The 56,431-nt window shown below is 42.8% G+C and overlaps 1 protein-coding gene across 1 annotated transcript; it reads right to left on the bottom strand.

Annotated features, from left to right (window-relative positions):
- Positions 1–46,422: 46,422 nt before the first annotated feature.
- rraga (Ras-related GTP binding A) lies at positions 46,423–54,844 on the bottom strand. Its single transcript, XM_018737017.2, has 10 exons — positions 54,733–54,844; positions 53,756–53,893; positions 52,985–53,084; positions 52,470–52,536; positions 51,618–51,840; positions 51,403–51,498; positions 51,094–51,216; positions 48,054–48,145; positions 47,774–47,889; positions 46,423–47,607 (listed from the first exon to the last, which is right to left on the bottom strand). Exons 2-10 carry the CDS (start codon positions 53,780–53,782, stop codon positions 47,504–47,506), a joined length of 948 nt encoding a protein of 315 aa, XP_018592533.1. The 5' UTR covers positions 53,783–53,893; positions 54,733–54,844; the 3' UTR covers positions 46,423–47,503.
- Positions 54,845–56,431: the final 1,587 nt, after the last annotated feature.

Raw genomic sequence — 56,431 nt, 5'->3', positions numbered from 1 at the left:
AAAAACACATCCTTCACACTCTTTTGGAAAGCCACGTTATATGAATTTCTTTTCATATCAATATGCACAAATATCCTCTGCAACTTCCTTTCCCAATAGTGACATCAATAAAAAGTTTTATAAAGTGCTATATACCAATAAAAAAATTTAAAGGTATTGGGTTTATTAGTTTTGATTTAACATGTTAAAGCCTGTGTATATGTGCTTAGAAAATTAATCCAGATATGAAATTAAATGTTAACTGTGTCTCTGAATGATACAGTACTTTTTTAAAAAAAAAAAAAATCACAAACCTCTATTGCTGCCAAAATTATTAGGTTTTGAAACTGAATGAACTGTTGTCAGTTTCACTACTTATTTCCAGTGCCTAATCATTTCACAGTTTTAGTTTTAATTAATGTTATTTTACACAATAAATAAATATGTAAATACTTGTTTGAAAGAAATTGTCCTTTAATTAAATAAATCTGAGAATACAACTGGTTTTGAAAAAGCAAATCCGGAACAAAACACGTGAAAGGGATGAAAAGAAAGCCAAGAAAATTACTACAAATTAATATATAGACATATTATACATGGCAGATATATTTATACAAATTATACACACACACACACACACACACATTTTCAGAACCGCTTGTCCCTTATGGGGTCACGGGGAACCGGAGCCTACCCGGCAACACAGGGCGTAAGGCCGGAGGGGGAAGGGGACACACCCAGGACGGGACGCCAGTCCGCCGCAAGGCACCCCAAGCGGGACTCGAACCCCAGACCCACCGGAGAGCAGGACTGCGGTCCAACCCACTGCGCCACCGCACCCCTGTCACAAATTATACATAGATACAAAATATACATGATGAATGTTGCTTATTTGTTAAAGGTAGACTGCTGTATATACATTTTTGAAGTTGGAGACTGTCATGCTTTCTGAAGTGTTTAATGTGAAGGTGCATCATTCACAGGACAAACACTCTCTTGTTGGCAGAATTTCCATGACCTAGAGGAACGTTAAATACTTAACGGACGTTTTAAATTAACCCTGCCATTCCTTTAACAATTTAAGTGCTTGTCAAGTACTGGTCATTTGAAATTCCACTGCAAAATCTTTTAAACTAGATCCAAAAATATACCAGCCAAGTGCTAAATATAGACATCTTCTTCTTTTTTTGAAAAATATTTCACTTCTCTTTTTTACCATCCTCTGCTAATGAGTTATTCCAGTTTCTCATCACTTGGTGAGAATAACATAACCAAGGAAATATTATTTACATCTACATTTGTATTTATTCATTTAGAATACACGGCATACATATCAGAGAACAATACAAAGAGTGCATTACTATAACAGAATTACAAATTTGGATGCTGACACATGATTCTAGGATGCACTGAATTTGTCACATTCCACCATATGAATCTGTATACATTGCACGAGAAACTGCATTAAATCTTTTACATTAATTATCAAACGGTTATTAAAAATGACTGAGCATAAACACACATTTATCATGTGCTTATGAGATCAGGGGTGAAGTCAGTCTGAAAGAGTTCTGGGACCCTTCTAAAATATAGAGAAGGATTCAGCAGTTCTGAGTGAGAGGGGGAAGTCATTCAAGAGCCAGAGTTGGAAACCTTTATTTTTGATTTTGTGCCTGTTGTGCATGGGACCACCTAGTGGGCAGAGATGGAGGAGTATAGCAGTCTGGTTTGGGCGCGGTGAGTAATTAGGTGTTCTATTTATTGGGGATCATATTCGTTGATGGTTTTGCAGGCTGTAACCAACCAACCAACAAATTTCAATAACTGCTTGTCCCAAGTGGGGTCGCGATGAGCCGGAGCCTATTCTGTAAAATTGGGTGCAAAGCTGAAGGGGCAGGGGCCACACCCTGGAAGGGACACTAGTCCATTGCAGGGCCACAACTAGTTACCCAGACATACAGCTGGGCAGAGGTACTAGAGCCATTGCAGGGGAAGCACCTAACTGAAGGGCACTACAACCCGAAGCAGGGATCAAACCAGCAACCTTCGGAGCCAAAGGCAGCTGCTCCAACCACAACGCCACCAGCCTCCTTTATAGGCTGCACCCAGAGTCTTGAATTTGATCCACGCAGCCATTGGAAGCCAATGGAGAGAGACGAGGAAGAACGTTTCGGCAGGTCAAACAGAACTCGGGCAGCAACATTCTGTATCAGCTGTAGAGGTTTGATAGCAGTAGCAGGAAGACCAGACAGGAGAGAGCTGCAGTAGTCCAGGCAGGATATCACCATGGCCTGGACAAGTACTTGCGTAGAGTCTGTAGAGAGATATGGGCTGATATAATGTAAAAGGAGAGGAAGAGCTGGGTTTCCTCAGCAGTCATGGAAGAATCCATGGGAGGCAATGACAGGCCCAAGGGAAGAGGTGTAGATTGAGAAGAGTAGGGGTCCCAGTATGGAACCCTGTGGGACACCAGTTAGCTGGAGAGGCTAAGGGGATGATTGTGAGCCCTGCCAGACCACTTGGTAAGATCTGTCTGATCTATTTCACTGCATTTCTTTTGATGCCAAGCTGTCCAAGAGAAGAGAGTACAGTCTAGTGGTTGACAGTGTCGAATTCTGCACACAGGTCGAGGAAGATGAGGACAGAATAGAGAGAGGCCACTCTAGCTGACTGGAGAGCATCTGACACTGCCATGAGAGCTGTCTCAGTGGAATGTCCAGCTTTGAATCCAGACTGATATCTACATCGAGGAGATCCTTTTGGGTGAGGAGTGCAGGAAGTTGATCACAGGTTTCCTGTTCCACAATTTTTGGCAGAAAAGGGAGGGAGGGAGATTCAGAGACGGTTTCTTCAACAGCGGTGAAATGAGGGCAGTTCTCAAGGCGGATGGGAAGCAGCCAGGGGAGACTGAGGAGTTGATGATCTTGGAGATAAAGGATGTATGTTGCGGGGAAATGTCAAGTAGGAATAGCAAAGAACTGGATCAAGGGACCAAGTAATGGCTCTGGGTGACAGCAGGAGGCTTCTGGCAGAGGATTAAATGTGGAGATCATGACTTCGCAGGTAGGTCCAGCATGATCGGGGAATGTAGATTTCCTTTAAACTCTTTTAGTGGTTCTTCTCAGTTATTCCTCTTGATGTACACTCTGAATTCAGAGCTGTCATTTATTATCCACTAATCTGAATAATGTTCTGAATTGATTTATCTCTGGGGGGGCATGGTGGTGCAGTGGGTTGGACTGGGTCCTGCTCTCCAGTGGGTCTGGGGTTCGAGTCCTGCTTGGGGTGCCTTGTGATGGACTGGCATCCCGTCCTGGGTGTGTCCCCTCCCCCTCTGGCCTTACACCCTGTGTTGCCGGGTAGGCTCTGGCTCGCTGTGACCCTGTATGGGACAAGCGGTTTAGAAAGTGTGTGTATGTGAGATTTACTTCTCATAATACTGCTGTGACCAGTCAGCTATGAAGAATTAAAAAATGTCTCCTCCCATTCCACAGGTTCCAAACTCTGCTTTAAGCTTGACCTGCATCCCAGAGGACTCTACCCCATCTTCCATTTCATCTATTTAAACAGAGGGGTACAATTATTGGTGCAACCCAAAGTAAGTACTCTGTTTAAGAATACTAACTACAGCAGATGTGGTAAGAGGGGCTTGAACCAGCAATTTCCTGGATACAAGTTCATGTCCTTTAATAGTATGGGACCTTCCCACTCCTTGCTTAAACAAGCTTCCATTGTTTGGCAAATGCTGTAGAAGCTGATGTCTCCACCGATACCATCCTTCCTCTGCTTCACCGTTGGGCTCGGTGCCTGTGTACCCCTGCCGTGTCCTTGCGTTTCACAAGCCAATGGGTCTCAGCCAGCAGACGTGCTCCTCTCTGGTTTCCTGTGGTGAACGCTGTGACCGAGGACCGATCGAGGAAAGGGCTGTCCTCTCTGGATCTCTCTTCCTGCTCTTTTATCAAGCATGTTTCACATCCTCCTGTGAAAGCAGCATGGTTCATGTTATTGCTGTTTGCTCTATAATCAGGAAGGCAACCAGGGACATTATAAGGCATTCACTGGGTTCTCTTCCAAAATAGGCAGATGATTTTTGTTTTTGCTGAGAAATTAAACATTCATGTCGAGATACTGTCAAGGTCTGTTTTGGGGGTTTGTCAAAATCACTGCATGTCTTAATTACAATTGGTAATATATATTCGTAGTCTGTCTTTTAAACACAGCACACATAGTCCTCCACTTACAACATATGCAATTTACGTCAACCTGGACTTGCAACGTTCCTTTAAGTGTGTTATATTATTTTCGAGTTGTGATGTTTGATTGTAACATCAAAGAACAATTATTCCATCTGCCGTACTATAACACTGGATGGCCGCTCCGCTATACCACAAGGCACCAAATTTCTTATAGACTCGGTCAGTCTGTCTGTCAATAACTGCATTTTCTTTGCAAAAGCATAATTTTATTCACAGAATATTATGGTCATGATTCCTTTAAGGTTACTGTTTATTTAAAACCACGAGCAAGTGAAAATGTGAATGTTCTGGTTATGCAGTAGAGAAAAAGCGAAAGAAAACATTTAGAAATTATAGAGGCTCATGAAAGCATAATGCTGTACTGTATTTATATTGTTATTCTGTATCACAATGTTTTTAATCTGAATAATGTGTGAAATATTAGTGAAAAAAAATATAAGAGGCCTACTATAAAATGTAGTGTTCATGCATGTTGATTGTTTATATATCCTTATGGTTTACATAATACAGTAGAGGCGGGGTGGTGGTGCAGTGGGTTTGACTGGTTCCTGCTCTCCGGTAGGTCTGGGGTTCGAATCCTGCTTGGGGTGCCTTGTGATGGACTGGCATGCTGTTCTGGGTGTGTCCCCTCCCCCTCTAGCCTTGCACCCTGTGTTGCCAGGCTAGGCTCCAGCTCCCCACAACCCTGTATGGGACAAGCGGTTTCAGATTGTGTGTGTGTGTGTGTGTGTGTGTGTGTGTGTGTGTGTGTGTGTGTGTGTGTGTGTGTGTGTGTGTGTGTGTGTGTGTAAGGGGGATTGGTGACTTATGACCAAGTTAACTTGCAATGAGGTCATTCGAAGGGAACCCTGTCTTGAGTGAAGGACCACCTGTGGCCTTTCAAAAAAGGGGCCTGTTCTCTCCCCATGGTGGAGGATAGAAGGAAGGTCTTGCCTTACAGGAAGGAGTTGAGTTGAAGATCTGGGCTGAATCTGCTGGGCATTGGTATTGGGCTAACAAATAGATGTTTTATTATATTCAGGCACAGCTCAGTGATGAAACAAAAATGCACATGCAGTCACAACCTTGCCAAGAGATTCTACGCTAAATTGAAGAGGCATGATATAAATATCGCCAGTGCAGATTAATACGGAGCAAACAATCCGAGAGGTCCTGCGACAGCATCCATGGTGCTGTGGAAAGTTGGGAATCTGCTTCCAGCTTGGCGGAGGTGGTGTGCCCCTTGGTGTCAGAGCGCTCAAGTTGACTTGGAGGAGAGGAACTGTTTTTCACCCCATTTTACTCAACATTCAGAAGCATCACCTGGTTCTTGTAAAGCATCTCTCAAACAGGTCAGATCCACTTAAGCAGGCAACTACAGAGTTGTCAACTTTAATACTAACATCAAGCAGACAACTAGTTCAGTTTTTTGGCTATCTAGTTTGGTAAAACAGACTGTTCATATAACAAATCCTTAAAAATGTCAACATTTACCAGGCAGAGTTTCTCCCAAGATAATACATTTTTTATTTTTCAGCATTTCCCTTTAGGGTTTGGTGTTATGGTGTTAAGCCTTTGCAGTAGATGATCTGTCTCTGTGCTAACGTACCTGACACATTACTGATGTATAACGAAAACTGCCACGACGATCAACTGCAGTTGATGAGCTGACTGGACTCCCAACAACTGGGATGCCTGATGTGAATCAGACTGTAGATCCTTTTCAGTAGCTGTAACCTTAACTTCAGCAGAATCCAGTGGATTTCCCGTATGCTACTGAATTCGGTATAAATACCGTTTGTATTGTCTTATGATTTGCTGAGTATATACCTGCTTTTATTAAAATTGGATGGGTTTCGATTTATTTACATCAATTTATTTTTGCATAGTACTCTTCTCAACAAGGTGACACATGGTTTTCATTTTTTTCGATATATATATACTTCATAGAAGAAAGAGGTGACCAGCCAGTTTGGAAGACAGGAGGAAAAGTTTGCAGTTTAAGGTGGAAACATGACGTTTTTATCATAACAAATATATCCATGGGAATCTCATGATTTTGTGCGACTGTATGGTAAGCGACTGCCATCTGATGGACCTCAATAACTTTCTGATGTTTCCTCAAGGTCATTTTGTGTTTATATCTGAGCAATTAGATCAGGCAGAGGTGTTTTAGAAGATACAAGCTCCGCCAGTAGGAAACCAGGATGCTCAGCCTGCAATCTGCCCTCCACTAAGTTCTTGTTCAAGGCCAGTTGTCCAGTTAGTTAGTCAGTGCTAAAATTTGAGATGACGTCAAGGAAAAGGAACCAGTAGTCCAGGTCCAGGCTCGGCACTGGGGTTTTTGGCATTCCTAGGCAAGAATAGATGCAGTTATAACTCTAAGTTGACTGAAGTACACATACTGTATATACATATAACAAAAATTATTTTTATTTTTGATATAGTCATATACAGATCATGAAGAAGGGAAAATTTTAATTATATCAGTTTGTTGATTTTTATGCAATTGCTCAAAACACAAATGCAAATATTATATATTTACATTTATTCACTTAGCAGATGCTTTTGTCCAAAGCAACTTACAATGGATACTATGTAGCGTCACTAGCCCACACACACCTTATTCACCAAGGTGACTACATTGCTAGATACACTATTTACTATGGGTTACTCATCAACGCATCAGTGAAACACACTCACTCCGTGACACTCACACGCTATATATGCACTGAAAACAAATTAATACTTTAATGGCATAAAATGGACTTTAAACTGAACTTAGTCTCAAGACTGAAGTTTGTTAAGCGAGTTAATACTATTTATTGCACACAGACTGAATTTGTTCAATAGGAAATGTTACCTCAAAACTGTAAAATGTCAAAGACACAGGGCAGCAATGCGTTATATGATGTGCAATATATAATTCGGAATTTCGATTTTCTGAAAAAGTTCATTATTAAGCAAAGTTTTATTCATTTTTTCCTCTTGTTACGAGTAATTTCTAGCAAAATTTGGTGAAAAAACTTTTTTTTTTCCATTCCTAGGCCATTGTGTAGATTTGCCTAATTATAAACTAAACCCTGTCCATTTCAGTATTCATTGCTCTAGCTCCAAAAACCACATTGTATAAATGGGTCAAATACTGTGAAACACTAATGTCAACTAAGAAATTCATCACAATCCAGTATATGCATTAAAGAGCTATATTTCCATAAATATGTCTGGAACACAAATATTTGTAGACTACATATTTAATTAAAAATTCAAAAACCAATTCATTAATTTCAGTAACCTCTTGTCAAATGTAGGGCCTTGGTGATCCAGAGCTTATTCTGGAAGCATAGAGCATTAGGCAGGGTACACCCGGGACAGGACTCCATCACACCTTGACTTATTACTTACACACACTAGGGGCAATTTTGAGTAATCAATACATCTGAAACACATGGACTGTGGGAGGAAACCAGAGCACTGGGGGAAGCCCATGTGAACAATAAAAGAACATGCTAACTCCACATAGACTAAGGTGTTCTCCCTCTGCTTTTCTTATAAGGTCATAGTTCTTTTAGTCTCCTCAAGTGTCATCTTTTTTTTCTCTGTGGTTTGTCCCTGAAAGGGTTCCTCCTTATTTATGATAAAATACCCACAAGAAAGCTATTTTTACTATATTTCTAAGGTTTTAACAGGAGTTACATGTTTGTCCGTTGCAACATTGTCCTCAGTAGCTATTTCTTGATTCAGTCTCAGATGTTTATGGAAAATATTTGCAAAATACAGTGAAAGTACTTTCTAAGTGAATGCAGGTTTCCTTAAATTCAATTTTTACGCTGGATTATAATGTATTTAATGCTTGATTTTATAAATATCTTGCTGTGTCTTTGAATCATGCCTCAGTCTGCTTCTCATTTGTTGGGTATGAGTTACTGCAAGACCTTCTTCACTCTCAGATCCTCCTTAGATTTGTGTTAAGCTACTCCATACATACCCTGAGCATGTCAGAGGAATATCCTGTAGGAAGTACTGTAATGCATTGATGTGAGGAAGCACTTTTTACAAAACCGGATTCCTCCCATTCAGCTTTGTGTATGTTTGCAGAACCATTCTATATTTGGCATTTAGACTAAATTAATAAACTAAATATTGAAGCACTAAATTACTAGAAATAGCTCTACAGATTCCACCAGTATTGTGCACCTCCGAAAAACTCAAGGAACTGTACCACAACACAATCGATAACTAGTATAACTTGGTACATTTGGGAAAAGATGCACAACATTTAGAACAAATTAACTGCAATCACATTAGTAAGTCAAATTATGTAACTGTATTTTTTTTCATGTTATACTGCAGAATTATTCATTTATTATAATAATTATGCAGAACTCGAATTAGCATTTATGCAGTTGGAAAAGTGGTTTATTGTAATCTTTCTGCTGACATGGTGTGAGATGTGTGTCACTGATACGTTACACATTCAGCAGGTTTTTTTTAACTGCATTTTTACCAAATCCAGCATGTAAATTGATCTGTATAAAACAAAGTGTATTTAACAAAAGCAGAAAATTATCATATACGCTATTAATGTTTTTTTCTTGTTTCTTATCAGTATCCATTTAGATGGGCTGTAATGTGTGGAAATGTTTCTCAGATGAGTACTAGGTTCATTCCCTTTGCCTACAGCCCTTGGTGTGCTGTTACTATGATTTTGATGTGAAACTTTGGGTTGAGAGCAGTGCCTATCTGCAGGTCTGCCTAGGGGAACATTTTCCAGCTCGACGCATGGTTCTGTCTGTGTTTCTGGCCTCGTCTTACTGTGTGTAACAGCAGATTCCTTTGGGACGCAACTATTTTGAAGGCCCCTTGCATGGGTTTGGATGCTTTCCTGTATAGTTTTCCTCTGCAAACTATAATCCCGCACAGTGCAAAAACCATCATGCCCAAGCTCTGCTTTTCCCACAGTTCAATTATAAATCACAACAATGTTGTCATTGATCAGAATAAATCCAGCATTCTACTGTAGCTTTAAACATAGGTCAGAGAGAAGATCTTCATGCACATTGAGAAATGTTTATTATTGTATTTATTATCTGGGGACGAATTCACACAACCACACAACCAAGTGAACTTCTTCTTGTTGCAGGCCAGGTCACGCTTGGAAAACCAAACATGTCTGTTGTTATGTTCATGTTGGTATGTTGTTATGTTGTTCTATCTGCTGATTCTTTCCTTTTTTTCACATTTTCACTCAGCGTCTAAAATGTGGCCATATGGAGCCACTACTATTTGCGAAACAACTAACCTTGCTCCCCACATATTTAACAACTGATATTAAAATACAATGAAAATGCCGTGCCGTTTAAAAAACCCTTCTGCATGATGGATGTCAACCGAAGCAAATGTTGAGAAAGTGGATGAAACAAGAAAGTCCGTTCGCCGGCTTCAATTCAACGGGGTGAGAGTTCATGCAAGCATTTTGTAAAAATATTGCAACGGTCTATATTTAAGAGAATAAAACCATCTGTGTAAATGAACAAACCCGATGGAGGTGTTTCATGTTGTTGTGAGCTTGTTTTCAGATCATGAATAAGGATGAGAGAAGCAGTATTTTTCCAGCTGAATGAGCTGACTGATTTATGAGTTTAGATGCTCGCTTTTGTGAAACCTCCGAAAACCATATTTTCTGCATGTAACTGAGGTTGCTCTTGGGAAAGGTGGAGTTTCAGAGAGAGACTCTTAAGTCACTGACTTGTTTAAAATGCATTGAATAAGTAACTGTCTGCATGAATGATGCACTATGGAAGCAAGAACTCCTTCAGCTTACACTCGAAGCCTTGTTAGCTCCATAAAAAGTGAAATACACATAGTGTGTTCTCAAGGGTTCTTGAGGACAGTCAGTGGTATGTGAGTCTTCTGGGTGCCTAACTTTACTCTGTGGTCCTCTTTAGCTCACAAATTCTAAAAAATAGTGCTTATTTGACAGAAATGACTGGTGTGGAAAAGGGCACATTTCCTACCCTCTGAGCAATTGGCACCAAAATTTGGAGGGAAAACCAAAAAACAATAAAAATGTCTTAAAAGCTGCTTCATACACTGAAAGTCCAGCCAGTTACTGGCAGCTAATGGAAATTCTTGGCAGTTTCTGGCAGTACCCACACCCAGTGAGAGATCACCAAGTTCCATGACTAGTCCGGCTCAGGAAGTTCCTTTCCCCAACACCGAGCCTGGTGCCAATGACATTGGGAAAGCAGATGCTGTGTCCCTACTGACGTCAGCTTGGAGGCCAAATTGGGGCGCACACCTCCCGTGTTTATTTATCGGCACTCTGAATGTAGCGCAACATTGCCGGGGCCACTTCGCACACACACACACACACACACTTTCAGAACCGCTTGTCCCATACGGGGTCACGGGGAACCGGAGCCTACCCGGTAACACAGGGCGTAAGGCCAGAGGGGGAGGGGACACACCCAGGACGGGACGCCAGTCCGCCGCAAGGCACCCCAAGCAGGACTCAAACCCCAGACCCACCGGAGAGCAGGACCGTGGTCCAACCCACTGCGCCACCGCGCCACCACGCTCCCCCCGGGGCCACTTCAAAAGGTCAGTAATCTATTTAATAATGATGTAGAGCAAAAAGGAATAAGAGTCAGGAAAGGCGGGCATTTCCTCTTCTCACATAGTGCACGTGAGGAAGCCAAAATTATGTATGAAAACAAGGGCAATGGTGGGGTACAGAAGGATGGAGGAAGAGACAGAAATGGAAAATGTTCGGAAAATAGAGAATCAGGTCACGTACAGTGCATGGGGCAGGAGTGGAGTTCTCGGTCTTGCTCGCGTCTTACCCTGACCCTTCTTGTACCCTTTCCGTAACATTGTTATTATTATTTTTTCAGCTCATCTGACACTTCCATCTAACATCACTCTGACTTTTTACCAAAGAGTAGGGCTAAAGTTCAGGTTTCTTCCTCAAGAGTCCTACAACCAGGACAGTCTAATGTTTGACATGGTGGACCTCATGTTACAGGCATGCGCAGGGCTAGATTTTGGTGTCAACAGCTCCGGGCAGGGCCCCCGGTCCAGGGGTAAAACACCAATTGAATTACGTTGATTGACATGATGCACTTCAACTACTGTAATTCTAAACCACATAACTGATGGAGAAGATGAGGATAAAAACCGTCTCAGGAAATACTCAGGAAATACCAAAAAATTCTGGATGTATGTTTTTGAAATGTGTTTTAAAGTTTTACTTGCACTCAATTTTTGTCACATTCACATTTTTCAGCTTTTTAATTTTTTTTTTTCCCCTTCTTCGTTAGCCCAGAAATTTTATAGGCCCCCGACACTGTCTCAGCAGTGCCTACTGGGAAATTTAGCACTGAGTGCATGTGCTTCAAAGTCCTGCTACCCAACGAATTGTTTTGCAACATAGCAAATTTAACCTAATTGGTTAGGAATTATGGGAACTGAATGAACCGCCACGTAGTTTATGTGCGGCATCTGTCGAGTTTTTGTTCCTCTTTGTTACCACATTCTGGCATTCTGTTACCACATTCTGTCCCATAAAAGTGTGTGCGTATATGACTTACTTAACATTTTGTTACCACCAAGTTCTTGGCGTTCCAGAATCTACCGTTTACTTCCATAGTGTGGCACCAGGCTAGAATTTTCTCTGTGTGTTTGTTACAAGTCCGGTATAAGTAAGGATCTTACTTTACTTTTTGTGTCTCCAGCTTGTCTGGAACGCACATCCTCCTATGAGTACCGGAGTGTGTGTCTGGAAGCCCTCTCAGGAAGTGAGAGAGACATTTTTCCAAGAGGACACGGGACAGTGAACAGGTAAATGTGAACATCTGGCAGAAACTGGAGGCCAGCAGTGAAGCAGATCCTGGGAAGGGTCAACTATTGGACGTCCACTGTTGTGTGACTGCTGAGACACAGCAAGGGGGGAAGGAACTGATGTGTCTGTGCCAGTTAACAAGGCCTGGATCTGCAAGCTTAGTGGCGTCATTGCAAATTACTCATAATTTATGGCAACCATATTAAACATTTCCAGCTAAAACTGTCAAAGCTCAAGCGTAATTTTAAACAGAGATGTCCTCGCAGCAGGAGGAAATGCGGAGAAGTTGCGGAAAACTCAATGATTTATTTGTGCTCTACAATGAAGGATACATTTCACCAGCTATTCAGTTTTATTAATACTTGGACTGTTTTTTGTATCTGCCAGAAGCTGCAGTACTTGAAGTCGCTATTCTTCGGTGAAGCAGCTGCACGCCACTGTTGAAATGTGCTTCTGTTTGTGTCCCAGCGCTGGTCTGCGAGGTTTCATTGTCATTCGTGTGCCCCTTACATCTTGCCTGTAGTTTAAATACAATAACTAATTAGTGATCAATGACTGGAAAGCAAAGCACTTTACTTCATATGAAATGTGGTAGATTGATGGCGTTGTCGCTGCACCGCCATGTTGAACCTTGTTTCCTTTGGGAGATATGGTTCACAAACTTCCTTTATTACCTGTTCACCACTGTCTTTTGTCATCCTACTTGATAAATTCTCTTATTAAGTAAAAAGCAAAATAAATTACTGAAATCAAACTATTTTTAGTAGAAAAGAATAAATTGTTCTACAGGATAAAAAGCTACTTTTATTTTACATTACCTTAAAAAGAACCCTAAGCCTAACCCTAACTGTAACCCTAAGCCTAACCCTAAGCCAAAGCCTAACCCAAACCCTAACCCTAACCCTAAGCCAAAGCCTAACCTTAAGCCTAAGTCTAACCCTAACCCTAACCCAAGAACTCCTTTGGACGTTTAGAATTAAATGGAATAAACACGTGAAGCCAAAAACAAGGAATACGATGCACACGTAGTTAAACTGATAGTTAAATTGATAACATGCTTTTGAAACAATTCCCTGCGCAGAGACTGACAAGTAACTTTGTCAGTAAGATCCAGCTGGAGACACTCTGTTTGGCCATCAAAAAGAAACTGCAGTTTGGCAGGAGACCATAGCAGAACAGCACATCTTACCAAAGCAGGAGTGGAGACAAAACAAGAAGAGCGGAGATAAGTGCAGGACACCCTGGCCTGAGAGGAACCAGGATAGAGGTGAGGATCCTGCTTCCTGATTCCAGGTTTTTCCTGCCCCCCACCATCCAGTTCAAATACAGATGAGTGTGGGGAATACACACTGCTGACTCAAGCATTAACTCTGCCAATGCGGCCTCTTCTCAGAGCCGATGAGCCCAGGCCTTTGCAGCAGATAACCACACAATAACGTGGAACATGCATTTGCACCCATCTAATGCTAGAAGCACTCAGGGCAAAGAGGGAAGCCAGAAAACAAGAAAACCACAAGAGAGCAACTGACAAAGAGAAAACATGACAATACACAAGGCCAAACCAACTTGAACCAATATGGGCCTGGTTTAGTAAAGTCTGAAGAAGACCAAATCCATAATATTATAATATACATTCTGCAATGCATGATCTCTTTTCTCTGCTGCAGTGCAACTCAAGTCACTCTGTTTCATAAATTGTGCCACCAGTTTATTTTTTTTTCTCCGTTGAGGGAGTGCTTTGGGTAATGACAGACATACGAACACAGATTGTTTGAAACCGCTTGTCCCGAGCAGGGTTGCAGCAAGCTGGAGCCTAACCTGGCAACACAGAGCCTAAGGCTGGAGGGGGAGGGGACACACCCAGGATGGGATGCCAATCCATTGGAAAGTACCCCAAGCAGGACTTGAACCCTAAATCTATCAGAGAGCAGGCACAGGGCAAATCCGCTGCACCACCACACCCCCTAGAGTGCCATACAGTGCTGACATATTGTCTTTGAGTCGTGGTGGCCTCTGCAGGATGTCAGTGTCTAATGTGTCTCGCTGAAATTTTGTCCCGTGTAGAAATATTTTCCATTCAAGAATTATTGGGTGAATATAAGTCGTCAGCAATACGATTTTTTGGAGCTGGTCAAAGAATGTCAGAGTACGTTTCCATGATCCCAGGTTCAAAAATCAATGAATGGCTTAATGTCTCTCGTGAACATTTTACAGGGAAGAAGTATATATACTGTTGACCAAATTTATTGATTGTTTATATTTATTCATTTAGCTGATGCTTTTCTCCAAAGGAATTTACAATGTTAAGGTTTTTACAATTATTTACCCATTCATACAGCTGGGTAATTTTACTGGAGCTTTAGGGTAAGTACCTTTCTCAAGAGTATGACAGCCAGAGGTGGGATTTGATCCAAGGGCAGCAGCTCTAACCACTACACCACCTGCTGTCCCAGAGCAACATTGTGAAATATATATTTTCCATTGTACAGATTACGGACACCTAGGTTCACTGAGGATGGGGGGATCGGAAGACATTTCCTCTCTGATCCTGGAAATCTTCTTCACTTTTATAACAGCTGTCATTGCAAAAATGATCTTGTCACGGCAATGAAGTCATCAGTTCTGCTCTATTTTCACAACATCGATGTGCGCTTGTCTGATTTTCAGTATAACTTCTCTTAAGGTGTCGAGCAAAACTGTACATGTGGACAAGGTAGGAAAATACTGAAAGAAATGTTGAACCCATGTTTTGAAGCTACTGGGATAGAGCCGAGTGATACCTCATTATTCTACATGCTGCAGGATAATGGCCTACTTATAATGTGATGAGGATTCATGTAAATGGTTCTTGTCTGGTTCAGGAGCTTCTTAGCAATTAATTCACTACAGTACGTGATATGGAAACATTACAGAATAACTGAAATTATATTTCAAGGACCTGCATTTTATCCTTAACCTTAACCTCAGTGTTGCATCGCTGCCAAATTCCTTGATATTATGGTTGGCATTAAAGCCACATTACCAGCTTAACCCGTTGACATCTATGTCTTCATTTCCATTTCACTTTAGTAGATAATAGGAAATTTTCAAAGGTTATTGGGACAATATATTCTTACTCATCATGACTAACAGCTACTTTATTAAAAAATACTTTTGACCTTTGGAATGTCCAAGCCAACAGCGCATTCCTTTAGCTCATGCTTCTTTCTTCTCTTTCTTTCCTTACACTTATCGATCCATTTACCCAGCTGTGCCATTTCTCAAGGAGCAATGCAGTAAGTAATGAACACAGCTGAGGGCATTACAGCAGGAGATGGGGTAAGAACCCAGGTCCTGTGAGGCCCAAGGGGGCTGCTCTAACTACTACCCTATATAGTATCAGAAACCAAATGAAGAATAATGTGAGAAGTGGTCATTTTGAACTGCTCTTATAAGAAATGAGTTCTCAGTCATGCCCAGTCTTACCCCATATCACAGTAAAGACACTTTCACTGGACATAAACTTATGGCAGCCTCATACTACTTTAGGGGATTTTAAAAGGTCCTTTACACATGGTATTTCTGTATACAAGTCCATCTGACAATCCATGACAGCGGGCTCTACTATTCATTCCCCAGTGATCTCATTTACAGAATTAACTTAGCTGAATTGTTTTGCTATGAATATTTTCATGCTGAACAAGCATTGCTCTTCCCAAAACAACCCTCAGGTCTTTCTACAACATTGTGAAGTTTCAAGAGCAATACACTGAGAAGAAAACTGGAGCAGAAAAACATAGACAGGGCAATATTTATGGCAACTGCTTGGGATTCCTTCTTGTGAATGATTACATTTTTGTTCTAGAGTTTTGCTCAAACTGCTTCAAAATATTCCCCTGTGGGGAGCATTTTAGGAAGCTCTTTAAACTACATAAGTTTCTTTCTTGGGAGTATTTACCACCAATTTAAAGCGTAATTTTGATTTGATTTTATGACATTTAAACAGAAGACAGACAACTGTTGCAGCAATAATGTATTTTATTAATTTCTGAACAATTATTTCTTGTTAAATATTAATGTCATTATTAATCTTTGTTTAGCTAATGATTTTGTTTACGATAAGTAATTATTTTAATATTTGCAGTGGTTTACAGATTTATAGAGTAGGGCATTCTTACTGGAGAAATCAATGGTACTATAGCAGCAGAGGGAAATAGTTTTTTTCAGAACTGACATCTTACATCCAGGTCATCAGTTTCAGTTGTCCAACACCTTATTTGTTCATCAGATAATCACACACACACACTGTCCGAAACCGGGTGTAAGGCTAGAGGGGGGAGGGGACACACCCAGGACGGGATGCCAGTCCGTCACAAGGCACCCCCAACCCCAACCCCAACCCCAACCCCAACCCCAGACCCACCAGAGAGCAGGACATGGCCAAGCCTGCTGCGCCACCATGCCCCTGCACCCCTCTCACTGGATAATTCTTGGACTAATTTAAGGTGTGTTTTTGTTCAGTACCTTGCTGAAGGACTGCTGGATTAAGGGAAATCCTGATGGAACAGGATGCCTCAGAAGTATGCTATGATAATCATGCTGCTTAACATTGCCATGGGCTTGAAAAAGATCACTTTAGCATCTTCATCTTCATCTGTCCATAAATCAATACCATCTTCTTTAATGTATTTTACCTTCTCATAGTTCCTTCAAATCCACTGTCTGATTAAAATCTCCCATTTCTGGTTATTCTGTTAATCAGGCCCTTCTTGTAATTTTGCTGGCAAAGGTAACATTTTGATAGGCTATCTGGTGCCTCAAGGTTTAATTTGTGCAGGATAAGGGCTGGGACTGGGATTATTAATGCCTTTGCATCTGGTTGCCACCCAAAGAACGTTGTCTCTAATGTCATGTTTTCTCATCCCCCAACCTTTCAAACTTTCTGTTGCATGCTAGCTATACAACAAGCCTTACTTTCTGTAATGTGATTCAGGTCTAACATATTCTTGGTAAACATCATTCATCATATCAGTCTTCTCTTGGTCTTGACTTTCATGAGAATTTCCCAATTGGGGAAATTTTAACCAGATTTTTAATCCAAGCAAATTATTGTATTTTATGGGAACAAATCTGGGTGCATCATATCCCATTCACTCCTTACTGCTGTCATGGCATTGTGAATTAAAAATATGACCGGCAGCATTTCTGTGTAATAAGGTCACACATGCAGAAAATTCTAGTTTTCTCTCCTTGACATCTGGTTCAAATTTCCCTCTTCTTGGCCATTCATCCTGGACTCCCAGGAAGCACAGCAGGTCACCAACACCAGGAAGAAGAGACACACTCTAAACTGTCTTCCCTCAGCAGGAAGAAAACCAAAAGTTCTATGTCTTCACAGAACAGGAAAACCATTGTGGCGAAGCTCAAAAACCATGGAAACCTCAGATTCAATGATATAATTACAATATGTTTGTTGGTGAGCTGATTTTCTCAAAATTATTGTTTTTTTACCATTGCTTAACCATCCTGCTGTCTTTTAAGCATGTTATGACTAAATATACAGTAAATATTGTGCCAGCACTTGTCACATGTGCACGATAAACATAATGCACTGGTTAAAAGTGAATGAATATTGCTGTTTTGGTCAGTTATGCTCTGGCTTGAGCTGGTAGTGAGCAACATCAATGTGTAGGTGTCTGTATTATCTGTTTGCCATATTCAGATTATTGCTGCCAGAACCTCTAAGCAGATTTCCTTCATCTGTAATTGCAGTCAGATGATGGTCTCATTTGTTATTTCCTACAAATGCAACAAATATGTATCATTCTTGTTAGTGAGTGTGTCCCTGTGAAAGGCATAATTCTGGATCCTTAACAAGAACCAGACAGGAGGTGACAAAGTCAGCCAGATCCCATCAATGGTTTCCTGCGTACTGCACTAAATGGCCTAATTTGTTCCAGATCAAAGAGGGTGAAGTTCTGGGTGAGGTTTAGTACAAAAAGCTGTCTGAACAGCAAAGTCCCCAGAAGTAGACTCAGAATGCTCCAGTACTGTCCTGTACTCCATAACTAGAGGCAAAATGAGTCCATCATTTGGACAAGGGAAAGGGAGGACCAAACAACAGAAAGGGTAAGATGCCAGACGGCATCATGACTTGGACCGTCCCCAGTACCCTCTTCAACAGGGGCTCATCACAATGAGATATTGTACCGGAGCAAAAAAGTTATGAGATACTCATATGAGGGCTGGCTTGCCAGCTATCATGCAATAGGGACAAAAATACACTGGACAATCTGTGTGGAACCAGATAAAAAAAACAAACCAGGGAAGAAGTTTGCCCTCAGATACAACCAATTAATTGTCTTGTTTATGAATGGCTTGTCATACATGATTAGAACTGTGCAGTGCATGTTTGTTGCCATCCCTTTATTGCCTTTGAGTTATTTAATTTCTATTATTTAAAATGAGTTAAAAACACATTTATAAAGGAAACAAAAAAACTTTCAGCGTATAACTTGATATATAACCGTGTTTTGTTGAGTCAGCTGCAAAAACTGGATCCTCTTCAATAAAGACCTGACCAGACAAATCAGTATTATATAGCATTTTGTTTAACGTAAAAAGCATGCCATTGCTTTTTTATGAGAAATGATCAAAAGTACACGGTAGTGGAACTCAACTGGCGCTCAATAGCAGCTGTCTACATGAATGAATGAATGGATGAATGGATGAATGGTGTTATGTTATAATGTGTGCACTGTTTGAACAATACAAATGCCAATTTACCTTTCATAATTATAATGTAATAATTCATAATACAATTAGAATGTATAATTTCACAATTTAATTTAAATTCATGATTATTTATTATGGATAGATATAGCTGTTCATATGCGATCAAATAGTAGTGCAATCACAATTTTCAAAAACACATACCATGACAAAAAAAAAAAAAAAAAAAAATTATCAATGCATCATCAACAACTGCTTCTCCTGGCAAGCTGGAGCCTTACCTGGCAACACAGTGTACAAGGCCAAAGGGACACACCCAGGACAGAATGTCAGTTCGCCAAAGGCACCCCAAGCAGGACTCGAACCCCAGACCCACTACAGAAGAGGTACCCGCTGAAAATGCCATGCTACCACACCCATGACAGAAATGTTCATTACAATTTCTGTTGACTAATATACAAATGTGATACAAATCTTTTTTAAAAATTAAAATTTTATTTTTTTAAACTGTGTTCATATAACGATGGACTGGAGAATATACTGTGTATTTGTTCTTTCTAAAAAAAAAAATAAAACATTGCTTTACATGGCTGCCAAGTGGAACAAAGCGTTCCTTTTAATACTGCAGTTACACAGCCCTTTTTAGTTCAAAACTTTCCGGTTTGATCAATTCGGTTTTGGTACCATGTTTCACGGAGACCATTATAATGGGTTTTTAAAACTTTATCATTTTTGCTAAATTAAATTCCAAAACTTTAACTGCATCAGCCTGCAACAGAGGTCAGCTACCTGAAAACTGCTCATATGTGGAAAGCTTTTTTTTGCCATTCAATATATAACCATCCACAAATTACAATAAACATTGCCTACAATGTTTATTGTAATTTGTTGGTTGTTGACAAGACCATGTTTAAATTTTCTAATTTCCCTGCCTAAGTGGATCATTTAAACATCAGTATAGCAGTGATCCGTGGAGGCCAGCTCTTTTTCCCTAATCTCGCGTTCTGTCCCTTCTTAGTTCACATTTTAGTGTTTAGTTTGAAGCCTTTGGCTTGCACAGCATGCATCTGGAAGTGTTATAGTCTGCATAGTTCTACAGCATATGAATATTCACTTAGCACATAGTTATGTCCATTTCAATGTACAAGTTCACTGGATATTTTGTCCATTTTAGGTTAAACATCATGTTAAATGAAACTATTAAAAAATCATTGCAAAGTTCAGCAAAACACAAGACAGCGTTTCAGATAAGGCTGCACTGCTATTTTCCTGCTGATCCCTGTCAGAGAGGAGGGGGAATTCTTCAAGCTCCATTGATACGTTTTTGTGGACCTTGCTTTGTGATGTCACAGCCGTGCTGTGTTGGCTGGGACTGGAGTGTAAACACCATGACAGTCCTTTGGCTTGGATGGATGGGTGTGTTCGCTTAAGAGGGAGCCCTGCAGAAACACTTGGATCTTGAGAGCAGGGGATGACTCCACTTATGTTTTTGAGACCATTTTCGTAGCTGTATGGAAAGGAGTATAGTGGGAACTTGAGCTTGGAAGTTCTGCAGAAGAAGCTGAACTCTTTCCTTTATATGCAAAGGATATCATAATGTGCAATGCAAACCGATAAAAATATAATTGTGTTAAATGATTGTATATTCTAGTGCTGGGATGATTTTAAGTTAAAACACCTTGTCCTAGACTGTCATCAGCTTGATATTTTGACTTTGCAGGCAGTTCTCGCTCTTGTATTAACCTTGTATTATACCAGCAAGTCTGCTTGGTGAGGTGTGATGGCACAGCAGGTTGGATGAGTTCCTGCTCTCTGGGGGGTCTGAGGTTCAAGGCCTGCTTGGGTGCCTTGTGATGGACTGGTGTCCCACTCTGGGTGTTTCCCCTCCCAGCCTTATGCCCTGTGAGTTGCTGGGTTAGGCTCCAGCTCACTGCAACCCTGCTTAGGACAAGCAGTTTTGGACAGTGTGTGTGTGTCTCCTTGGTCAGTGGTATCAGCTAAACAGACACAACAAAAATGTACTCTATGATCAAAATTTTTTGAAGGTCATTATGTCTTACTTAAAATGAGGGTTCTGCATTTAATACATTTTCATTCATGCATGTGTGTTTCTTCATTTAATCTCCATTGTAGGGAAATTCAGATGCCGTTTCTAAGAGATAACAATGTGGTTTTGAACTGAATGTCAGGATGTTTTTCATTTATATAACTGAATATTGAACTGGAGCAACTTAAGCTACATGTTTGGCCAAAGGGCATGGGAGCAGGGGTCCTCTTTCAGGCTTCAAGCTCATGTCCTCAACCACCTGCTGATGCCTGTAAGCTGTTTCTGCTCTTATAGCCCCACTGAGTGACCTGTAATATGGAAGCTGGGTGAGGTTCGGGGATTGAGGTGACAGCTCATAGAATGTAAACAACTAAGAACAAACAGCTGTGCAGCAGTAACACATCTAAAGACACGTCGTAAAATAAAGCTTGGCGGTTGAGCATCTAGCAGCTAACAGCTGTAAACGGAGACGAGGTCTCATAAAACTTTCTTGGGTTCTTTGATGATGCTAACTTTAAGCTATGTGTTTGAAGAGAAGAGACTGAATTGAGCAATAATCATTTGTGAATTTGTTATGAGGTGTGTAGGAATCCTGTTGATTCCCCATTCATTGCAAAAGCTTCAGAGATCTGTCCCCTACTGTGCAAACAGTTTGAGCCAAGTAACCTATCTGCATTTGAAAATAACAAGGATTTCTCCCTTGTGGGACCTTCATCTTATGCAATTTGAAAAAGTAGCACATGTCTGGAAGAAACTATTCTAGCAAGCCAGTTTGCGTTTTCTTCTCCTATCCAGGGGGGAGTAGGATGTTTTTTTTGTGGTAACCCACTCCCCCTGTTTGGTGCATACTAGGACTGCAAATTTCTCCAAAGATTCCTCTTTACGTGATTTCCCTTCATGCCTCGGATATTTTCTGTGTCCTTGGATTCTTCTGTTAGCACTGAGCCCCACATGGAATTACTTAGGCCCAATCTATACTTGAGCCAAGCTGGTAGCATTGAGTTCTAGCTTTTCTCAGAAGTATCTTGTTGGGCAGAAAGAGGTTGCTATTGTGATGTTGTGATGGGTACCATGCTAGTACACTACAAGTCCCTCATAAAATTCCTCCATGCTGATGTCATGCTTTTCTGGGTGTTCTTGTATTCACAAATTTACACTGGAATGGTTAAGAACTAATATGTAATATGAACATACATGAAAAATGAAAGGTGCAATGTTCATGCTGCTTTAATTCACATGTTCTTGGCGAGGCAATAATTCCCATGCACTTTAATGGATCTTTCATTTTATAGTTACTTTGCCACAAGGCATTACAAAGAAGTTGATATTCATTTTTATAACATCAAAAAATCCAAGAACTGAGCAAAATCTAGACAAAAGGTAAACCATTTGTATGGAATCAGTAAAAATTCATAAAAGCTTTACTGTCTTTACTTTGCATACTAAAGCTGAGATTGAAGGCCATACAGTATTCTCTCTGACATTGACACAACATAACAAAATTTTTCAAAAATTCTTAGTTATGTTGATATTTGATGATTACAATTAGATAAAGTTTACCGATTACAAACATACCACTAGTTCTTCTATAGTGTCTGTTTTAGTTTGGTATTTCACAGCTATTGAAGATTACTGAAGGCACCAGAACATTCTAGAAAGCACCAAAACATTCTAGAAAGCATCAGATCCTAAAAAGTACTGGAATATTCGGTGCTTGGAATCTCATGCCAAAATGTGTTAATTTGAAAAATGTGGAATATTTTTCCAAGTGACATATAGTATGAATTAACACCAAAGTATGCTTAATCTGAATAGAAAATGGGAAGAAGAAAGACTAAATTTCTGTTACATTATAATAGCCAATAATGTGAGAATGACCAGGTTTAGTTTTCTGGGGTTTGAGAGTTCGTGTCTTGGAGGACATGTATGTCTGTGGCAAGCCTCAAAAAACCAAGCATTGATTCTGGAACGACTTACTAAGATGCTCATCATCTACAATAAACACACCCTTGGAAGAAAACTGAAGGAATCCTCATCTACACAACCTCAAAAAGTGCATTGCCTCCCATTTTTCCACAACAAGAGAAGTCACAAATTACACTGTTAGTGCTGTGGGTTTTTTTTTTTAAACAAATCCTTTACATTTTATATGTTTAGACATGAAAACCACAATTGTGTCTCACTAAATTATTCCTCATATATGACTCTCCGAAGATGGCATCAATGGCTTTAAACATGATTTTCTCAAAACAGTGATCACTAGAAGCTGACCGTAATGTTGACAGTAAAATAAAACATGCTGGTATGAGTCACAGCACTTCTGCCCACAGTGTGTGACAAAAACAGGTCTTCTGGTTTATTTTGCAGACAGATCTATTTTATTCAAAATGCAGAAGTGGTTGGTAGACACGCTGGCGCAGTGGTTTGGACCGGGTCCTGCTCTCCAGTGGGTCTTGGGGTGCCTTGTGACGGACTGGCATCCTGTCCTGGGTGTGTCCCCTTCCCCTCCGGCCCTACGCCCTGTGTTGTCGGGTAGGCTGCGTGACCCTGTCTGGGACAAGCGGTTCAGAAAGTGTGTGTGTGTGTGTGTGTGTGTGTGTATGTACATACTTTTAAGGAACCAAGGAGTATTTCAAAAAACTGAATTTTGCACATCCCTTAGCATATACCCATGTCTCACATAATGCGGTCCCATACAATGAAATGTAAGTACAGCAACTTGTAAACATACATACCATGTTCTCATCTTAGTCTTAGATCCTCCCGTGCTGTTGGGCACATCGGGCGACGAGGTCTCTCCATCCCTGCCGGTCCTCTGCCAGCGCTTCACCTTCGTTCCAGGATACCCCAGCGAACTTAAGATCGTCGATGAAGGTTCGACGCCAGGTGGTGCAGGGATGGCCCCGGCCATGCCTGGCCCCCAGGGGACACCAGTGCATTGCCACCCGGGGAATGCGATGTCGTTGCATTCGTAGAATATGCCCGGCTAGCCTGAGTCGTCGTTGCGTGATTGTAACTTGAAGGCTGCTGGAATTTCCCCGGTGCAAGACTTCTTCGTTGGTAATGCGGTCGATGTAGCAGATCTTGTGTTATGTTCTCATAGATAGGACCAATATTTCAATTCAATGACATTTTTTCCCCTTTGTGCAGTTATTCTGCCTCCATGCATGTCCTTTACACAATGAAGTTGTAATGTCCGGACACAGACGTGAAGTGCAATGATTTCAACCGCAGAGGATATATACAAATGCACAGTGCAAACCTGGAAATAAAGTACATGTGTGACACAGAAGACACAAAATAAAAGACTCACAAAGTGTTCTTACAGCAAGTTCAATTCACATACTCACTGTCTGAAACCACTTGTCCCAAGTGGGGTTGTGTGAACCAGAGCCTATTCCGGCAACATATGGGGCAAGGCTGGAGGGGGAGAGAGAGGACACCAGTCTGTTGCAAAGCAACCCAAGCAGGACTCGAACCCCAGACGCACCAGAGAGCAGGCACAGACCAAATCCGTCATGTCACCGCGCCCCCCGAGTTCACTTCAATTCAGTTCAATTCAGATCAGTTCAATTTATTTTTACAGAGTACTCTTCTCATGTAGTGACACAGGGCACTTGAACAAAGGCATAAGGCAAAGAAACAAATACATCGGACAAGGAAACTGTCACTCTGTGCAGACCGGGAACCCGGGTGTGGACCCAATCACAGAATCGTTTGTTGCTTCATTGCTAAAGTTCTTGGGACAAGGCAGTACTCGTAGTCAGGGGCAGTTGTGGTGAAACCAAGGCGTAGAAGTTGTACATGGGGAGAAGCCAAGGACATGGTCGATGAGGACGTTGCAAGGGTCTATGACATAGTAGACAGGGGAGAGCAGATAGGGTGTTGTAGACAAGCCATGATCCCAGGAGGGCTGGTTGTCTCAAAGAGATTCCATGACTGGGAAGGAGGTGTGGGTGGTTTTTATAGCTGACTGCTCCGATTGCCATCAGGTGCTTAATCGGAGTCAGGTGCTGCTGGTTGCAGTGCAGGCATGGTCTTGATAGAAACAATCGACTCTAAATGCAACCGGGAGCCAAGGCAATGATTTCAGTACCAGTGTTATATGGTTGGGTGCGGTGGCGCAGTGGGTTGGACTGCAGTCCTGCTCTCCGGTGGGTCTGGGGTTCGAGTCCCGCTTGGGGTGCCTTGCGATGGACTGGCGTCCCGTCCTGAGTGTGTCCCCTCCCCCTCCAGCCTTATGCCCTGTGTTACCGGGTAGGCTCCGGTTCCCTGTGACCCTGTATGGGACAAGTGGTTCTGAAAATGTGTGTGTGTGTGTGTGTGTGTGTGTGTGTGTTATATGGTTGAAGGGGTGCGGTGGCACAGTGGGTTGGACTACAGTCCTCCTCTCCGGGGGGTCTGGGGTTTGAGTCCCGCTTGGAGTGCCTTGCGGCGGACTGGCGTCCTGTCCTGGGTGTGTCCCATGTTATAGGGCTGGGAAGTTATTATGAGGCTAATTGAAAAACAGGTGTGTTGGGTTAGTTGCATGGATCCCAGGTGGTGTCTCTGGTGTACAGATGTTTCACCCCCTGGAGTTGTGACGGTAACATCATTGGCAGTGAGAGGAGGGGGAGAAGAAGAAGAAATGATGCTGAATAGTCTATGTGGAGTGTAGCTTGCACATTTCAGTTTGTTGTGAAAGAAGGTAGATTTAGCTGGGAAACTTTTTAAAATATTGTTATTAGTAGCAGGGTCCTGCTCTCTGGTGGGTCTGGGGTTCGAGTCCTGCTTGGGGTGCCTTGCAACGGACTGGCATCCCGTTCTGGGTGTGTCCCCTCTCCCTCCGGCCTTGCGCCCTGTGTTGCCGGGTTAGGCTCCGGTTCGCTGCGACCCCACCTGGGACGAGCAGCTTCAGCCAATGTGTATTAGTAGTAATAAAACAGAAGTGACACACAAAATAACTGCAACCTGATGAAAACTGAAAACTGCAATCTGGCTGACTGGCTCTGGATCATCACAACCATGATCAGGATGAGAGACTTTTCAAAATGGACGGGTATATATTTTATATTTAAAATAATAAACTTATTAAATAAAATATTAAAGAAATCAATAAGAAGACAGAGGACCTGGGACATAATTAATTTAAACATAAGAAGTTTAGGAGGATGCAGTGGTGCAGTGGGTTTGATGGGGTCCTGCTTTCCGGTGGATTTTGGGTTCGAGTCCTGCGTGGGGTGCCTTGTGACGGATTGGTATCTTGTCCTGGGTGCGTCCCCTCCCCCTCCAGCCTTGTGCCTTGTGTTGCTGGGTTAGACTACGGCTCCCTGGGACAAGTGGTTTCAGATGGTGTGTGTGTGTGTGTGTGTGTATAATCAGTTGAGATCCAATTTATATCGAAATGTAATCAAGTATTTACATGCAAAAATAAACTCAAAAGAGTGCTTTGATTTCAAGTTTCATATCTGGAAAGTTAACAGCCGACACTGGTAAATGGCATATAATCAGTATTACCCTTCAAACAGACACGTTTGTGTGGGAATATAACTGAGTCATGTGTCTAAATGTTTCAGTGTGTCAGACATCAAGGTGCCAGCAATGTAATAACAGCATCAAATGTGCCACAAAATGCAGGAGACCCACACGTGTAAAGCAAAAAGAGGAGATACTCTCTAAATCTTTATATTTATTCATTTAGCTGACACTTTTCTCCAAAGCAACTTACAATGATAGTCAACCTACAATTATTTACCCATTTATACAGCTGGGTTATTCTACTGGAACAATTTAGGGTAAGTACCTTGCTCAAGGGTACTACAGCCAGAGGTGGGATCAAACCTGCAACCTTTGGGTCCAAAGGCAGTTGCGTTAACTACTACAGCACCAGCTGCCCCATATCTTTGAATTCAAAGATGTGGGACAGCTGGTAGTGCAGTGGTTAGAGCAAGTGCCTCTGTGAATATGTTTGACAGATATTCTGCAGTCACTGAGTCTGGCAACTGGCAGCAGAGAGAGCAGAGGCTGTGAACCTCAGTCAGGATCTGTAGCCAAACTTGGCATCATGGTTTGGAAACAGGTCTGAGAAATAACTGACTTGCACCTTATGATCTTTCTGTTGTTGGACCTTCTTTCACCGTTTTCCTATAGTTGAGACTCAGACTGATATTTACTATAAAAATGATCATTTGTTTGAGGTTAGAAAGAAGTCTCGCATACTTTACATCCAGACGGGTAATGGACAGCAGTGCAGACACTGAATTTTTACATGACTGAGTTTGACAGCACTGACACTATCAACCTCCGTGCCAGATGTTTTGCAGCCATCAAATTTCAGCTCCTTTATTATGAATCTGAAAAAAGTGACAGGAACTGTCATAACTATAGCATTAGATTACAGAAAGGACTGAAATTTCGGTGATTTACAAAGCAAAGAGCAAAAATCATGTCTTCTGGGCATATGCGGGAAAGAAAGAAAAATTGTTTTCTCTGAGTAAAGATCATTTTGCTGCAGCGTTCAACATCTTACGAGCTGCGAGGAGTTTATGAGAATCTAAAAGAGGAAGCATGAATGTGAGCGATAAGGTCAAATAATACGATTTGTTTTGAGCTCATTTTCTGCTAGTGGTTTTCATCAAATTTTATATACATTTATTCATTTAGCAAAAGCTTTTGTCCAAAGCAGAGTACCTCTCGGACTAATATAACACGTCGCGTTACATCAACAGAAGGAGAGAAGTGGATGCGAACGCATGATTCGAGAATACAGTTAAGCTCCCACATCCCACCATATGAATCAGTAGACATCAGATGAAAAACTGCGTAAAGGCTTTTCTGTTATTTAACAAATGGTTATCGAAGATTAACACGTTTATCATATACTAACCAGCTCATGGGAGAAGTGAGACAAAGGGGTGAGTTTTGAGACCCTTCAATGTAGAGATAGATTGAGCACTTTTGAGCAAGAGGGGGAGGTCATTCCACCACAACGAAAACCTTCTCACTCACTTCTGCACATTTGAACAGTTTTTAATTCTTGGAGGGAAAATATACCTCAGCATTCTCAAGTGATATTAATTTATGCAGAGATTATTAAAAAAAAAAAAAACAAAGATGGAGATGATTGCACAGAGACTAAAGCCAAGCTTCACAAATCCTTTCTCAGGCTCCCACAGTGATATTTTGACTAGGATTTTATGTGATCTGCTGCGATTATGGAATACGGCTAAATAAAGAGTAGCAGCGGGGCCAGAAAATCCTCAGAAATTAAATGTGAGGTTATTCTAAAGCAAGAAACTATATTCTTTCCAACGGAACAAAAATTCAGCCCAGAGTCACCACGCAGTCCAAGTATGGGTGGGGGAAAAGAAAACACCCCAGATAAATCTATTATATTTGGAGTCTTAACATTCTGTAGCCTGTAAAGGTGCTTATCCTCTTGCTAAAAGTGTACACTTGTCACATTGCGCTGCTTCTCCACACCCTGCCACCTTGCACTACACTGATGTTCTACACTGGCACCTAGACTGCTGGTGGTTGTCAGGACCCTGGACAGCTCTCATTGACTGGTCCAATGGGCCAGAAAGGTGTCCACCAACCCCCCGACCCCACACAAATTTCTCTGAGACATACTCCACTTATCCAATAAAATTCTCCAGGATGTAAAGTGCAGTTGAAAATCTTTTCTCACATTGGAGCTCCACCTGTAATCATTCACCGTGTACTTGAAACTCAAATGCTTACAGGTATTAATTCTCAGTGACACTTACATTTCACATGAATTCATTTAGCTGACGCTCCAAAAGCGACTTACAATGTCAAGATATTTTACAATTATTTGCTCATTTATACAGCTGGGTAATTTCACGGAGCAATTTGGGGTAAGTACCTTGCTCAAGGATAGGGCGCTACAGGCCTTACTGTTATTTCCCTGCTACACTTTCATCTGAAGGAAGTCTTGGTGCCAAAGCTTTTTTAACTACAGTACTCCAAAGGAGCTCTGACATCACAAGTGGCTTCAGATCCAGCACAGCTCTCCAGAGCTTCATAAACAGTGCATTACTGCAGTTCGTAAGTGGCTCTGACTATTGTTTCTGTCATCACCATCGAAAATGGTGCATGGCTGCAACACAGTTCTGGTTCCACAGAACAGGACAGTGGGGAAATGGTGCAAACACGCTTAGGCAGGGAATTTGAACACTCTGCTCTGGGTCTTGAGCGTCCCACCCTACTGAGAAGAGAGTTAGATGGGCAATCGATGATGAAGTGACACGGCACAGGTATGCTTTGGATACCCGTGTCCTCCCCCACTCGGTTTTTATTTGAGTAATTATTTTTATCCTCTTAAAATACTCATTGATTTTGTTATCTTTTTTTACTAAGTCTTACTGGCACACCATAAAAATTGCTGAGTAATTTGTTTTGCTACCATTATATTTTCTTATACAGATGTTTAATTGGTGATATTTCCGCTCAGGGTGAATGGATATTAATGTTCTGGATGAAAGCATGTTGTCTGGATCTAGACGGCAAAGTTGAACCTTCTTAAAGACCACGGAGAAACAGTTCAAAAATATCACTGCACAAGTCGAAAGTGACTTTTGTCAGATTTTTTTGTGTCCTTGAAACATTCTTATTTTACAGCATTCTTTGAGCCTGACTACATACGGCCATCCCTCCTAAGGCGATGAAAGGTTTCATTTACAATTTCATAAGTTTATAATTTCATTTTCCTTGAACCTTAACTTTCCTTAACCTTGAATTTGAGGGAATGCTTATTCTGGTGGAAATTCAAAGTATAATTGAGTGAACAAGAGATGTTTCTATTCTGTAAGGTGAAAACCACTTTGTGTAGTCTGGTTTTTTCTTTTGAAGACAGTAAGTCAAATGTAAGAACCTTCTCAAAGCACAGCGGAGGAGTGAGCCGAATAACACAATCCACAAAATAAACCCCAGGAAACAGTAAACCAGTTTGAGAACATAAAACATCTTGCAGAAGCATTTTCACTTGAAAACTGAATTCCGTTCAATTCAATTTATTTTACACTCCTCCTCTCAGAGTGCTGAACAAGGTTTGAAAACAATCTATAAATCTGATGTCGAATGTACAGCAACATCACCTACCCAAACAGGACATATGATATTCGTAACCCAAATTGTTTCTTTTTCTACAGAATAGGGCAAACCCAAAATATGCTAATAGCATGCATATTCAGCCCCCTTCATATTTTGTAGAAATATCTTTGGCCCTAATAAATATATATTCTGTTAGTAGTGTTGTGGGGGGTGCGGTGGCACAGCTGGCTTTGGGGGGTCCTGCTCCCTGGTGGGTCTGGGGCTCAAGTCCTGCTTGGGGTGCCTTGTGATGGACTGGCGTCCCGCCCTGGGTGTGTCCTCTCCCCCTCCAGCCCTACGCCCTATGCTGCCGGGCTAGATCCAGTTCACCATGACCCCGCTCAGGACAAGAAGTTTCAGACAGTGTGTGTGTATGTGTGTGTGTGAGGTAGTGCTGGCATTTTCCAGCTTAGCACATTAGGAGTAATGCTTGTTGTGAAGGAATTCTTTGTGAAAAAGACAGACATGGCAACTGACAAATGTCAACACCAAAAATGAAACAGACTGCATCCTTACCAGTTGCAAAAGAATTTTACGAAATGCAGCGACAACTGGAAAGAAATTGTGACATGTGCTCAGATCACTGACTTGTGAGAATTGTCATAAAGATTAACAAAAGGAGCACACAGGACCAGAACAATAACTAACCCAAACAAAGAGAAGCACAGACATTTGAAAGACTAGTAAACATGGACTCGTCCTTAAGGCACTAAGAAATATCAGTGAAGGTTTCCCTTCTTTTCTGTGAAAATTAATTGAAAAAGAGGAGTTAGACACCGGATGCTCTGCAGAAGGGAATTGTAAAGGATAAGGTAGAAAATCCATCATAAACGCAATCACTTGTCCAAAGTGGGTTCATGTCAAACCGGAGCCTAACCCAGCAATGCAGGGCATAAGGCTGGAAGGGGACACACCCAGGACAGGACACCCATTCATCACAAGGCACCCCAAGTAGGACGCGAACCCCAGACCCCCCAAAGAGCAGGACCCACCCAAACCCACTGCGCCACCATGCCTCCTAAAGACAGTACCAATTGTTAAAAACCAAAGCAAAGAATACACACACACACACACACACACACATTTTCAGAACCGCTTGTCCTACACAGGGTCACGGGGAACCGGAGCCTACCCGGTAACACAGGGCGTAAGGCCAGAGGGGCAGGGGACACACCCAGGACGGGACGCCAGTCCGTCACAAGGCACCCCAAGCGGGACTCGAACCCCAGACCCACCGGAGAGCAGGACTGCAGTCCAACCCACTGCGCCACCGCACCCCGACTCGCAAAGAATACAAACAGACAATAATCATAAAAACATTGCATGACAAGAATCACCCATCAACTGCACCAGCCTGACAAGAACAGAAAGTAATCTGTGAATAAAACAGCCTCTTTAAGCAGCTTCCATTCACAAACAAGGTACTAGATCAACAAATAGAAGAGAATTAGAAAGAAATGTTCCGAATTTTTACTCAGAGCTTTAGTCCTCACATAGCATGGAAGGCCACATTAAACAAGTGGAAAAAAAAAAAGTCATTGCTACTCAGAGGAACAGAGAAGAACTTGTAAAATAAACACAGTGAACCACTTCAGACACTCAAATGAGAAAAAAACAGAAGTCGAGAAAGAAGGACAACAGACTGACAATCAGCGCCATTAACTGGGGTACAAGGAACTTACATTTACATATAGAGCTGACTGGGGATGTGATAGTGTAGTGGGTTTGACTGGGTCCTGCTCTCTGGTAGGTCTGGGGTTCGAGTCTTGCTGGGGGTGCCTTGTGATGGACTGGCGTCCTGTCCTGGGTGTGCCCCCTCCAGCCTTATGCCCTGTGTTGCCAGGTGAGGCTCCTGCATGGCACAAGCAGCTTCAGAGTGCATGTATTTAGCTGACACTTTTCTCCAAAGTGACTTACAATGTTAAAGTATTTACCCAGCGGGGTAATTTTACTGCAGCAATTTAAGATAAATACCTTGCTCAAAGGTACTACAGCTGGAGGTGGGAACCAAAACAGCACCCATTGGGTCCAAAGGCAGTAGCTCCAACCATTGCACTACCAACTGTCCCTTCCTTCTCCTAACTTCAAACATAGACCAGAATGGCCACCAAAAAGATGGAAGGACCTCCCTGTTCAAGATTTTGGAAGAACGTGAAGAAGGACTGGTCAGGAGAGGAAGCTATTGCGTTGCCGAGACCTGCAATCCTGGAGAATTCCAGACTGAAATCAAAGGTCTACCAAGGCAATGTGAGTCCACTCATCTTCATACACTTGCTCCACTTCATTCCCGTTCCTTGGACAATGTTTTTGTCCCCAGTTTTCACAGCATGCCACAGATTATGGATGGGACTGAGACTGGAACTTTAGCCAGATTGTCACTGCTCAGCTTCTGGTTAACTGATTTAATTATATTATTATTTAAATTAGAAAATTAAATTATATTTGATGATATTATCATTTAACTGGCAGGGGGACATGGTGACGCAGTGGGTTTGCCCTGTGCCCGCACCTGCTCTCTGGTGTGTCTGGGGTTCGAGTCCTGCTTCAGGTGCCTTGTGGTGGACTGGCGCCCCATCCTAGGTGTGTCCCCTCCCCCCTCCTGCGTTGCCAGGTTAGGGTCCGGCTCGCTGCAACCCTGCTTGGGACAAGTGGATTCAGTCACTTGATGTCATTTAACTGATATTTAAATTTTAAGTCTTTTCCGATTCTGAGTTGTACTGCTAAGTTAGTAAGAGATAGTATATCTACATCACCACTGGGTTCACCAAGTGCACTAAAGTCAGAAAGGAATCAGATAACATGGTTATAAAAAAATACACATATTACATTTATTTAGCAGACGCTTTTCTCCAAAGCGACTTCCAGTGAACTCTATGTAGTGTTATCAGCCCACACACCTTATTCACTGTGGTGACTTACACTGCTAGATACAATACTTACACTGGGTCAGTCATCCATACATCAGTGGAACACTCTCTGTCACTCACATGCCATGGGTGAACCTGAACAGCATATCTTTGGGGTGTGGGAGGAAACCAGAGCACCTGGAGGAAACCCACATAGACTCAGGGAGAACATGCAAACTCCACACAGACTGAGCAGGGATCGAACCCATGTCCTCTCATCCCACACAGGCATTGAAAGTTGCAGGTTAAATCTGACATGACGTTCTGCAAACTTATTCAACTTGAATGGGTCCAGTAAAGCACCCAAGACATGAAAGACATTAAAGACAACAGTACACTAAACAATGCATTCACTGTAAGCAATCATTTTTCTGCTCATAAGAAAAATATGACCAGACGACTGACATGCATTACAAAGTTTTGATTTTATGTGCTTTTCTTCCACAGTTCACATTATGTTTATTTCATATTTGGCTCATCTTGAAAATGTCTGGAAACCAAAACACAGTCCCAGTTCTTCAAATAGGAATTGTGTTCTCAGTTCACAGCCCATTGGCTGGAGACCAGGACGGAAAGCATTGATTCTTTGGCTACAATTCCATTATTCAATCTGTGCTCTTTGATCTTTCATTGACCAAAGTTCAGAAGTTGAGGAAATGTAAAGTCTCATTCTAACTTATTATATTACTTGCATGACCTCTGGAAGTCTGTCAGTCAGGAGTTATTCCAGTATCACCAACGCAAATCTGGAGACGGAAAGGAACTGCTTAATTAACCTTTCAACTTATTAAAATAAGAGTTTACAGTAACCTTTACATTTAGCTAATACTTTTCTCCAAAGCATCTTAGTTATTTAGCCATTCATAGAGCTGAGCAATTTTACTGGAGAAATTTAAACTAAGTACTGCACTCAAGAGTACTACAGTTGGGACTCAAACCTGCAACCTTTGGGTCTAAAGGCCGCAGCAGCTCTGACCACTACACTACCTCCTGTTACCAAAATCTGGTTTTTCAGACATTTACCTTTACTCATTCAGCTGAGTTATTCCCAACTACTCATCCAAGGTACCTTTCGTGGATGAATTTTGGGTAAGTATCTTGCCAAAGGGTGCAACGGAAGTAGGTGAGAGTCGAACTGGCACCCTTTGAACCACAGGCAACAGTTCTAATGTCTACGTTATCAGGTGCCCCAAAACCCCTACAAAGGATGTGAAGCAACAAGAAACTCTCTCTCTCTCACATACACACACACACACTCACTGTGTACAAATGCTTGTCCCAAGTGGGGTTGCGGCAAACCGGAGCCTAACACGGCAAAACAGGGTGCAAGGTTGTAGGGGGAGGGGACACACCCAGGACGGGATGCCAGTCCATCACAAGGTGCCCCAAGCAGGACTTGAACCCCAGACCCACCAGAAAATAGGACCCAGGCAAACCCGCTGCATCACCATCCCCCGCACCAAGAAGTAGAGCAAGAGTAAAAAGTTAAAGTTTGTAATAGTCCACAGGTGTGATAACATAGCACTCATAATATCTAAGTTCAAGAAGGCATTAATGAATTCCTTAGAACCGTCATGCAGATCAAATGTCATTTTTTCTAATTAAAGAAATATAAACCTTTGTCATCTGCATATAAAATACATTTCCTTGACAAGTATGTAAGGTTAATCTGCCTATATACCATAAGTTTATCAAAAAAGGCGATGAAGGTTGTGGTTTAAAAAGAATGTAGAGGATGAGGAGCCCAATTTTATGTTAAAGGATTTCTGAATGGTTGTGTGAACCCCAGTCCAGCGAGATTATGTCCCATCACATTCGCGGAATACATGCGTCCAGGTACCCGAAACAACCTCATGTTTTAAACACAGCTGAGACGTCTCCAGGAAAATCCTGCGAAGGTGATTCCATGAACGAGCTTCAGGTTTGGTTCCTGGATGCTCAGGGAGGTGCAGGTATGGAAGGCTTTAGCATGAGATGACCATTCATCATCACTACAAGACAGGTCAAGGTCATTGTCCCATGTCTCCTCCTACAACTGTCTCTACTCTTTTCTCTTGTACAATAACGTTTCCTAGCTGCAAATATTTCTAGGTGTCTCTATTACGAATGTCAAGATTAAATCTTAGATAAGTGAAATTCACCCTTGTTTGATGTGCAACAAAAGAAGATTTAATCTTTTGTTATGTTAACAACCCCTTAAGACCATCTTTTCCAGAGACCAGAGGAAGATCTGGGCTGAGAACAACAGGAGATCAGAAAGCTAGACCCTCCAGGATGCTTAGACAGTTCTTTACACCCCACCTAACCAGAAGAGTGTTGAAAGCTACAAGGATTTTGTATGAAGATGGAATTGTATGGAAATTCAGAATGAAACAGGGGTCTTAATCTTGCATAGCATGAAACCAACTCAATACCAGCACACGCATCCAGCCTAACCTCCACCCAGCTACTCGTGTCTTTCATTTGTACAACCCAAGACTGAAATCCCATATCCTATTCTGAGAAGCCTCATCCTTTTACTTAGTAAAGTAAGATTTACATCTTAGCAACATTAATTCTTTCATATATTAAAATTTATAAGTGCTGGGATTATTACCTTATTATTAGAGGTGTTTGAGTCCAGCTCAGGGTGTGTGGATTTCACCCGCCCAGACATACAAGGAAGAAGGCACTGGAGACCCACTGTTTCTCCATCCCTACTTTGGGAAAACACCACTGCGAGTCGATGACATTACATCCATTCACCCATCACACATCGATACTCAGAGCAACACATTTAATAATGAATCATATGGGTAATAATCAAAGTAACATGGTTAATAACAAGGGTCACACAGGTAGTAATGCAAGTAACATGATCAACAGAGTAATGACAGTCACACAGGTAATAACAATTTTTCCACCCTTGCCTTGGGAAACCACCACTACGAGTCGGGGTCGAAAAAGTAGGTCTCCAGTGCCATATTCCTCCCCAGTCAATCAATCAAACAATCAATCAGTCAATTAGGCTGCATGTATTCCTGCCAATCAGCAGAGCAGAAGCACACATGGTGCATTCAGGGTCTGTATGACCTGCTTGTGCATTTCAGAAATAGTGGTTCCTTGATGTGATTTGTGAAGCAATGTCCGCAGAATAACCCATCCCCCAGTTCTGGCGGGGAAGAGTTCAGCGGACAAAGACCCCCTGTTTCTTTGTGGTCCATCTGCGTCATAGCCGGACCACTCTGTGGGGCACATATACACTTCCATCACTCAAAGGGGGAACATCTGCAGCGGCAAGGGGATTGGATAATTAATCACGAGCTTACCCCCAGTATGGAGACGATTGTGTGTGTGCGTGCGCGCGCGTGTATGTCTGTGTACGCAGGTCTGACATCTGGCTGCTGGAGTCTCCAAGAGACACTTTGGCATCCTCTGCTGTTTAAAAAAGAAAAAAAAAAAAAATCCAGAATTCGTTGATCCTGTGAGTAGTAAAGCACTTGTGAGTCCAGCGTGGCAAAAATTCCGACAGCCATTAAAACCTCATCTTCATTTTCCCCTTGCTTTGATGTCATTTCGGAATAAGCGTGCAGATGCAAACCGACATACAAAAACAACATTTATATCACTTGTGATGAGGAAGAACATGAGGCGCTGGCTGAAGTCTTGCAGATGCTGAAGACAGGAGCAGCTATTGCGCAACGCCCGGCCGGAGCTGCTCACAGCCCAGCTGTTCCCGAGACAGGTCTCCCTCGGTCAGTCCATGTGTCCCTGACCCTGGATTCACAGAGACATCCAAGCGGAACATCTGCACATGCAGGCAAACAACTGCAACAAATTGCCAGCGCCTGTCTGAGCACCGAGCCTCGGACTACGCTGGGAAAGCATCCACACATCTTGGTTTGTTTCCCCGGAAAAGTGGAGCGTTGGCCGTGTTCTCTTGGCGCGCTTGAGCTGTGTGTGCAGGACACGTGGCGTGGGTCAGACAGGACAAAGGCTGCAGAATGTCAATGAGTCCCACAGGTTTATTTAAAAAAAAAAAAAAAATTTAATTTAATTTTTCTTTTTTTTATTACACTTTATTATTACGTTTACACTGATTTATTACATTATTATATTTTTACAATTACAATTAAATTCTTCCAAAGAAAACTAGCATGACCACGTGTCGCTTCCCACAGAGGTCTCAGTAGTTCCTCCTGAGGAATTCATCTTCAGCTGCTTTCTCCCGGACCCTGCGATCTAAAAGGCCACTGCTGCGAGCAGTTACTCAAGGGTTAATGTTGCTAATACTGTAATTTCACAACATGCAGGTGCAATAAGGTTTGCGTAGCTTCAGATGTAATATTAGGTGGCCTCGTGCCGCACCGCACAGTACACGTCATACACGCATATTAGTATAGATATTTTTCATAAATACAGACAATAATACAATAATACAGATAATAATCAGACAATGATTAATAATAATAATACAATACAGATAATAATAGCTTGACGTCCTTAGGAAAAGGCACAAATGTAGTGGTTAGTAAATGTTGCACTATAAATAGTACAATGAAACATCAGTGCGGTTATGATTTGAGTATAAAGGGTCCGGTGTGAGCACAGTAATACAGGGTAATGCAAAAAGTGTTGCTTTTGATGAGTCAGCAGTAGTGTTTTCGCTGAGGATGGATTGACCATTTACTGTTCGGTGTGCTCATGGCTTGAGAAAAGAAAGCACTCGTAGGCCTTTTGGTTTTGGACCGTTCGCCATGGTGCTGTCTACAGGATGGGAGGGGAAGGAAAGGGAGATGAGCTGCTCTCAGACACAGTGCAGGGGTGCGAAGGTTAAAATGAGCGCAGATGTGGACCCCACATCACATGCATCACATTCATGTGACAGGTCAGCGCCTGGCTTCAGAAACTCCGTGGGAGCTCTGCAGCTCTGTGAAGAAATCAGATTTGGCTTCCTTCCTGCCCAGATCTTTTGATTTCTCCAGCCAGAAAGATGCAGGAGAGCAGAGGGTGGACTTTAGGGATGTATCACTGCTTCCCAGCATCCAGGGAGAGAGCTCTAGTGCACTTACTGTAGTTATGGCTCCAGTGTTTCTGGCCTCATTGCATCATCAAATCAAGGGAGGCTGAAGTTTCCGTCTCGACCCGACGGGTTGTGATGGACACAAAGCAGAGAGTATACGTATGGAGTGTGCAGGAACCGAGGTCATGTGAGGTCACGCTGGAGTATCAGGAGAGTTACACCACTTGCGAAGAAAGCTCGGCCCACTGCTTCGTCTGTTTCTTGAAAAGGCTGACATATAAAGTAAAATGGAAAGACAACGAACAACATCCTGGGGCGTTTTGTCAGAAATTACTGCCTGTTTTCTCTGGCTTCTGGTTTTATACATTACATTTATTTAGCAGACACTTTTCGCCAGAGCAACTTCCAATGAACTCTATGTAGTGTTACCAGCCCACACACCTTATTCACCACGGTCACTTACACTGTTAGATACACTACTTACACTGGGTCACTCATCCATACATCAGTGCAACACACTCTCTCTGTCACTCACACACTATGGGTGAATCTGAACAGCATGTCTTTGGAGTGTGGGAGGAAACCAGAGCACCCAGAGAAAACCCACACAGACATGGGAAGAACATGCAGACTCCACACAGACTGAGCAGGGATCAAACCCCTGTCCTCTCACGCCACCAAGACCCTATAAGAGAACAGCGCTACTTGCCGTGCCACCATGACACCTGCGTTATACATATTGCACCATCTAAATTAATTTCAAACCAAGATCTATTCTAATCACTACTTTTTTCTTTGTTGTAATTCCACCTTATTTTTTACATATCTTGCTGCTTAGATGACACTCACTCAACAGTATCATTTAATTATCCTATTTGTACATTTTAGGTAATTATGATGAAGTGCTCTGCGCAAGGGGGGGATGTGGTAGTGCAGTGGGTTTGGCCAGGCCCTGCTCTGTGGTGGGTCTGGGGTTCGAGTCCTGCTTGGGGTGCCTTGCGGCAGACTGGCGTCCCATCCTGGATGTGTCTCCTCCCCACTCAGCCTTGCACCCTGTGTTGTCGGGTAAACCTTCGGTTTGCCACAAACCCACTTGGGGAAAGTGGTTATAGACATTGTGTGTGTGTCCTGTTCAAAAGTACTGCAGAGGGGAACTGCAAAAAGGAAAAAAAAAAAAAAGCCAGCAGTTACAAAGGTACAAATTCATATGTCCTTAACCTTTATTAAGTTTTTAAAGCACTCAGACCTGGGAGCAACCTCTAAAATTGTTCTTATTCCTACAGTACTACAGAATTAGGAATAAGAACAGTCTTAGAGGTTGCCTTATAAAAATTGCAAGCAAGTTTGATCCAGGTTTTGTAATATTTTCCAAATTAGGAGACAATCTGCAACACTGGCATACGTTCAGAGAACATGGAGGAAATTCCAAAAAGCATAATTTATAACAGTCCATTGAAATTATTACAAGTGCCATAAATGTATATCTTTTCCGCTGCAAATTTATCAAAAATGAATGCCGTGGAATTAAGCGTTTAATAACTGTAATCTCTGTAGACCCGATAGCGGGTCCACTTTAAGCACGTGGTACATTCCACAGTTAAACAAAAGGTGTGTTTGTTTATTCTGTTGGAGCTCATGTGGACACTGGGGTGGGGGTGCTCTCATGTCTGAGCCCCTAAGCGTGACTTTCCCAGAAAGATAACGCTTCCCAATATCTCTTTGTCGTCACGGTGCTCGCGTCATTCAACGTTCACCTCGTTTTTTTTAAGCGCTGGAGTGAGAGCAGCAGGGAAAGGCATCATGTGAGCTGATATCAGTTACTTGGTGATGGGGGGGGCTCGTAGAAGCACAGGTTTATAGAAGAACCCCCATCATTTACAGTTACGTTTATTCGTTTAGCAGACGCTTTTCTCCAAAGCGACGTACATCTCATAGAAAATACGATTTGTTCATTGCATTAGGGGAGAGACACTTAGATGCAGACACGTGATTCTTAAGCACAGTTAGTTTCTTTCTTTCACGAGTAGCTGCATAAAACTTTAGGCAAGTATCCGTGATTCCAAATCACCTTCTTGGTAATTTTTTTTGATTTTTTTGAGATAGATATAAACATTTACGATACATTGCGGGAGTAGCTGCGTAAAGCTTTATCCAGACACGATCTCAAAGTTATGGTGCGTGAACATTTAAACCTTGCAAGAATTTAAAAGATCATAAGCAAAGTGAGTCTCGAAAAGATGAGTTTTAAGACCTTTTTTAAATGTGGACAGAGATTCAGCAGTTCTGAGTGAGAGGGGGAGATCGTTTCATCACAATGGGGCCAGAACCGAGAAACTCCGTGCTTTACCTTTTGGACCTTTTGTGTGTGGAACCACCAAGCGGGCAGATGTGGAGGAGCATAATGGTCTGGTTGGGGTGTAGCAGATGATCAAGTCTTGTAGATATCTGGGAGTTCTATGGATGCTTTTGTAGGCCCTAACCAGGGTCTTAAATTTGATCTGCGCAGCTGAAGGATGCAATCACTGGGCTAACCCCATCCATCCATCCATCCATCCAGCTCAACACACAGCACAACTGAGCTTGCGTTTGCCTTACAAACACACCTCATGTCAAGACACTATAAAGTTAAAACGAGCTCAATAAACAACCGCCCATCTTTATAAATGGTCAAAATCAGTGAATTTCGTTAGAGGAAATGGGAACACATCAAAGACCGCAGAAAATGGCTAACACATTGCTTGGCACCGCCACTGGCATCCTTAAAAGTTCACACTGCCAAGTACCGATGAATGTGGCTGCCAGCTGGAACGTGCACGCTGGCCTATACTACATTTACTATGGTGCATATCAAGATTAATAAAATTAAGTGGCTTCGTCAAAAAGCATTAACTGACTGTTAGCACAGCTGTCCTCTACAGGCTAGCAGCTGGAAATCATAACAAGCTAAAGACAAGAGCATAACAAACTGCAGTTTGAGACCTTTATTTGCGCACGGGCAGATGGAGTCCGTTACAGAGCACCATGCAGCGGAGCCCCCCGTACTGCGGCCACGCAGAAAGCGCTCGACCCCGAGACATTTGCTGCTAAAGCCTTGAAAGAGGTATATCATCGCATTTGTTTCTGTGCAGTATCAAGCTGTATTAAGGGCAGCCTTTTAAGTCAGAATGCTCACTTTGAATTAAAGCTTTCTGAGTCTGAATGAGAACGACAGTGTCACAGAGAGCATTTACATTTATTTGTTTATCTAGCAGACGCTTTTCTCCAAAGCGACTTTGAATAAACTCTATGTAGCGTTTATCAGCCCACACACCGTATTCATCACCAAGGTGACTTACACTGCTAAATACACTACTTACAATGGGTCAGTCGTCCATATATCAGTGGAACACACTCTCTCTGTCACTCGCACGCTATGGGTGAACCTGAACAGCGTATCTTTGGGGTGTGGGAGGAAACCAGAGCACCCGAAGACTTACACCGCTAGATAAACGACTTACACTGGGTCACTCATCCATACATCAGTGGAACACACTCTCTGTGTCACTCGCACGCTATGGGTGAACCTGAACAGCATGTCTTTGGAGTGTGGGAGGAAACCAGAGCACCCAGAGGAAACCCACACAGAGATGGGGAGAACATGCAAACTCCACACAGACTGAGCAGGGATCGAACCCACATCCTCTCGCACCACCCAGGCGCTGTGAGCCAGCAGTGTTACTTGCTGTGCCACCGTGCTTGGAAATATTTCATTTTCATCATTCAGTTCCAGCTGAGAAACTGCAACCGAGAGCCTATTTTTCTTTGCCTTTCATTGCCATCTCTAAAAGAGCCAGACCTCCATCAGTTTTTTTCCCTTCTCTCTCACTGTTGACAGAAGGAACAAAGCCCTGTGATTTTAACGTAGGGGGTCTTGTATTCTTTTGGAGGTCCTGGGAAAACACACAGCTTCGCGGACATCTCGTCGATGCGGGGCGAGCCTGAACGAGAATGCCCTGGGTCATTTTTAGGCTGTGTGGGTTCGTTCACAGGGGTTGCTGACTTCTGTGTCATCTCGCTCATGCCAGTGCGACATCGGAATTAGCTCTGCGAAAGGTCAGGAGAAAATCTTCTTTGTTTATATTTACTCTATGGGAGTCCTGTCCTGAGCGTCTCTAATGAATGCGGTCTAGCGTCTGCTCTGTCAAACGGTCCTGGGAGCGTCTGCAACAAACACACAGCATCTGACAGCAGAGACAGTTCTCACAGTGTTGATGAGTGGGGGGGGTGTGAGGGATGCTGTGCTGCCCTAGAATTATAAGGGGAGACTGAACAGTGTGTCAGATAGTTGCTTTCATCAGCTGATCCCCAACAGAATAAACACGTTCCATGTCGGGAATTCTGTATCGCCCTGTTAACAGAACCGTTGGCCTGGAGAACTGGTTGTTACCCCCTCGGTGGAGCGTACTCTTATGAGAACAAAAAACACACCTTTCGAAACCGTTTCCACGAATGCACACAATGCTCTGAAAAAGCATTTGCCCATTTCGGATGTTCTGCTTCTCCAGCATTTTGACATTAACTGTGATCGGACATTTTCGTCAGTTCTACTAGCATGCGAATGAGCCCGAGAGAGAAAGAAATAACACCAGTGTTGTTTTTATGTCATTTCCTTGCTGTGGAAGATAATGAAATTGTCCCGAACTTTAATGAACCCAACTTAGAGCTGTTTGAACACTGGTCTCATTTGGGTAGCCCTGAACAATAACCTTTTCAAATACTTAGATTTATTCACTAAGCAGATGCTTTACTCCAAAGCGACTTCCAATGAACTCTGTGTAGTGTTATCAACCCACACACCTTATTCACCATGGTGACTTACACTGCTAGATACACTACTTACACTGGGTCACTCATCCATACATCAGTGGAACACACACACTCTCTCTGTCACTCACACACTATGGGTGAATCTGAACACCTTGCCTTTGGACTGTGGGAGGAAACCAGAGCAACCACAAGAAACCCACACAGACACAAGATGCAAACTCCACACAGACTGAGCAGGGATCAAACCCACATTCTCTCACACCATCCACCGTGCCGCCGTACTTAAAACCTTCTCAGAAAAATTCCAGTCGACAAAAGAGATTCATAGAGACACATGATGGCACATTCCAGGGAAATTTCTGAAGACCACTGGAGAAAAGCTGCTGAGGCCTATCACTCCAAACCAGGTAACAGCCATTTCTAAAGTTCGGAACACCGATGGAACTAGACTCAGAGCAACACTCATCACGTGGCGAAAGTGTGGATCGCTGAAGGGACCATTACTTTTTCGCACCTACGACTGCGCATTTCAGTATCTTCCACACCAAAGATGATATAAAAGCAATACTGGCATCATTTCTTCTCTTATTTTACCTATATATAAAACCTTAAATAGGTTATTATGCCAGGGGCATGATATATTCCACTAAGTAATTCCCCTTCACACTTCAGGAAAATATGCACCAAGTCAAAAATGGTACTAATAATAATAATAATAATAATAATAATAATCAAAATTGCTGATACCTTTCGCCAAGGGCGGGAGGTGTGGTGGAACAGCAAGCTAAGCTAGGTCACTCTTGGTGGTGGGTCTAGGGTTTGAGTCCTGCTTTGGGTGCCTTCTGATGGACTGGTGTCCCATCCTGGGTGTGTTCCCTCCCCCTCCAGCCTTATACCATGTGTCGCTAAGTTAGTCTCTGGCTTGCTGCAACCCCGCTTGGGGAAAAAAGCAGCTTCAGCCAGTGTGTGTGCTTTCTCCAAGGCAACAATGCTAGATCTTCAAACTATGGGAGGAAACCAGAGTGCCTAGTGTAAAAGAAAGATGGGGAGAAAGTGCAAACTTTGTACAGACGGCATCAAATTTGAACATACATCCCAGGAGCTCGGAGCCACCACCACCACCTCTTGTGCCACTGTGCCACCTGAACATATAGCGATAACACCCATAAAACTAATAATGGAGATAAAATTTTACCCTTCCATCTGGGGCACGTGGTATGTGGAATAGACAAGACGCACACCACTGGAACAAGCAAGAATGAAACATTTGGTATAGAGGCTTGACCGTGAACTCCTGAGGTTTGGAACCCAAGATGAGCAGCAATGGTCTAGTTTCAAGAGAACCCAATTATTTTTAAATATCTGGGGTAAAAAGCTGTGCCCACCAGAACTGTTCTAAAGTACATTTTAAAATTATCACTGCGTAACAAAAATGTAAACCTTTATTTTGATATGTCTTCTACATGATTTCAAGGTGTTCATTCTAGCGGTGCTGTTTTTCTGCACTGTGAACATTTCCATTGAAATTGACGGAAAGCTGTTCTCCTGATATGTGCATGCAATCGAAATGGTTAAGTATGCATGTGTTGTAGACCTTAGGCTACAGAAACTCTGAAGTGGGTTCTGAAGTACTTGACAGCTCCTGAGGTGGCGTTAAATGGGTTTCTACAGCGGAGTTAAATGAGCCGTGTGGGTTCCCGAAGAGCTGGAACGGCAAAAAGTTAACCAGCAGAAGACTGACTTCTAGGAAGTGCGACCATATAACACCGGTACTTAAATCCTTGCATTGGCTCCTGGTCTCTTATAGAGTTGATTATAAAATCCTACTTTTGACCTATAAGGCAATACATGGCATTGCTCCGGCTTACCTTTGTGAGATCATTCATTTTTATATCCCAAAACGATATCTCCGTTCATTAGATGCAGGTTACCTTAAAGTACCCGTGATCAATAAGACCTCAGTAGGAGGTCACACCTTTAGTTATAGAGCACCTAAACTGTGGAATAGTCTACCAGTTACTGTCAGAAATGCCCGTCTGTTTCTGTTTTCAAATCTCGACTTAAGACTTATATGTTCACTCAGGCATTCCACCTCGTAATGTAATTCGACCTGCCTTGGTTGTTTATTTTATCACCTTTACAAAAATGTATTCTAAATTTACTTAAGTAAGAAATTACTAACTCTGTCCCATATTCTCGTTGAGCACTATCTTGGTACGTAAGACCTGAGGAGGCTGGCCAGTTGTGACAGACGAATCCCGTGCTGACAGAGGATGATGTCCATCTGCCATGACGATCGAGACGTTCCATGCCGAGCTGGGGATCCAAGATGCCATTTACCAACATTATAATTACTTGTTAAACACTGGCTTACAAATTGTTACTTTCTAGAATGCCCAGGAGGGGTGGGCAACCACTGGCCCGTGGACCCCCAGAGGTTTTTTCTCCCTCAACCTTCAGTTGGGAGTTTTTGTTCCTTTCCCTGGTGGCCAGTAGGTATACTTGTAGCTCTATAATAAGTTCTTCATTATGGTAGCCATTAGTCGACTGTCTTCGTTTGTATCAATTTTTCTTGCTGTATGCCTGTGTTAAAGCGCTCTGTGTCACTATGTGAGAAGAGCGCTCTATAAAAAATAAAAATAATTAAAAAAAAAAAAAAGAAAGCGATGAGAATTGAAGAACATGATGATTGAGGACAGGATGCTAATCTTTGCGGATAACGGCACTTTCCAAATCAAAAGGAATTAGACGATTTAGGGAAAGATTTGCGTCTCTCTAAATCCGGTGAAGAGCTATTAACGTCATGCCTGAAAGAGGAATTTGTTGGATCCTAGTGCAAAAGTATCACGTTCCAAAAAACACATGTAGCAACTTTGCTCGGAATAACATGGGCGGTCATTTCCATCAAGACATCCAAGCAATGAGAATGAGGTATCGGGGAAGTTGAGACAAAGCACTGACGGGGGACCACATCTGGAGCTCGATTAGAAAAGACGACACTGGTCACAACGTTCTGAAGAACACTTCTGAACAAACTTGGTTCAGGATTATTGACTTCAGCTAATTGCAGTAACAATGGTAATAGAAACTAGTTTACATGCTGCATTTTTACTGCAAATGTAGCCATCATCTACATATGAACTAACCAATATGGGGAATTAAGAGTGATAAAATTTTAACTTGTTTTGGGTTAGTACCTTTGATGCTGTAGAAAACTGATTTCTGGAATTAGTATGCCAAATTTTATAAAGAAAAATGGAGCCAAAAGTCTGATAGTACTAGCTATATGGATATAAACACAGAGAAGTTGGATTTTCCCCTGCATGTAACTATTGAAATTGGAGAACATAAACCGAAGCTTGCTAAATATGACTGGGGTTACATGGCGCATCTTAAACCAAGATATGGAGTTTAAATGGACCAGAAAGGGTCATTTCAGTTAATGTACTATAATATTGTTTCCCTGGTTTGCACCACATTAAGAATCACTAGAACACCATGGCCGGACTCTGATCTTAATGTTAAGAATCTGACAAATGTAATGCTTGTCATAAAAACTCTGAATAATAGATTAAATATGAACAAACAGCACTGAATTCTTTTCATTTATGGGAGCACTGTTTGTGAAAATATCAAAGCTGTATTTTTTTCTTTTAAAGGCCCCAACCCCAGCCAAGGTCTGACACATATTGGAGCCACATTTCCAACTTCCTCTCCCCAGAGAAACAAGACCATGCAATATAGAGACAGGAAAAAAAACACTTCATACCAGGTCTTCAAGCATTTTTCATATTTGCATATTTTATTTGGCAATCCAAGATCAACAGTTGCACAAGGTCAGGAACATTCAGTGGCTGACTGGGATCACACAGCTCCTACAAAGTGGGGCTGGGGACCCCCCCCCGACTACTTGGTCAGCAGCCCTGCCTGCTGACAGCTCTCCATCTTCACAGCAGAACTGTGTCCCATCTCTACCACAGTAAGAAATCTTTTATGAAAAAAGCAAGTGAAATATCTATCTTCAGTGTGTTTGCCGTGACAATACTGCTACAGTTTGCAGAAAGAGGGTTGTGTGCTTCTTTGACACATATCCCGAAACAAAGAACAAAAGCGCACTTATTTTACCCATTTTTAAATCTCATTCTAAGAATCTGATTTTAAGACCAACAAATATTTGGAGTACAAGCCCAGTTGTACATGTTTCCATAAAACTAGTTTCACTACACTGTGCAAGGTACTTAAAAGTCAATCTGGTATGGCAGACACCACCTGCCTCGATGTAATGAAATTTGTAGGGCCCAATTTATGCACTGCTATAATTTCAAATGATGAAGAGATGTGCTAAAAATTAAGTGATCACCTTCTGTAATTACACTCTTCAGACAGGTTAAAGGTATTTGCAGTAGTTACAGAAAAAGATCAGGTGACATTCTTGTGTTTAAAATTTTTTTAACTTGCTCTGGTTTGCTTCGCCCCTCCCAATGTGCACAGTGTACCGTGACAGCGCACAAGAAAAGTCATAAAGCCCACATATACAGGTAGAAATAGAGTAAATCTCAGAGCCCCATCCTCCAACACCACCCACTGCCTGCGCACACTTCAGCCCCAGCCTATGAAACAGGAGGTTAGAACAACTTCCTTTAGTACTACAGTAGAAAACACAGTATGATTGAGTGAGACAGTGGCACATGGCTGTTTCACACACTCTGAAGCTCTCATCTCCTAAGCAAGGCGGCGGGCTGTAGAAGCCAGACACTTGTGACTGATTGAGTGTTGGGAGACGGGCCCAGTACTCCCTGCCCCCCCCCCCCCCCCCGCCGAGGCTGCAGAGATTCTCGAGGAACAAGTTGGGGGAGGGCGAGAGTTCAGCAGTCCTCGTGACTAGCGCATGCGCATGTGCAGGCTATTCTTGGGCCCATCCACGCGCTCCAACTTCTCAAAATGCTTCCTGGCATTGCGGATGTTGATGAGCGTAGCTGCAGATGCTGATTGGGGGAACGGAGGAGCAGAGAGAGCAGGTTACCACTTAATCTGTCGTATCCACAGCCGCTCGCTAAAACACCTAAACCTCTTCGAGTGCTGAAATTCTTTGTCCACCCTGCATCCGACATGCTCTCAACATATAGCTCTCCCCCAGGCAGGGCTACTCACGTATGGATGGGTCAGACATGATCACCATGACGTAGGTGTTGGAGGTGAAGACGTCAATGAAGGCAGCAAAATTCGAGTTGCGTACCTCCATGCTCTGGAAGGAGGCTGCCAGCTTACTGCAAATTTAAAACAAAAGCACAGTTAGAGCATCCGTATAGCTATATTAAAAAAAAAAAAAAAAAAAAATGTCCCTGTATGATCTAGCAGTGAGAGAATTACAGCAAGCGTCACAAAATACTCCACTGCAACTAGCAGCATCTGGCAGGAAGGCGGTTTTCACCTGCAGCTCAGCTTGAACTGTTTGATGATGTTGCTGATCTTCTCGAACCGGTGTGCGTCACGCTGCTCCTTGCACTGATAGTGCGAGATCACCTACAGTGCAACAGGTAACCGTGTGAGGACAGTCCCGGATGATCAGTGAACTTAAAAAGGAAAAAAAAGCAACTGAAAGTGAAAAACATTCAAACAGATGCAAGCAATCTGTATTTTAAAAACCCATACAGGAATAGTCAGACCAAACAGGGGAACCTCGCTAAAAAAACTGAAAAACAGCCCATATAAGGACTGGAAACATCCAAGATACACTGGACGTGATTTTATACCCCATGACTATATTACACCAGCTCTACAAAAGGACCCAGTCCAACAGACATCAGCATGAAGCCACAGAGAACAACCAGCCTTACCAACAACTACATCTCCATGACTTGAGAGCCAGAAGCTTAACTTCCTTCCCTAACCAACACAACTACAGGGTAACAACATGAGTATTTCACTGAGGTTGTCAATTGGGCACCTCCCTTGGTCTGCGTTTTCTCTTTCTCAACAGTGCAGTCTGGTGTCCCAGACTCACCCCCTCCCTCCACACACATTAGATGCCCTTCAACCCCAACAAATACCACAACTCCACAAACTCAACCACCCCAGTTAAACCACAGCTCCATACATACCTTTAAACACACCACCTTCACAAACTCGAACCATCGCTGATTACACTTCTTGCTGGCAGATATGGAGGTAAGTGCACCACCCCACAAATTTAAAACTATCATAATTAACAAGGCCATGCTTCCTTAATTACCACTAGCTACCTCCCATTACTAGCCACCTGCCACTAATTTTACCACCACTACACACCTCCCTCCAGCCTGTAACCCCAACTACCCTACTCTCTTCTCACCCACAACCAGAGACTTGCCTTCTCAGCAATCTCAGACAGCTCCTTCACCACCACCCTTAACAAACGGCCTCTAACACCAAATTCACCCAATGATGTAGCCAATTTAGCCACAAACCCCCGAACACCCACCTCTACCAGTCTCAACGTGAGCCCACCACCCATGGTCTTTTTTCCTCTGCCACCAGAGCTGCATACTTTAACAATTTCCACTCGTACGTCTCCCCAGTAGCATCCTCAAACGGCACCGTTAACTCTTCTAAGTACATGATCCGCTCACACTCCGAATATAACACCAAGTTTGGACGTAATGAAGTAAGTGCGATGACCTGCGGTACCTGGAGCTGTTTGCCTACATCAGCCAGCAGCTTCCAGTCCTGTGCGTTACCCCACCTACCAGGGCACGTCCGCTCTTGCATAGTGTTATTCTCTCCTGCCCGCACAAAACAAATTGTTTTAGCTATACTGCAAACAGGCAAAGAATTCACCACTAACACCTGCTAAACACTTAAGAAGTTGATTATGGCACCAAGTATAGTGCCCCTGCACCAAGGTAACCTTACACTCTGACAAAATGTACCTCAGCATCACCACACCGCTGAACAACTTGCAAGAATCATCCTCACCTGCTCACCACTTACCGTTCTGTGGCTCTGGCAGGATGTCATAAGTCGCTCCAACAAACTTAATGCGACTCGCCTCCATAGCCCACACACATATTGCCAGTGTAGCTTCCTCTTCTCTTCGCCTTCCCAGTTTACTCACTGACCCCGCTTAACTAAAGTGACTGCCTTTGCATGCCTCACCTCCTCTTTCTACTCAGCAACCTCAATACGAAACCTCTCCTGCACTACCTTTCCAGCAACCACCAGGACTCCTTGATTTACTTTGCTTAACCTTCACCTTGGCCCACTTCAAGTTATCATTGAGCTTAGACAACAAATGAGTACAAGGAGCCATAGCCGTAATGGTCATCTCATCCATTAATGCTCTAATAGCAGGTAGGCGCATCGCATCCTGCGGCCTCTCACCGCCAACAACCCATTTGGAAGCCCTTACAACAACTTCCACTGCCATTTTGAAAGCCAATGGCAAAACTGTACATCCAGCCATGATTCCAACCTCCAATCAATGCCAAGACATTGTATAGCTTTCTGTACTAAAACCAAACTGAATATCTGCAAAGTGGGCTTTCACCAACCTCGTAACACTTTCAGGGACCTTAAAAAACCTCAACGCCTCCAACAGCAAACTGTGCAGAACTGACCCAAAAGCGGTCGCTAAGTCCAAGAACACCACACAGAGAGCTCTTCTTGGCAGTCTGAATCTGATGCCAAATCATACTGGTGTGCTCTTAGCACCTCGAGCATCCTGGAAGCCCTGTCTTCTCCACGGGGGTATAAATCAAGCTGTTGGCCTTAAAGTATGCTACCAACCTCCTTGACACAATGCTAAAGAAAATTTTCCCTTCAACACTGAGAAGGCCAATAGGCCTGAACTGGCCTCTCTCAACAGCATCCTTCTCCTTAGGAAGAAAAATTCCCCCCCCACTCTCCAACATGACTTGGGAATGACCCCCTTCTTCCACACAACAGCCATCAATCTCCACAAATACGTCACCACATCGGTGCACATTTAAATACCCAGTATGGTACTCTGTTTGGGCCAGATGCGGAGGAGGCCTTTGCCCGCCACACAACCTCTTGCACCTCTCCCACTTCGGGGGGCACACATCCAGCCAATTCAAGTCCACTATCGTGTTCATCACCAGAGTACACCTCCTGCTTTTCCACCTTTAACGTTCCTGACTTCTCCTTAAGAAACAAAGCCTTTACAAACTTAAAAGGATCTCTGAAGAACTCCACCCTCACCCATTCCTTCTTTTTTCCTCTTCCTTCTAAGAGCCTCCACCCTCCTTAATATAGTCAGTCTACTCTATATACCTGCCTGCAATTGTCCTTTTCCCCCAGTGCTGCTTTACATGTCTGCCTTCCATCGTGTCTAGTAGGAACATCTGCTTGCTCTACTCCCAGCTTCTTCTGCCTTCAAACCCACAGGGCCTCTAACATGCTCCATCCCAACTAAGAGCTCTTGGGTCCTCCCAGTCCCCACAGCACACAGATGCCACTCGTGTTGCTCTTACCAAGAAAGTGGCCCTCTCAAACAGCAGCACCTCGTCTGCCTCGATGATTTGGGCAAAGTTGCGCAGGTTGGACTCGAGCTGCTGTACGTTGGGAATGAGCTGGTAGACTATGCTGGACCAGGCCTAGACAAGCCGTTACCACAAGCAGGCAGGAAAGAGTTTCAAGAAAGATTTAATTTCAAGCAGAGGGGGAAATTCTATTGTAGGTACATTGGGAGCTGCTTGTAGCTCTGCATTTCTGGGCCTCGATGAAGAGATCCACTGAGCTGGACTAACGGTTTTGACAAAGTCCACAGACATACATGGTACCTTGTACAGTGTCTCATCCCAAATGGATGTCCTGAAGCATGTGCAAGACAATGGGCGAGAGAGTCTCTTCAAGTCTTCCTCGCGCTCCTTGAAGATCTGATGGAAAAGGATATGAAATTTAATAATGCCCAAGCAGCATCAGTGAATAACTGTTGTGTGCATACATGGAAGTGGAAGACACAGCGTGTGTGCATGTAGGGATGAGGGGTGTCTACCAGGTCTCTCTGGTCCTCCTGCACCAGGTCCATCTTGTGCACCAAGCAGAACACTTTGGCGTCAGGGGAGTTCTGCAGGATGGCCTCCAGGCAGGACTGGTAGTAATGCATGTCTTTCTCAAGCTCACGGCTCTCCACATCAAACACATAGATCAGCACCTCCACGTTGCGGAAGATGTTGTCACGCTGGCTGGTGAAGTAGTTCTCCATGAACGTGTCCTGTCTTTAAGGAGAGCGTGAAAGTCCAGTCAATCACGCCACACGGATCTACTCTCAGGTGCTGAAGCGGCATCTGCATGCACACAATCTCTCTCTCTCTCTCACACACACACACATATATATACACAGAAACACACATGGCATAGATCATCTTCTTCCACTTCAGAAACCACTGAAAACAGGAAATTGAGAAAACCAGAGTCAACTATTCACAAGTGGTTGTTTGAAATTTGTTGCCATGTACACGCGATCCAATTTATTTTCCCTAATTTTCTCAACACAAATTTGGAAGGGCTCCGAAAGCAAGCTGCTTGGAGAGGGTGACCGAGGCACCACAGCAGGTCAGGGACAGGCCCTGGAGCTCAATGACTGCTCACTCAGCATATGGCAAAGTGTTACATCCTATGGCAGGAAGGCGGGTCTCACCGATACCTCAACATTCATGCCAAGTAATGGCATTTACCCTTAGGATGTTCTTTTTATTCCTTCGTGATTCAACTTGTTTTTACTACAATTCTTTCCATTGAAAGCCAGTGCCCACACACATGACAACGGTGCAATGAGTTTATATGGGGCCTCTGAGGTCTTTTAACATGTTTTCTCCACATACATTGAAACTCAGCAAAGGCTTACCCTCCACAATCCCACAGGTTCAGCACCAGGTTGCCCAGGAATCGGACATGAGAATGTTCCACATCAACTAAAGAAAGGAAAAACAAGATGTCTTAACATTGGTTTTATATACTTTTCTAATTCAAATCAGCGTTTATCAGACCTGGTGTTCACCTGTCACCCTATCCCAGTAACCATGTATAATAAAGAAACTGGCACTGGAACCGAAACTGGAAAAATCACTGCTGCGATTTTCATGCTGAGCAGCCAGTAATCAACCTGTGGCATCACTTGGTACATAGGACATCCCACCATTCTCTTGCAAGCACCTCTCCACAGGTAAACAAGATATGACACCACTGGAACAACCATGACCTTTGAATCAATGCTACAACTTGTCAATCACAGCTTCATTCACAGAACTGGGGGAGGGGTGACTGTTTTCAATTTGACCAACAAACATGATGCTTTCAATGAACCTGGCACATATCTCAGAAACAGGAATGTCTCCTAAGATCTCCTCTGCTAGGGCTTACTTGTAGCGCCCAGTCTGCGAGTGTCTCTGGCAATGTAGTTGGCGAAGATGATTGAGCGCATGCTGGTCTTGCCCGAACCACTCTTTCCCATCAGAAGGACCTGCAAGACATGGCACTGGCAGTCAGGTATCCAGGCTGATAAACTCTGGGCCTTTTAATAAGATGCCGATTTCTGTCCTTTTCCAATCCACAACAAAGCATGATCTCTGAAACATATCAAGCACGTGACTGTGTTTTCAAGTTGAAACAGGGATTTTCCAAGCGCTGCTCTTTTTGGTCTCACTCAGCTAAGCAATAGCACCACTTGCTGGAGAATAAACTCTTGGCCTGAAGATTTCTACCAAACTTGTACCCAAGCAAAGCTTCAACATCACGGCTTCCAGATAGTTTCATAACCTTAGCATCTAGAAAATAAAACCCCTGCACTTCTAGATTTTCACTCAACAAACAGCTTATAAATTTTCCTGGAAAATAAGTTTGTATTATTGAAGCACAGCAAGCAAAACCACCACTGCTTATTATACATGCAAGGGCTTCCCGCTGCTGACCTCATTTATCAGGAAAACTTTCAGATTTCAAAAAATTTCCAAAAAAATACATGGAAAACAAAACACACTTAAATTTTCACCAAAAGAAACAATTACGATTTCTCTTTCATTAAGTATCAAATAAAGTCCAAATAACTGACATATTACCAAAAAAAGTCAACTAGATGTTTACTGATAAATCCAAATTTCTGTTTTAGTCTTTTATATACAGCAGTCAACAAACCTTTTTCTTCATGGCTGTGCTTGACATCGCCTCCCTCTTGTTTCAGAAAGTGTGGGATCAAATCCCCCAGAATGCACAGCTGCTCTCCCTCCTGCCCTGGGGTCCTCCTCCTGCCTCTGGCTGATCTTCTTCCTTGCTCTAGATAAACAAACCATGGAACAAAAACAAAGAGTATCAGACTATTACATGACAGGATGAACTCCTGAGCACCAGGTAGTGTAGTTATAAAACACTGCAAACACGGTTAACTTTCAGTCTAAGTCTCCTTGGACAAAGGAGTCAGGTAATAAAAATAATTATTAGGAATGTTAACTAAAGCACCTGTGAAGCCAGAAAGGCACCTAAAATTTTATTTTTAATCATCGCCATGCACTTATCCATGATTGATTGCGCTGTTAACGTTAAACTACTCCTGTTTTACACTGAATTATACATTCAATGCAGTTAACTGCTACATAAGAAGTCTAACATTGGAAATTCTTCCTACTAGATCTTATCAGACAGTAGTGTGATTAATACTAATAATATACAATCTTTTATGTTTTAAAGATAAAAACGCAGTGTAAACTATAAATTATTAGTCTCAGAATAATAAACAAACACAGTGACAGTACACAGCTACCACAAAGCTAATGCCTAGTAATCAGCTAGCACACACACAAGGATTGTTTGCACTTCAGTGAGCTCAACAATAACTGAAAGATTCATGTACACCGAAATTTTATATACTGCCAAAAAAAGGGAACTAACGATAAACAAAACAAAAAAAGTGTTAGCACCTGCGGTTAGCTATAGCTATATATATATATAGGCTAGCACCACCAGTGACACTACTATCAGGTATGCTATGCTAGCTCTGAGTTAGCGAGCTCACTTAAAGAACTAAAAACATGTCAGCAACACAGAACTGCATAAATCCTAAAACGAGCCTTTTATAACAAACAGCACTTCGTAATCTGAAACAGCAGCCACATTACAGCTTCAGGTTATGTCCGTATAGGTTCCATTTCTCGATATGTCTCTGCCTTCAAATATGTGCCAGGCCCAAGAGAGGAATCGCCACACTCATTTTCACATGACCCAGTTCCCGTTTCACCAAGTCTCGCGATGTTTCCCGCAAGCGCTGGCTTTTGGGAGTAGTAGTTTGCAAAGGGGTTTTAGTGCGAAGCCCCGGAACGCAAATTGTTTCCAGTTGTTAGGAATAAAGTTTATTGAAAATAATTTAGTAAATGTATTTGAATAACTAGCATACAAGACGACTTGTAAGGTTTGTTTTAATTAATTCAGGTAATTAATACATGTTTCTTTGATTTTTAACTTTTAGGTAATTGCGTGATCATAATTTAAACGTACCTTAGGTATGTTTGTAGTATTGTTTTGGATGCATGATAGTGTGAAAAGAGTTTTATTAACTACATCTCGTTCAATGAAGCTTTGGTTGAAATAAAAAAAAAAGAAAAAAAAACTTGTTTCTTGAAATGAAAATTTTGTGGAGGCATATTAAAAAAACCCCTCTGCGAACTGCCACCTTACCGAGGTGGAGGGGTTTGAGTGCCTGAATGATATCAGGAGCTATGTTGCCTGGGGCTATATGCCCCTGGTAGGGTCTCCCAAGGCAAACAGGTCCTGGGTGACAGACGAGACAAAGCGCAGTTCAAAATCCCCTTATGACTATTAAATCAAGGATCTCGTTCACCCCTCCCGGTATGGGGTCACCGGGGCCCCACCCTGGAGCCAGGTCTGGGCGGGGGGGCTCGCATGCAAGCGCCTGGTGCCAGGTCTATGCCCACAGGGCCCGAAGCCATGACGTGGAGCCGCTCTTCGGTGGGCTCACCACCTGCCGGAGAAACCGTAAGGGGCCGGTGTGTTGTGATTTGGGCAGTGGTCGGGGCCGAGTGCCCGGCCGACCCAAACCTCGGGCGCCAACTCCGGCTTTTGGGACTTGGAATGTCACCTCACTGGCGGGGAAGGAGTCTGAGCTAGTGCAGGAGGTTGAGAGATACCGTCTAGATATAGTCGGGCTCACTTCCACTCACAGCTTGGGTTCTGGAACCACTCTTCTCGATCGAGGGTGGACTCTCCACTATTCTGGTGTTGCCCAGGTTGAGAGGCGGCGGGCTGGTGTGGGTTTATTAAAAGCCCCCCAGTTCAGCTGCCATGTGTTGGAGTCTACCCCGGTGAATGAGAGGGTCATCTCCCTACGCCTTCGGGTCAGGGAACGGTCTCTCACTGTCGTTTGTGCTTATGCGCCTAGCGGCAGTGTAGAGTACCCGGCCTTTTTAGAGTCCCTGGGGGGCGTGCTGGAAAGCGCTCCCACTGGGGACTCTGTCGTTCTACTGGGGGACTTTAACGCCCACGTGGGCAGCGACAGTGATACCTGGAGGGGCGTGATTGGGAGGAACGGCCTCCCTGATCTGAACCCGAGCGGTGAGTTGTTATTGGATTTCTGTGCTAGTCGCGGCTTATCCATAACGAACACCATGTTCATGCATAAGGGTGTCCATCAGTGCACTTGGCACCAGGACACCCTAGTTCGGAGGTCGACGATCGACTTTGTAGTCGTTTCTTCTGATCTTCGGCCATATGTCTTGGACACTCGGGTGAAGAGAGGGGCTGAGCTGTCAACTGATCACCACCTAGAGGAAAAAGCTGAACAGACCTGGCAAGCCCAAACGC

The sequence above is a fragment of the Scleropages formosus genome, chromosome 13, assembly GCF_900964775.1.
Source record: "Scleropages formosus chromosome 13, fSclFor1.1, whole genome shotgun sequence".
In the NCBI taxonomy this organism is placed as follows: domain Eukaryota; kingdom Metazoa; phylum Chordata; class Actinopteri; order Osteoglossiformes; family Osteoglossidae; genus Scleropages; species Scleropages formosus.
The sequence above is the reverse complement of the archived record's forward strand: the minus strand, read 5'-3'. Positions and strand labels throughout refer to the sequence as shown.

Excerpts from the sequence above, each read along its gene's own strand:
- rraga (XM_018737017.2), bottom strand. The coding sequence starts at position 53,782 with ATGTCAAGCACAGCCATGAAGAAAAAG. Across the intron at positions 52,537-52,984 it reads TCGCAGACTGGGCGCTACAA|TTGATGTGGAACATTCTCAT; the intron begins GTAAGCCCTAGC and ends TCCTTTCTTTAG. Across the intron at positions 48,146-51,093 it reads TTGAGAGGGCCACTTTCTTG|GTGATCTCGCACTATCAGTG; the intron begins GTAAGAGCAACA and ends GTTGCACTGTAG.